At 48.4% G+C, this 71,860-nt stretch overlaps 1 protein-coding gene across 1 annotated transcript; it reads left to right on the forward strand.

Moving 5' to 3' along the window:
- Window positions 1–11,385: 11,385 nt before the first annotated feature.
- On the forward strand, window positions 11,386–22,905 carry Banf2 (BANF family member 2). The gene is made up of 2 exons (XM_051145068.1): window positions 11,386–11,511; window positions 22,711–22,905. Exons 1-2 carry the CDS (start codon window positions 11,386–11,388, stop codon window positions 22,855–22,857), a joined length of 273 nt encoding a protein of 90 aa, XP_051001025.1. The 3' UTR covers window positions 22,858–22,905.
- The last annotated feature ends 48,955 nt before the right edge of the window (window positions 22,906–71,860 follow it).

Genomic DNA, 71,860 nt, shown 5'->3' on the forward strand with positions numbered 1-71,860 from the left:
GATAGTTGTCAGCTGCTGTGTGGATGCTGGGAATTGAACCCAGGTCCTCTGCAAGACCAACAAGCACTTGTAACCACTCAGCCAACTCTCTAGCCTTCCACAGTATTTAATAGGACAAAATATTAGTAGCATTATTTTTTTTTTCCTTTTGTTTCTTTTTTGGTCAGTAAGGAGGACATGAACCTAGGACCACATACATGCTACACTCTGCCACTGGCAGGAGCTCCTCGTAACGTTCCTGATGCTTTCAGGCCCCACAGCCTCATATTTCCTGTAGCTCCTCCTCTTGCTCTCTTGCAAGGCCAAATGGAAAGCTTAAGTTTTAATGTCGCAGTCTCCTGGTCTAGGCAATACCGTGGGGGAGGGGGGAAGGGGTGCTAACAACAAAGGCGAACATAAGATAATATCTCCCTCTTTGTGGAGTAAGTCCTCTCAGGATGATTTTTAGCCATTTGGATATATAAACTTTTAAGGACAAGATGGTTTTTACATACAGCGCTTGGTTTCATAATTTAATTATATGCACTTAAAATATAGGTTATATAAAGTCCTTTGCAATACTGTGCTTTTCCATTCCACATTGCAAGAAAACAATTGCACTGTAATGGGCGTCAGCTCTGTGTCATCTCATACAATTCTCAGAGAGTACACACTTCACTTTCAGCTACTGGGGCTTCCTGGGAGATATTCCATCTTGCATTCCCATTGTGTGGGATCCAACCTTTTGACCTTGTGACCCGTGTTCTCATTCACAAAGTTCACGCTCAAAAAATACCTGATCACGCCCCCACCCCCCACCCCGTCTCCTCCCTCCCCTCCCACATTCAAAAATTACAAAAGAAGATTCATACATTTTAAAGTAACCTTGCAGTTTGGTACTGAGCCACACTGATTGCTGTCCTCAGTGCATGTGGCCCTGTGGGCCAAGGAGGAGACACATGCGCTAGAGAGCCCCAACTGGAGTTTGTACTCCAAGCCCCAATTAGGCATTTACATGGCATTCCCAAAGACCCCTCCGTCTCACCCCGTTTATTTGGGGGGGGGGGTGCTTGTGATGGTCTCTTCTTTAAGACCTAATATGCAGGCTTTGAAAATGACCTTTAAATGGTGTGCAGCATGAGAGGAGAGGCAGTTCCCTTGGGGATTGTAGTTACATCCCATCGACTCCTTTATTCTTTATTTAAGCAGGTGGCTTGCTGAGCATCTAAAACCAGAATTGATTGAGGGCATCCCTGGCCAGCGTGCCCTCTCCAAGCAGTCCTTTGTGGTTTAGAATGCAGCCTCCAAGAGAACACACCCTGTAGCAGGAGGGTCTTCCCCGGAGGAGCATTTGCAGCTGCTCTGATGGTCTCTGGGAGCTGTCCAGGGACAACCGCATGTCCCCAGAGGGGACACTCCACTAGGAGACAGAAAGTCAGTCTGCCCCATGGCTGCCTAGTGTCCAACACATGGACTCGCCTTGCTTTCCCAATAGGTGGGATGATTTAGGTTAGACCAGAGATGGATGTGGGGAGTACAGGAAGCCAAGGAGATCTTCCCAGGCAGCAGTGATCTTACCTCGCCTCCAGGATCCTAGAGTAGTTCTGCTTTGATTGCACTACATAAATACGTCTGAGGTAAATTTCTCCTTTGAAATAAGGAAATGTTTTTGAATTTCAAAAGAAAGAAGGGAAAGGGGGCTGATGATTTCCAAGGCCTGCCGGCTCTGAGGTTCTCTGAGTTCAAAGCCATGGGGGGTAGAGAATCATTGTCTTCATACGCTGGCTAATGAGGACCTGATGCGACTGGTAGATTGGAGGTGACACTGCCTTGGAGCTGGGCTGAGTGTACCATATGGCAATACAGATATACCAGTCCCAGCACAAAACTGTACTCAGCTGGAGTTCATCATTCTAGCAAAGTAGCCCAGAACTTTCTGAGAAAAATAAGGAAGCGGCAGTTCTCAAATCTCAGACATATTATAAAGTGGGGGAGGGGGTGGTTCTTGTTGGTGGTTGTAGTGTTGTTGATGTCAGTGATGGTGGTGCTGTTTGGTTTGTTGTTTGAGGTAGGTAGTATTTGTTTGGTGTTTGTATGTTGCCCTGACTGTCCTGGAACTTTCTATGTAGCCCAAACTCACAGGTCTACCTGGCTTTTCCTCCTGAGTGGTGGAACTAAAGGTGCATGCAATTATGCCCAGCTCCCACTAAGGGGGGTGGGGTTGAAAGATGTGGAGGCCCAGACAAATGCCAAGGTAAATAAATTGAACCCTGAAGGAGAGACCACTGACTCATTGATTTTGGGGGGCAGGAGTTTCTCTGTGTAGCCTTGTCCTGGACTTACTTGTAGACCAAGCTGTCCTTGAACTCAAAAGGATCCACCTACCTTTGCCTCCCAAGGGCTGGGATTAAAGGTGTGCGCCACCACACCCAGCTGATTCCTTTATTTGTTTAACCAGGTGACTTATTGAGTTCCTAAAATGAGAATTGGCTGAGGGCATTCCTTGCCAGCGTGCCCTCCCCAAGCAGTCCTTTGTGGTTCAGAATGCAGCCCCCGAGAGGACACCCTGTAGCAGGAGGGTCTTCCCTAGTGGGGAGGTCAAGCAAATGTCATTTGTTACTATCTCCACATGAATATAATGCACAGTAAAGTTTAAGCCAAAGGCAAAGCTACAATGATTGCTAAACAAGTTGAAACAGGGTTACCATGTAACACGGGATTTCTGCTCCTGGATCTGCACCCCTAAAGAGTTAGACGCACTCAGAGACACACTTAGGCTCCTGAGTTCATTCCAGCAATCCTCACAGAGGCCAGAGGTCAGGAGCGCCCGAAGCCTCCCAGAGATGGAGAACACGGAAAGTGTAGTTTGCTGCACGTGACTGAATATTATCCATCCTTTAGAATTGTTCTTCTGGTATAAGCCACAGTATAAATGAACCCTGAAAACATTGTGCTAAGTGAAGTTTCACAAAAGGATGCCGAGAGATTTCATGTATATAAAGTGACTAGATCAGCCAATGCACAGGAACAGCAAGAAAATAACGAAAGTCCAGGGCCTGGGGGAAACTACAGGGGAGTCATTGTTAGTGGGTTCAGAGGCTCCGTTTGTAGCAGAGGCCCAGAGACAGGTTGCACATCAATGTGAAACTGCTCAGGATTTCTGAACTACACATGTAAAAAGGGTTAAATGACAAATTTTAAAACACTATGATATTTGGGGGTTGGGCGTACATGTCACATACATATCGCATACATGTGGAGGTCAGAGGGAACGTCACGGCAGTCAGTTCTCCCCTCCTACCATGTAGAAGGAGCTCAGGTCATCAGGCGTGGGGGTGTCTTTACCCCTCGGAGCAGCCATCTCACCGGGCCAAGAGGGCAAGTTTCATGTGATAAACAACATAAAGGGGACACATGATCTCATGTAATGATTCTCTCTGTGTATAGCCTGTAGGCCAGCATTCCTGCCCTCTCTGAGGAGCCTGTCACAGACGCAGAATCAAAGGCTCGCTCAGCTCATCCCAGGCCCATGGAGGCAGAACCTGCTGTTTTCAACAAGGTTCCAGGTAGTCCCGGCATGTGATTTGAAAGGAGTCTTGTCATCTGTGTTGGACTAACTACTGGAAGACGCTGCCATTTGACTCTGCAGCATCTGCTCTGCTCTTCCGCAGTTCCTGACAGAAAGCTGCCCTGGGCTGAGCTTCAGGGAGCTTGCCACCTAACCCTGGCCAGTGACAGGTGGGAGGGTGACTATGTTGTCTGATTTTAGGGCTTGAAACTAAGGGGAGGTGATATCTTTTTAGTAATACCCAAGGAGAAATGGAATCACTTTCCTTGGGTATTTTCACACTGAGAAGGGATCAGAGAAAGTTCTGTCAGCATTTTGGAACCTGGAAGACAGACAGCCTGGTCCGGATAAGACTACTGAGCCATAAATTGACAGATTCCCAGATACTTGTCATCAGAACCATTTCCGGTCCTGTGAGATCGGAAGTGGATCTATTGGTTTAGAGCCTTTGAATCATGCTTTCTACTACTTATGGGCCAGGGTCTGTAACTTCACCACTGTTGACATTTGGGGCTGAGTAATTCCTTTTCTAAAGTAAATGTGGTTTTTATATGTACAAAGCAGTGTTTCATTATGACAATTCCACACACACACATAACGTACTTTGATCACACTCTCCCCCAACACCCCCTCGTTCTTTCTCACCCTCCAGTTCCTTTCCTTTTCTCAAGTGGTCACCCCTCTTTTTTTTTTTTTTTTTTTAATCTTATTCCGCATACATGCAGTATTTATTCTGAGTCTGTCTTGTTGTTGTTTAACAAGATGATCCCTAGTTGTGTTTATCTCCCCACAGCAACCATTGCTGAATGGCTGAATAAAACTCCATTCTGCATACACACCACATTTTTATTTCTGGGTTCATCTTTTGAGGAACATCTGAGCTGGTTGTGTATTGTCGCTGTTGTGACTAATGACGACGTAAGCATGGGTGTGCAGGTGTCGCTGTGGTGTGCCGACTTAGAGTCCTTCAGGTGTATGTCCAGGAGTGGTAGGTATATTTGGGTTATGTGGTAGTTCTATTTTTATTTCCTGAGGAACTTTCATAGTGGCTGTATTGATTGCACACCCATCACGCGTGTGTAGTGGTTTAGGACCAAACAGCTTATCATTATTAGCAATAACACAGCAGTTCTCAGCCTTCCTACTTCCTCGACCCCTTAATACAGGTCCTCATGGTACAGGTGACCCCAGCCATAAATTATTTTCGTCGCTATTCACAACTGTAATTTTGCTACTGTTATGAATTGTAATGTAAGTATTTTGGAAGACGAAGGTTTGCCAAAGGGTAAGAACCACTCTAATAACAGGCCAGTCTCGCAGCATTTCTTGTCATCTGGTAATAACCTAAAGACCATTATAACAGTATGGACAATGTCTCAAACTGTTCTCCCAGGCCAACATAGCTTCAGAAAACCCTCCGAGTCACCCTTCCTACAGCTTCTCAAGTCCTTCACAGCTTCTAGTAGATGCTTTGTAGCAAAACAACACTGTCTCCTTTTAACATGGTCCCACCCACTTATCTTTACTTGCCTTTAGACTCTCTTCTGCATCATGTAAAATGAGAACCAAGTACTTGTCAAAAACCAGTAACAGTTCTCTATCATTTTCACTAATAAAATGTGTATGGCAGTCTATAGAACAAAACCTGAACCTGTGATCTCTCTCTGTCTGTCTGTCTCTGTCTCTGTCTCTCTCTGTCTCTGTCTCTTTGTCTCTGTCTGTCTGTCTGTCTGTCTCTGTCTCTCCCCCCACCCCCTCTCTCAGGATATGTCCTTTTTTCTCTCCTAAAGGCCAGATCTGGTGCTTATAAAGGAAAAGTGCCCATATGAGTCACCCTAAAGACTCTGAAGAAACCCCCTAAATGCTGGAATTCCTAGAAGAGCTCTTACTTTCACTCAGCACCCCTCAAAGCTCTCCTGCCATCCCCTCACAAGGTCTCCCCAAGCTACCTCTCACCTGTCATTGGTTCTATATCTACTCATGTTTCCACCAGTATCGCAGACAATTCTAGATTGTGGGGACTGTCCTGAGCAGGCTCACTAGTGTCTGTGGACTCACCCACTAGTTCCCACTGGCCTCTCATTTGATAATGAAGAATCACTCCACTGGAGCCAATACATCTCTGAGTGAGATCCATACACCATTTTTTTTTTTAATTTTTATTGTGTTTCTTTTTGATTTTTCTTTTTCTTTTTTTTTTTTTTTTGGTTTTTCGAGACAGGGTTTCTCTGTGTGTAGCCTTGGCCATCCTGGACTCACTTTGTAGACCAGGCTGGCCTCGAACTCACAGCGATCCGCCTGCTTCTGCCTCCCGAGTGCTGGGATTAAAGGCATGCGCCACCACGCCCGGCTGTGTTTCTTTTTGAACATACACATTTATATTATTTCTTTAAAGATTTATTTATTATTTATACAGTATTCTGCCCACACCTGTGCCTGCCCACCACAAGAAGGCACCAGATCTCATTACAGATGGTTGTAAGCCACCATGTGGTTTCTGGGAATTGAACTCGGGACCTTCAGAAGAGCAGATGGTGCTCTTAAACCTCTGAGCCATCTCTCCAGCCCCTATATTTATATTATTACATGAGTAAAATAAACTACATACTGCAGGAAGAACCACAAGACAATCAGGAATTATATAAATGTTACATTCATACTGATTTGGCTATTTGTATTTGGCAAACTTGAAGTAAACATCTTTCCTATCTTGTGGGTCTAAATTTCTGAGTGGAGATTAACATCTATCATAATCTCATCTATATTAACTTGAAACATCTATCTTAATCTAAAAACATCTTGACCTCTTACCTACTAAGCTTAATTGAAAAACTATCCGTCCTTCAAACTCATCAGAGACCTGAATGAACCAGGAATGCAAGTTAGCAGCTTCCAAAATGAAAAAATGACAGAGACAGTTTACTGCCTGAATAGTCACCCAAAGCTCTCTATAACATTGGAGCATCATCTTTCGCTTTCTGGCCCAATATATTTGACAGACACATTTGCGAGGCCAGAACTATTGAGGACTTGCTTACCCTGTCTTGGCAGAGTTTGGCCATCAACTCTGCTTGCGTCTAAACTTGCCCATTTTTAGGCAGAATTCTGTCTGTGGCAGAAACAAGGACATTTTGCCCAGTGGCTTGTTTGTCACATTTGAAGCCAACTCCATAAGGAGGTCCTTTGATGCTCATCATCTTCTTTGATGCAGGCTGGGTGTTGCCAGGAGTTAACTTGGCTTGTTGTCAGAGAATCTTTAGAATAATAAAAAACGGCTTTAAATGTTGTGTTCTGAGGTCTCTGAGGTTTTTGAAGACCCTATTTAATCATTTTACCTCCTATAGCTATAGAATCAGAGCTATTAGACCTAAAGTATATACTCACATGATTAGTTTTTGACATGAGCATGATTTGCTATCCCTGGCTTACTTAACCATTTTCCCCAATGTTTTTGTGGGGGGCGGGGCCCTTCAAAGGAATTATTCACCCTAAATCCATCTGAAGAAACCTTAAGAGAATGACGTCCCATTTCCTGTAAGGGGAGTTAGATAGGTTTCTGTTGACTCTCTTGGTCTACAGATGCTTATTTTCATTGGGAGTTGGTTATAAGTATTGTTGGTCTTTTACAGAGAGGAAACTAGGTTTGACTCAGGAATGTATCTCTTTTCCTTTCTCTGTCTTTTGTAGGTCAGGAGATAGGAGCTGAAAAGAAGGAAAGGGAGATACAGAAATACAGAGGGAGGATAGAACAAAAGGTAGATTATTGAATCTACTCCTCATCTCAAGGCCCTAATTGTTACTCAAAAATAAGGTTATTTTTTAATTCAATGGTATTGAATTTTGTATACTGATGCAAATCACACAGTCATCTTAAATAGCACCAAGACCTCTCACTGTGATCCCTGCTGTAGGCCTTAACTGGGGAAGACACTCCTGTGATCTCCCTTGGAGGTGTTTACAGGTATTTCAAGGAGCTGAGTAGGTTCAGCTGTGGGAAAAGCAGACACACCGATTGTTCCAGTCTTTGGTGGGGCTGGTGAGCTGATAACATTGTTGGAGTTTCCATTTGTTCTTAGGTCTAGTAGGGGAAGGTTTATCTTAACAGATGGCTAAGGCGGATAGCGGGTGGAAATTTCCCTCAGCAAAGTTAGCACAGCCCATAGATCCTGAGCCTGGCCTGGGCTCCAGCAGATCATTAATTCCAACCATCACCTTGGAGATCCACGGGGGACTGAGGCGTTCACCTGTTAATGCTGGGCCCCTGAGCAGTCCTTTGTATTGGAGGAACAATACACGCACAAACAGAGCGGAGGGAGCCCTCCATATCACGGTTAGAGGCCCTGCATCTACAGATCCGAGCAGCAGCGTCAGGCCCCCTCCCCCTAGCCTCTCCTGTCTTCTCTCTTTCACAGGGTCCATCTTTTTCTGAAGGGTCTAGTTTCAACTCAAGGTGCTCCAAAACGAACCAGAGGACAAGGCTCACGCGAGGAGCTCTGCTTCACAGAAAGGTGAGGAGGGCGAGGATGGGAGAGCGGGTGAGCTGGACGCATCTAATCACACATTTATTTTCTCCAGCGTCTCCCACGTGTCAGCCGTGGTACCCTACGCAACAGGCATAGGCTGCAGCAGGGGGAAAAGAGGCCGTCAGGAGACCAGGGCGGCCCTTGATTCCGCGCATGATCCACTGAGGCTTTGTGTGGTAGATAGTCTCTTGCTCTACCATGGTACTGGGTCATTTTTTCCTAGCAACGTGGTAAACATTCCGTTTTGGACCCAGCACCCCCAACCCCCCCCCCCATCTCCACCCCTGCCCCCGGCCACCCGCCCAGGAAGCTCAGGAACTTTGAAATCCTAGAGGAAGTATATGCATCGCCAGGCCAGAATTTCTGTTGCAGGACCTTGTGTGTGACAATATGGACTAGAGAAAGCTTTAGTTGAGGCTTTGTAGAGAAAAAGAACTCGGTTTCCCTTTGGGAGGAGGGAATGCTATTTGCAAAAACCATGGCAGGCCCTGGTGCAGCCAGATTCTTTTTTTTTTTTTTTTTTTTTTTGGTTTTTCGAGACAGGGTTTCTCTGTGTAGCCATATGGCAGGCCCTGGTGCAGCCAGATTCTTTTTTTTTTTTTTTGGTTTTTTGAGACAGGGTTTCTCTGTGTAGCCATGGCTGTCCTGGACTCGCTTTGTAGACCAGGCTGGCCTCGAACTCACAGCGATCCGCCTGCCTCTGCCTCCCGACTGCTGGGATTAAAGGCGTGGGCCACCACGCCCCGCTTGCAGCCAGATTCTTTCTGAGAAGAATTTAAGGTAAGAATTGAGATGATAAACAAAGAAAGACTGAGTCGAGACAGCTATCTTGATCCAAGCACATCTGACCATTTTTGAACTTTTTTTTTTCTCCCCAAGACAGGGTTTCTCTGTGTAGCCCTGGTTGTCCTAGACTTGCTTTGTAGACCAGGCTGGCCTTGATCTCACAGTGGTCCATCTGCCTCTGCCTCCCCAAGTGCTGGGATTACAGGCGTGCACCACCACGCCTGGTGCCCACTTTTGAATTTTTTCATATCGTGTGCTAATTTAATATTGTGAGAGCCATTTGAAACTGGATTTCTTTTTGTTGTTTTTCTTCAAATCACAGCCTGAAACAGAAATTGATATCAAGAAAAGGGTGCTGCATTGAACAAGCCGCAGAGGTGGGGTTGGTTGAGGAACAGATGTTCAAGCCAGAGCATCAAGGAAGGTGCTGATTTTGGCTCAGCAAAAAACAAACAAAAAATGGTTATGTTGGCCAGGCGTGGTGGTGCACACCTTTAATCCCAGCACGCAGGAGGCAGAAGCTGGCAGATCTCTATGAGTTTGAGGCCAGCCTGGTCTACAAAGTAAGTCCAGGATAGCCAGGGCTACACAAAGAAACTCCATCTCAAAGAAACAAAAACAAAAACAACAAAAAAAGGAAGCCAGGGGTGTGTGTATGTATGTATATATATATATATATATATATATATATATATATATATATATATATATATATAAAACTCCCCCTTTTTTCATGATTGAATGTGACAAAATATGGATTCTGAAACATTTCAATCCCCTGAGGCAGGAAAAGCATGGTGGGAATAGCCCAAGGTGGTGGGAATAGCCCAAGGTGATGGGAGTAGCCCAAAGTGGTGGGAGTAGCCCAAGGTGGTGGGAATAGCTCAAGGTGATGGGAGTAGGCGCAAGTCTGAGAATGCAGAGAAAGCAGGCCAGAAGCAGGGGTGGGGAGGACCTCCAATGCCACCCACCCACCCTATGTGTCCTAGTTTCTTCCTACTAAAGGCTCCATGGCCTTCAAATTAGTACCCCTAACTGAGGGCCAAGTGTTAAAATAGGAGCTAGTGGGAGGACGCTTCAGGTTCAAACTACGACAGAGGTCGGAGCATGAGGAGTTCGTTTGTTGTCTGGGGGTGGTTTCATTAGTTAAGTTTTAGCTTTGGAAGATCTATCCCAGGACCCTGTGACCATCAGACAAGTGTCTCACTGATGATTGTCACTCCTGTGTGGAGAGGTTCCGGATAGGAATACTGCCAACAGTCTTGATGAAGAAGATGAACCTCAGCCTGGACGTTGGCGCCTCAAGATACTTTATCAATCTACGATCCACCACAGAGTTTGTTAAAAGCTAAAATACAAGTAAAAAAAAAAAAAAAATCAAGTGGCTGAGAGGACAAGTTAGTTAGGCAAAGAAAGCAGCTTTTTAAAAAACTGTGTTTCCTTATGACATTTTCTTTTAAAGCTTTGTATTGACCATTATCATGGTGATGGGTGCCTGTGCATGTGGAGGTCAGGACAGCTTTGTGGAGTCGGTTCTCTACCCCTGTCACAGCGTCTGCTGTGACAAATGCACTGACAAAAAGTCACACGGGGAGGAAAGGGTTTACGTCAGCTTACAAATCCAGGTTACCATCCTGAGGGGACTCACACAGCTAGTCACACTCCATCCACAGTCGAGCAGAGCAGAGAGAAAAGAATGCCTCCAAGCTACCTGCCTGCTCAGCTAGTTTCTTCTGTTCTGTATATTTCAGCCTAGGGAACAGTGCTGCCCACAGTTGGCAGGGTCCTCCTGCATCAGTTAACAGTACAGTCCCACGCAGACCTGCGTGCATGCCTGTAGGCTAATCTAGTCTAGGCAATCTTTCTTTCTGGCTTTCTTCCCAGATGATTCTAAATTGTGGCCAGTTGACATTTAAAACTTAGCCATCCTTTATGGGTTTAGAGCAGTGGTTCTCAACCCTGGGCCTTGACCTCCAGTGGGTCACATAGCAGATACTTGGCATGTCAGATATTGACATTACGATTTGTAACTGTAGCAAAATTACAGTTAAGAAGAAACAAAAAAAGTGTTCTTGTTGGGGGTGGGGGTCGCTACAACATGAGGAAGTGTATCAAAGGGTCACAGAATTGGGAAGGTTGAGAACCACTGCTTTAGAGACTTAAACTCAGGTTGTCAAGCTTGTGGCCAGTGCCTTTACCCACTGAGTCACTTTACCAGCCCAGCACCTGGTTAAGTGTATTGTAGAAAGAGTTAGAAGGGAGCTTGAAATGCTTAGCATCACGCTCACCTTCAGCTGTCCTGGGCTTGGATTGATCTAACTCTTCCAAGCCACGAGCATGCTTTTCATCCATCCAGGTGAGAATGGCAGTGTAAAGGCCTCCAGCACAGGACAGGACACCTGGCATTTAAAAGTCCCCAGTAGACGCCGATGACAGACTCCAGTCTGCCATCTGTTGCCCAGTGTCCACTGTAGTATAAGGAATTCGACATCTTCTAACCCTTTCTCCTCCCCATGTCTGTTGCAGGAGATGGACCACATGTCTCCCAAGCTGAGAGCCTTCCTCTCGGAACCCATTGGGGAAAAAGATGTGGCCTGGGTGGATGGAATCAGCCATGATCTTGCCATCAGTTTGGTCACCAAAGGCTTCAACAAGGTGCGTTATTTTTCCTTCTCTAACTCCTCTTTCTAACCTGCCTTCCTCTAGGCCTGCCAGATGGCAGCCCCTGCCATGCGTCCCAGTGAGTGGCTGTCGGAGGAAAAAAAAAAAAAAAAGCTGCCACTTGGCAGGGTGCCACGGATTCCACTTGTGCTGACCCCACATGCTTAGGAGCCTCCAGGGCTTGTAGGTGATAGGCAAGTAGAATTGCTTCTATGCAGAGCAGCTAAGATTGGCAGGATCAGCTCAGGGTTCAAACACTCAGGACTTGGTAAAGCCAAGGCTGCCACTGAATCCGGGGCACAACTGTCAGGATGGATGACTTGTGTGCACTCCTCACCTCTAGGAAGGGGTGGGGGCTGTTTGCTTGCCTCCACCAGGGTACCAGCACGGCATGGCAGCCTGGGAACTCCACCTGCGTGAGGAGGTAGTGTTGTTCTAAGATTCATTCCTGGGCTGGAGAGATGGCTCAGTGGTTGAGAGCACTGACTGTTCTTCCAAAGGTCCTGAGTTCAATCCCCAGCACCCACATGGTACCTCACAACCATCTGCAATGGGGTCTGGTTCCCTCTTCTGGTGTGCATGAAAAACAGTTTTCATATACATAAAATAAATAAATAAATCTTTAAAAAAAAAAAATCATTCCCAGCCCAAGAATGACCTTAAGGATAACCAGTGGAACTGGAATGCATTAGTCTGGTTTTCATCCTGTAACAAAACACTTGATTCTAGGGGCTTTATAAAGAAAGAATTTCTACTTTGCTGATAGTTTTGGAGATTGGAAGTCCAATGTTGGGTGACCTTATGTGTTTGACCTCTGATGAGGACCCTCCCCACCCTCCCAAACACATCACAGCATGGCAGGATGGTACATGGGCAGGAGCTGGTGTGGGGAAATCACAGGGTAAAGCAGAAAGCCAGAGTGTCGAGAAGGACAGCTCTGCTCTTGTTTATTGATTTGTTTTGGTGCAATGGATTGAACTCAGGGAGTTCGTTACCTTTGCTGAGCTTGTGCTCTGCCACAATCTATACCCGCAAGGCCCCATTCATGCTCTTTTTTATACAAATTGCTCTCTTTAGAGCGATCAGAGTCCCATGAGAACAATACTGTTCCCTTCCAGGGGCAAAGTCCTTAATGACCAAGTTCTTCCACTAATGTAAGAAAGACACTTAGGCCAGGAACTGCTGCCTGTGTGTGCGTGGCTGATACTGTATTTATTTTGTGCCCACATCTAACATCTGGGCCTATGGTTTCTGACTGGCAGGCTGCACTGTACCTGTTTTTATTTATTGTGAATCTCACGCCCGTTATTCAGCCACGTGAATATCCACTTAGCGGTGCTCTCAGGAGAGGAGCTGCGTGGCTGAGGGGACTTGATGCTTGCTTTCCTCCTGAGAAAGGAGAAGGACCAATCCCAAGCAGCTAATGAAGTGGGCAAGTCTAACTAAAGGAAAAAATTTAAAACTCTTATGTTTTGTTTGTTTGTTTGTTTGTTTTTGAGGCAGGGTTTCTCTGTGTAGCCTTCGCTATCCTGGACTCACATTGTAGACCAGACTGACCTTGAACTCTCAGCAATCCACCTGCCTCTGCCTCCCTGAGGGCTGGGATTAAAGGTGTGTGCCACCACTGACTGACTGAAGATTTTTAAATTAAATATTTTTTTCTTTAAAGAAATGATCGTTCTTGTTGTTATAAAGAGTGAAAATCCCAACCGTTAGATTTTTGCCGGTGAAGAATCAGGAACCAGATGCAGGGGTGAAAACCTGCTAGCTCAGAGAGGCAGAGACAGCCTCATACTCAGCTCATGTCCCAGAGGAAAAACCAAAAAGCCAAAAGCCAAAAGCTTGCTAGCTCAGCTGACAGCCTAGGAGGAAAAGGCCAAACAAACTAAAAGCCAAAGAACTTGCTAGCTCAAAGCTGAAAAGCCCAAAAGCCCCTTCTTCTTCTCCATGCCCTCTTAAAGACCCCTCAACTCAAACCCCTCCTACTTTTAAATCCCTGTCAGCTGGTTTCTTGCTCCACCTCTTGACCTAGGGTTAACTTTATTAAATCCTGTGAACAGAAAGCTCTTGGATTAAGGGTGTGTGTTAGGGTTGGCTGAGCCACACCATAATCAACTGTTTACAATAAACAGAACATTCTTAGATTAAAGGTGTGTGTTAGGGCTCAACCACACCAAACAAGAAACAGGGTTTTACATTTCACAATCTCAGGGTTCACAATGGGATCAAATATCTTGCAACTGGTCTCCTCCTCCTCCTCCTTTGCCTTTCTCCTGGTTGTGAGCCTAGCACAAAGCAATTTAGGGAAGGAAAGGTTTACTTTGGCGCAAGTTTAAAGTCATACAGACATTATGGTGAGGGAGGCAGGGTTCATGGCATTGCTAAGAAGCCAGGGAAGGAGAATGCCGTTGCTCGTCTGGCTTTCTTCTTTGCTGACTTTTAGTCAGTCTGGGCCTCCATCCATAGGATGATGCCACTCGCGTTCAGTGTGGGTCATCCTGCATTCAGTTAACTGTCTCTGAAAACAACTTCCCAGACATGCTAAGAGGCGTGTCTCCTAGGGGATTCCAAATCCAGGGGTGCTGTCAATGATGATAATGCAGCACGTTCCTCCATTGTACATAGAGCACAGGATGAAATGTTGGGCCCAGTGAATCCTTACCTGGATGGGTATGTACCTACCACCTAGGTCAGGGACTGGACACCTCCCAGCTTCCAGACGGCCCCCAGGGCCTCCTCCCAGCCAAAGCAGACCCCAAAGGTGCCCACTGTTCTGTTATCTACCATAGTCCCATAACTGTGAGTTTCTCTTTGTTGTTTCTGTATGCTCATCATTTAAAAAATGTTCTCATTAAGATATACCTGTGGACAGTAATTATTATCCCTTTTTGTTTTAAACCACATAATTGTTTGACGTTCGTTTCATCTTTTTGAGACAAGGTCTTGCTGTGGAATTCAGGTCTGGCTTGCAAGTAATTGATGTAACTTAAGCTAGCTTCAAACTTACAATTCCTCTACCTCCTTTTCCTGTAAAAATGGTAGATAACAAAACAGCAGGCACCTTTAGGGTTCACTTTGGCTGGGATAAGGTCCTGGAGGCTGTCTGTATGCCACTGCATGCAGCGGTTCTGTGGGTTCCTACAAACACGTAGAGTGACCTCAGCACTCCAGCCATTCCACGCGCCTTGAAACTCAACAACCTCTTCCCCCGCCAGCCTCTGCTTTGGTCTATGGATCTGTAACATTTGCCTTCTCCACCTCAAGTTCGTTCTAAGTAAGCATTATAGGTAGGAGGATAGGCGCGGGGGAAATGACGGAATGAGCAAATATATAGACCTTTTTCAGGTTCCTGAATCTGGCCTGCCCAGAGTGCCTATGGATGGACATCTTAGACCACAGGCATGAGGTCTCTTTATGCTCAGGATCATCTTCCCAGCTCAGCATCCGCCATTACACTCAGGGTCCTGGCCACTCTCAGAGCTACTGACTCCTGACACTGACAGGGGCTGGTACCTTTGTCCTTTGTTTTGAGTTTCTCTACCTTTGAGAGTCAGTGCAAGTGAGGCATGGCTGGAGATGTGGCTCGGCAGTAGAGCACTTGCTCAGCACCTGAGAGGACCTGAGTTCCTTACCCAAAACTGCATTAAGATACAACACAGCACAAAGTAATAAAATCAGGTAAAATAAAAAATGCAGAGCAGAGGCTTTGGGAGTTGGCTGCCTGAGGTCCCCAGTGGGGATAAACAAAAAACAAAAAACAAAAAAACAGCCACAGGTTATACTGTCATAAACAACACAAGAAGATCCATGCACTTAAGCCCAGCAGGAGGGGGCTTAGATTAAGATTTGGTAGTTATACTCCGCATCAGAGCCTGGGACCCATCAGACCCAGGAGGATGGCCAGGTGTGGCATCTACAAAATGAACAAATGCATCAGGGTGCTGATGGATCTGTGAACAAGGCCAGAAGAAGAGCATCCAGGACCGGCAGATTCCATGAGGCAGGGCTCTCAGGACTAGGCAATGCTGCTCGTGGGATGTTCATTTTCTGCTTACAGGGGAGCCACGGAGGCAATGGGTGGGGAACCTTTTGGGGGCCTTATCCCATCCATGTCTTTGCCAGCCTCTGCTGAAGTGTGCCCATCTTTTTCCTCCTCTTCTCTCCCCAGGCTGAGTTCTCATCTTTGCCCTGAACAAACACTGCCTGGGGGGGGGGGGGGGAACCACACTTGTATGCAAACCAGTCTTGGCATTTTCCCCAGGGGCATAGAGTCTCTTAGCTCCTTCTGCACCCTGGCTAAATACCTGATGGGATACAAGTCCGCGGGCTGCCCTCACAGCTACTTGTCTGGCTTCTTCCCTCAGCTACCAGCTCTCTCCTGAGCCACCTGGCGCTGAACGCACAGGCAACAAGGAATCACTAGTCTCCAAGGGATGACCCTAACTATCCATCAGCTCTCTAGGGGTGTGGTCTGAACAAAGCAGACATCTTCCCTCTCACCAGTCCTTCTAGCACAGTGCTTCTCAACCTTCCTAACTCGTGTTTTAATACAGTTCCTCATGTTGTGGTGACCCCACACACACACCATAAAATTATTTTTGTGGCTACTTCACAACTGTAATTTGCTACTGTTATAAATGATAATATAACTATCTGTTTCCTGATGGGCTCTTGGGGGCTGAGACCCACAGGTTTAGACTCTTTGTTTAGACCCACAGGGGATGATGCCTTTTCATCCCCTGCCCCTGTGCTGAGCTTTTGTCTCTTCAGCAGATGGCTGGCATGAAGAGGGGGCCTGTATGTGTCCTTTCCCCTTCCCCAGAACCTTGAAGACAGCATGAACTGGCCTACTCCTCATGGTTAAACTATGATTTTTAAAACTATTGACTCACGTAGTGCAGGAGTGCACACGTGTTCTTAGTGACCCAGGAGATTGAGTAAGGAGAGCTATTCAGCCTCTGCATTCAAGGCCAGCCTGGGCAACATAGGGAGACTTGACTTCAAAAAGAAAACATGGGCTGGGGAGCTGGCTGACGGGGCAAACCCTCTGAACTCATGTAAAGCCTGGCATGGCAGCATGGCTATAATCCCAGCATGCCTACAGCAGCTGGGAGCAGAGGCAGGAGACGTATGCAATGGCTAACAAGACTCTGTCTCAAAATGGAAGGCAAGGATTGACACCTGAGGTTGTCCTTCGACCTCTACACATGTGTGCTGTGACACATAGGTCCCCAGATATACCCCTTTGCACTCTCTCTCTCTCTCACACACACACACAGAAAGAGAGAGACATGCACACACACACTTTTTTAAAGAACACATTAACTTTTTAAAAGCTCTGTTCACTTTATTCCAATTGTAGCCCCCTTCTTCCTCACCTCCCAGTCCTCTTCTCCCCCTCCTGCATGCCCCCTCCCCTCATGCCCCCTTCCTCTTCTCCTAGTCCTCAGAAAGGGACCTCAGCCTAGCAAGTCTTCTCTGGACTGTCTGTATCCTCTTCCTCTGTGTCCTGGCAAGGCTGCCCCATTAACTATTGACTCACTGGAGCCTCTTTAAGAACTTAGAAGCCCCAAAGTGTGTCTGTTCTGTTTGGTTACTCTGCACCTGCTGTTCACTGGGGCAATCAGCTTTGGCCCGAGGACCTAAATGCAAAATGGTAGCCACTGGCCCTGTGCGAGCTAAGCCTTTGTCTGCACAGAGATGGGCTAAAAATACCAAATATGCCCTTGGATGCTAAAGCCCTCCCCTATAAAAGAATGTGAGAAAGGAAGACACAATTGTAGGGGATAACAATCGGGATGTATCTGAGTAAACTACAGTAAAATATAATAAAATAAAAAAATTTAAAAAGAATGTGAAACATCGCATAACATTTTTATTGATTACATGCTGAAATAATTTGAAAATATGGAAAAGTAAAGTATATTAATGGACTTCGTTTCATCTTTTTTTCTTCTCCCTTACTCCTGCTGTGGCCTCTAGAAGATTAAAATTACTTGTGTGGCTGGCTCAATGGCTATTTCTCCTGGACAGCACTGGTCAAGATTTAACAGTGCCAGGAGAGCTGCCAGGTAGAAAGGGATGATACGAGTGGAAAATTCATCATGCGCAGCCGGCTGTGGTGGCACACGCTTTTAATCCCAGCACTCGGGAGGCAGAGGCAAGCCAACCTCTGTAAGTTCCAGGCCAGCCTGGTCTACAAAGAGAGTTCCAGGACAGCCAGGGCTATAACACAGAGAAACCCTGTCTTGAAAAAAAAAATTATAGCCGGGCGTGGTGGCGCACACCTTTAATCCCAGCACTCGGGAGGCAGAGGCAGGAGGATCGCTGTGAGTTCAAGGCCAGCCTGGTCTACAAAGTGAGTCCAGGGTGGCCAAGGCTACACAGAGAAACCCTGTCTCGAAAAACCAAAAAAAAGAAAAAAGAAAAAAAAATTACAAAAGAAAAAAAAAAACACCCAGAAAATTCATCATGTGGATGGTGTCAGACTTGCCACAGCTGGGCTGAAGCTCTGTCCCCCTACCCACTGCCACCCACGTGGAGACCATCTATGGACCTACTCCTTCCTAGCCTGGGGTCCTTGAAACGGCCAGTCTCTTCCCAAAGTCACCTTGATGTAATTTGAAGAGAAGCCAGAAGGTTGGGATCAGAACAAGGCGGTCCTGGGACTGTCAGTTGCTGCCTTCCTCATGCCCCCAGGTTCTGAAGGCTGAACTGAGGAGAAACCCAGTTCCTCCTGTCCCCTCTGCTGGCCCTGGACCCCACCACCATCTGACACAGGAATCCTGCAAGACACCTGTCACTTCAGTTTGGAGGTTACTCTGCGTAGTGCTGTGAGATGAATATGAGGGGACAAGGGAAAGCTGAATTCTTTTAAATAAATGAATAACATAATAATATAAGCACGTCTCGGGTGCACAGAGAAGACAAAGGAGGGTCAGACCCTGCTGTGGATCGAGCACTCACTCTGAGGACTCGGTGTGTTAAGCCTGGCGTGACTGAGAAACACCTGGGCTTGCAAGGTCGCCACTGGACATCCCCACTAAAGACTGTAGCATGCACGCTTATTGAGAGGAAACCAGAAAAAGTCACACAGTCACAGCAGTGTCTTGCAACAATGGGAGGCCCTCGCTGTACTGGGGCCTGGGAGCTGCTGGTTGAGGGCAAGGGAAACTGCTAGAAGCCTGATAATAAGAGAAGCCATGGCAGCTCATCTGTGTCTGACAAGGCCAGGTACTGTGAGGAAGGGTCAGCATTTTAATGAGTACAGACTAGGGCCAGCTACCTAGTTTGCAGGGCCCAGTGCCAAATGGCAAGGTAAGACCTTTGGTTTAACCGTATTACGGTTTATCACTTCCCAGCCTTTTGGCTAAGATCAAGTTAAGTATTAAGACAGCAGCAGCATAGCATCAAACGGAGTCTATAGCTGTTCTGTGCATTGGACCCCAGGCAACCACAGGGATCAGACTCTGGGGCAGATTCAAACTCCTGCAGTTTAACAAGGACGGTAGCCATAAGAGATTTGTTCATGCGATGTGGGGAAGACCCTGGCAGGGTTTCCCGGCGTGGACTTGAACTTGAGAACAAGTCTGCCCTTGAACCATCTTCTGTAACTACTGAAGAAATGCATGTCCCGGGCTTTGGCATGGCCGCCAACCAAGGCAACAGAAGGTAGAAACTCCAGCCTGGGGTGCCTGTGTTTCCACACTCCTTGCCTCGGGGTTTCTGGTTAGGGGTTCATTTTCTGGAGAGAGCCGTGAACTCCCCATTCCCTCTTAGAGGATAAAGCGAGAAGGCAAGGCCTTCTCTGTGCTCTCTGGAAGATGCCAGCGTGGGACTCCAGGGAAAGCCCAGGAGGATGGAGGGTCAGATTGCAACTTGGCTCAGAGACCCTTCTCCCTGCCACGTTCCTGGAAAGCTTGCCTGGTTCTGGCCTGCTGTGCATTCCTGGGCTTCCTGTGGGCTGCAGAGGCTCTTATTACCACACCAACTGATGCCGTGGCCAGCCTCAGAAACAGGCAGAGGATCCCTCCAGACTGGACGGAGGTGGCTGTCTCAATCTCTCAGGTGTCCCTCGCTTAGAACATCTTTTGGGCATGAGGTAAACAAGGCACCCATGAAAATCAAATGGAAAGTGCTCAAAAGCATCAACGTGCTATTTGTCATCTTTTCCTCCCGCTGCTGAGGACCAAAGCAAACCCCTTGTGCTAGAAAAGAACACGACTGCTTAGCTACATCCCGGAGCCCTGCAGCTCGTTACTAATCTCACTGTTTTTTCCCATGTGAAGCTCTAGGTACATTGGGCTGTGCACCTCCATAGCTGTAACACAGGCCGCAGCGAGCACCTAGGGAATGCCAGTACCTTAAACCACCAATTCCAAACTGTCTCAGCAAAATCCACCAGTGAAACTAGGAGGACACTGATAAAAAAAAAAAAAAAAAATGAGATTGCGCTAAGATCCTGGATTTTTATTCCTTTAAATAAAGTTGTGCCTTTAAAATCACTACAAGTACATAGCTTCTTTCGCCTTTCAACAACTGGATAATATCTAAAAAAATAAGCTCTCCAGTAGAGTACTTGCCTAGTGTGTGCAAAGCCCTGGGTTTATCCCAGCACCACAACCAATAAATAAAATAAAACCTACAAACTCCAATGCTTCAGTGCCTTTTGTGACTAGGATTTGGCTTTTAATTATACACACACACACATACACACACACACACACACACACACACACACACACACACGTGTGTGTGTGTGTGTGTGTGTGTATATATATATCTCCTTGATTAAGATTAAATTTTCTTTGTTTTCTGTAACAGGAAGTCAACACACAGCCAACAGCAGGTTTTCCTGGGAAGGGCCCAGGGCTTGAAGGTGTGGGTGGGAGCTGGGTCTCCATTCCAGGCTAGAGAGTTCCTCCCCCTCCCCCATCCCTCCCCCATCCAGGCCCCAGAGACACATGTACACTGTGACCTGGAGTCCAGCCTCTGCCATGCTCTGGCTGTCTCCATTCCTGGCTCTACTGTCTCCTTGGTAATAACAGTCTGAAGAAGCTGTGAAAGCTGTGGCGGGCAGGGGCCAGAAAACACAAACCTGCAAAAGTGCTACAGAACCAGGAATGGTGGTGCGCTTAATATATGTGCCTTATATATGTTTTACATTTTTGTTGTTGTTGTGTGTGTGTGTTGTGTGCTACACGCACATGAGTGCATATGCGGAGGCTGGAGTACAGTGTCAGGTCCAGCTCTATCATTTTATCATTCTTTCTTTGTTTTCCTTCTTTGTTTGTTTCGCTTATTTTTTGTTTGTGTGTTTGTTTTTGTTTTTTAGACAGGTTTTCTCTGTGTAGCCTTGGTTGGCCTGGGACTCAATTTGTAGACCAGGCTGGCCTCTGACTCATAGAGATCCACCTGCCTCTGCCTCCCCAGCTCTGAGATTACCAGCGTGCGCCATCACACCTGGCTCTGTCATACTTTCTTGAAACAAGAGTCTTCATGAGTCTGTAGCTGGGCAGTTGGCCAGCAAGCCCCAGCAACCTCTGACCCCACAATTCTGGGGTTGGAGGTCCAAGCATGACCACAACTGGCTTTTTATGTGGGTACCAGGGACTTGAACTAGGCTTCTCGGGCTTGCATAGAAAGTGTTCTTATTCACTGAGCCGTCTCTCCAGTCTCTAGCTTTTTTAAATTAATTTTTAGAATTAGCACAGAAAGTAACGGCTCCTGCTGCAGTGGCATTTTCATACATCTGGGCCATTGTACTTTGCTCATGTGGTTTTTATACGCAGTCATTCTCCGGAATTATATTATCAGGAGTTTCCAGAGAAGCAGGACTGGGAGATTATATATAATTATTAGAGGAGATTTGTTTATTATTTATTTTCACACAATTAGAGGCTCCACCTTGGCTGTCCACAGACTGTAGAGACAGGAAAATTGGCAGCTTGTTGCTCAGTCCAAGAAGCCTGAAAGCTCATTTAGAAAGCGGGTGGTGGCGCATGGGGAGGGAGCAGTGATGCGGCTCCAGTCTGAGGCTTGAAAAGGAAGGTCAGAGTTCAGCATGATTTGTGCCATCTGTGCTGTTCCCACGGGATGACTCTCCGTGGCATTTGTGTCTTCCCTTGACACTCGAGTAAGAGGCAAGGCAGGGCAAGGCTGTGCCTCAAGCTTTGCGAATTCTTTCTGCTGAGCTGCTGAGCTCACACAGGTAGTTTGCAAAGCCCAAAGGATGCAAACACGCCCTCACCTGCCAGCCACACCTGCAGTGGTTCTCAAGCAAGAATCATTATGGTTGCTTCTGTCTGGGAAACTGGGGAAGGCGCTTCTGGCATCCAGGGAATAGCAAAGGGAAAGGTTTTATAAATGTCCTGCAATGCCTAGGACAGTCCCTGTGATGCAGAATCGGCCAGCATGCTAGTAGAGCTGAGGTGGAGGTGCCCTATATTCCAGCAGTTGAGGAAGCGGTGGGGTAGGGAGCCACACTCTAGCTTAGCTCTGTCTGTGTTTCAAAGCCAGAACTACTACGTGGACTGCAAGTGCAGCTCAGCACACAGAAGGCACCGGGTTTACTGCACAGTGTGCACATAAACACACACCACCACCAGAGCAAGAAGGAAATATTAAATGACAGGCCTAAAGGAGTTCAGAGGCATGCTAGCCCTACTCGGTGTCCTCCCAGAACACTATCCTTGGCCCATCCTCTTCTGGAAGCCTATTGGAAGAGGAGATCCTTAGACCCCACCCTAGTATTAGATACTGAGTCAGGAAGATCTCTTTTATATGATGCCAGGAAATGTCCTCAAGTTTGAGGACAAGGCCTATAACTGCAGGACCAGGCCTGAGAGGGACTAATGTGACCTCACCTTCCCCATCCCCTCCCCCCTCTCCCTGCTTCCTTTCCCCCAGTCCCCTCCCCCACCCCTCCCATCCCCTTACCCCACTCCCCTCCCTCCACCCCTCCCCTACCCTTCCCCCACTCCCCTCCCCTACCCTTCCCCTACTCCCCTACCCCTCCTTCCCCCACCCCCCACCCCCTGTGCCTTGTTGGAGGTTGACCGACTCCCTCCTGATCTGACCCACAGCCCAGCCTTTGCCTGTCCCCTGATAGTGCCGGCTAGAGGAGGACAGGAACATCACGTCTGCCGGTGATTCTCATAAGCCTCCATCTTCCTCCCCTGTCCTTCTTCCCAGGCCTACGTCCTGCTGGGGCAGTTCCTTCTGATGCACAAGAATGAAGCAGAGTTCCAGCGTTGGATTATCTTCTATTGTGGAGCAAAGGAGTGTGAGGCCCGCCAGAGCTCCGCCTGCCTGAAGGAGTGGTGTGCCTGCTTCCTGTAGACGCCCCTGGCCTGGCCACCCCACCCCAGATAAACGATATCCACACCGCCTACACCCAGGCTCCAAGTTGTTATTTCTGTTGATAATTTATTTTCATTTGTGTGTGAGTGTGTGTGTATGTATGAGTGTGTGTCTATGTACATATGTGTGAGTGTGTGTATGCATATGTGTGTATGCATGTACATATGTGTGTGAGTGTGTGTGTGTGTATGAGTGTGTGTCTATGTACATATGTGTGTGTGCATATGTGTGTATGCATGTACATATGTGTGTGAGTGTGTGTGTATGTATGAGTGTGTGTCTATGTACATATGTGTGAGTGTGTGTATGCATATGTGTGTATGCATGTACATATGTGTGTGAGTGTATGTATCTATGCATGTGTGAATATCTGTATGTGTATGAGAATGTGTTATGCACACACATGTATGTGTTTGTATGTGTGCATGATGTATGCACGTGTTGGGGCGGGGGTTGCTGACTGACACCAGAAGTTGACACAGTTGTCTTCCTTGATTGTTTTCCACTTTATTTTTTGAGACAAGGTCTCTCTCTCTCTCTCTCTCTCTCTCTCTCTCTCTCTCTCTCTCTCTCTCTCTCTCTCTCTCTCTCACTGAACTTGGAGCTCACCAATTTGTCAAGACTAGCCTGGCCATCAAGTACCAGGAATCTTCCCATCTGTAGACCAGTGCTACCTTACCAGATTTTGTCTGAAGTGAGTGAGTGCTAGGGATCCAAACTCAGGTCCTATTGTTGGTGTAGCAAACACTTTACTGACTGAACCATCTCCTCAGTTTTCGTACCACATAGACACAAACACAAACACATACACTTTATTTTGTTTTTGTTTTTTCTGTGTATCCTTCGCTGTCCTGGACTCACTTTATAGACCAGGCTGGCCTTGAACTCACTACAATCCGCCTGCCTCTGAGTGCTGGGATTAAAGGTGTGTGCCACCATGCCTGGCTTTTTCTTTTTCCTTTTTAAGACAGAGTCTTTGACTATAATAAACGTTGGCCTGGAACTCACTGTGTAGCCTTAACTGGCCTCACAATTCCAAGTTGTGGTTACAGCGTGGGCCACCACGTGTGGCTTTCCATGCCTTCAGGAACGCAGGAGCATCTTAAAAGGGCTCATGCATGAATGTAATAAACCAAGAAAACCCACATTCACCTTGAAACACACCCAGAAACCCCCATCGCTCGCTTTAGATGAGTACAATACCGAATCACTCTCCCCACGTTATGTGACACACTATGCACAGTTTTGTTTTGTTTTGTTTTTGTTTTTCGAGACGGGGTTTCCCTGTGTAGCCTTGGCTGTCCTAGACTCGCTTTGTAGACCAGGCTGGCTTCGAACTCTCAGTGATCCGCCTGCCTCTGCCTCCCGAGTGCTGGGATTAAAGGCATGCAGCACCACCGCCCAGCACTAGTTTTTAAAGGAGCATTAGAGTTCCAGGCGGTGCCCTAGTCACCTATCGCGACATAGCAAATTACCCCAGTACACAACAGTTTAAAACAAAAAGCCAATTCCACTCCAGGCAGAGCACTTCTACCCTGCCGATCAGACTCTGAAATGCGGTGGGAAGGCTGACAGAGAGAGCAACTGTGCTGTGCAAGTCTAGAGACTGAGTTCAATCCCCAGAACCCCCATCAGGGTGGAAGGAGATACAACGCCCAAAAGCTGACCTGGTGTGCTCGCCGTGGCACACCTGCACCACACATGCACCACACACGGTAATGCTAATACCAAATTAATCTGAAATGCATCAAAGTTGGATTTCTCATTCTGGAGTGTTTAAGATTGGGGGTTGGAGTTGAACTGTCTGAAATCTGAAAGTTGAAACACCACTAAGTAGTTTGGATTAGGGCTTCTCGGCCTATGTACGAGGAAGGCCCTGAGGGCTAGGAGTCTTCAAGATAACTCAGCTGGCTGGCTGGTTGTCTCAACATCTCATGAGGTCATAAACTGTTAGCTGAGCAGTAGCTCCTGCAAGGACTAGGGTGGAGGATCAGTTTCCAAGGAGGCTCTTTCAGGTGGCTGACCGGAACTTCCTCAGGGTTTCAGGGGGTGGAGCTGGGGCAGAAGGGGTGAGCCTAGACCGAACAGAGAGGATACTACACTGCTTCCTGTGACCTAGTCTCTGAGTCATGCCACACTCCTCCTGCCAGGTTTCATATTCTAGTCTTTAGAAGCAAATCATTAAGTGTCCTGGGAACACCAATCCCTCTTCCTTGAAACAGCAAAGAATGTGGACATGTTTTGAAAGCCATCACTGTTGGGGTTTTTAGGTACAACTCCACAGAGAAAAGCTTGCCTTTTGGTACCACGCTGCCTCTCCATAGCCAGCCCCTCCCACCCCCAGCTCCAGGCAGCTACAAGAATTTCTGTCAAAGTGTGGCTTTTCTAGAAATCCATATAAATGGAATAACACACAGTATGTAGCCTTTTGAGGCTGGCCTTTTACATTTAGCATAACTCGTCTGATGCCAATCTCCTAAACAGGCTTTTTTAAACCCCAAAAGGTTTTTCTTGGTGTTGTTGGTGCCTTTTCCTGTTGGGCACCCACTCCTCCAGGGAAGTCCACAATCTCTCCTAGGGAACACGATGCCCTCTGCTCGGGGTCTCTCCAGCTACAGGAGCAGCCTGCAGAGGTAGGAGAAGAAAGCATGCAGCCAACAGCCAGGGGGACATGGATGGGTGAAGTCGATGGGAAAACAATGTCCTTGTCATCTGGATGGGACAGCTCTGAGACAGGCATCCCAGTAGGGCCAAGCCCCTCCACGTAGCCAACGTAGCCATTTTCTCTTTAATACCCTGTATCTCCATCCTTCTCTCCCTACCTCACACCCACCCCAGAGATTCTTGGGATTCCCTTGTGTCTTAGTTTCTTTTCTCTGTTGCTGTGATACAATATCTTGACAAAAGCAACTTAGGAGAGAAAGGGCTTATTTGGCTCGCAGGTCCAGGTCACACTCTGTCCCAGAAGGTTTGTCACAGCAGCGAGACCTTGAGCTGGTTGTGTTGCCCCGACGGCCACGGAGAGAGCAGTGTGTGCATGTAACTCCCTTTCTCCATTTAAACAGTCTAGGATGCCAGCCGGGGAATGGTGCCACCCACAGTGGGCAGGCCTTCCATTTCAGTGAACACAATCAACAAAATCTCCTAATAAGTCATCCCCGGCAACCCATCTCCCAGTGGCTCTAGCTTCTATCCAAGTTGGTAATTCCAATTAACCACCATACCTCTCCTCTCCACCCCAAATATTCAAATTTAGTGCCTGAGTCTGCTTCTAGGAGAAGCCAACCTAAAACAAGAATCTTAGCATTTAGTTTTATTTTACTAAGAGGAAGAAAACAAAACTGAAAAAAATTACTGAATTCCTTTATCATTAGACATAGTGACTTAGACACAGTTCTAAGTCAAGGTCATCCAGGGGTGAGGATGGAGTTCAGTGGTGGAGTATTTGCCTAGCATGTATGAATGAGACCTTGGTTTGAGGCCCAGCAAAAATAATAATAATAAAATAAATAAAAAATAAAATTACTTTCATGGTTAAAAATTCAAAGTATAGGACTTGAGAGATGGCTTAGCAGTTAAGAGCACTGACTTCTCTTCCAGAGGACTAGGTTCAATTCTTAGCACCCACATGGCAGCTCACAATCTCCTGTAACTCCAGTGCTAGGGGGTCCCGTGCCCTCACTGGCCAGTTTGGGTACTAGGCATGTAAATGGTATACATATTTACACACAAGCAAAATACTCACATACAGATAAAAAAATAAATAAGAGGTTAAAAAATTCAAAGTATAAGATGGAAGGGAAACAGTATCTTTGTGTTTAAGCTTCAGTTTTCGATGATGATGGTGGTGTGAGTTCCCACTATGAAAGTAAAGGGAACACTGTATTAAATTTCTTCCTCAAGTCACATTTTTATTGGTTTTATTGATACTTTCAATTTGTTTAAGTTTTATAAGACTCACATTCTTCCCATAAGCATAAACCCCTGTTGTATATTTCAGAGCTTTTCAACTTTTGTCGGTGCCAGAATTCTCAAGGTCATAGCCTTGTTGTCCCCAATTCTCCGATGTTCCTCTGACTTGTTCCGGATCATGCAGTACAGGCACGCACATCTCCCTCAGAAGCCTCCATGACTCAGCCAACACCGATTGGCTTCTCCCTCATGTCCATTGCATGTCACCAGGAGAGCGACCCGTGTCGTCACTGTGGCATAGGTGGAGGGAGAGCTCACCTCCGTACACACACTCCCATGTTAGTCACAAGAGGAAGGGGCCAGGGTAAAGCCTGTCCCTAGAAGCTGCACATTCTACATGTACTCTACATGTACTCATGTCCAAAGCAAGGGACATGACTCCCTCAACTCTAAGGGGGTTAGGTCTCTTCCGAATTCAGAAGAAACGGGACCAGTATCATCGATTAAGCTCCTCCCCCAGTGCTTCATTGACGCTGTAGTTTCTGAAGTCATTATAACGCGTGGGGAATAAGTCAACCAGATGCTGCCCGCTCTAGCTCTCTCCCTTTGCTTTCCCCAAGGAGAAGCAGGAGTTGCACAGCTCTGCCCTCTGAGGGACCAAGTCCTGACTACCAAGTCTGCCCTTGCTCCCTCTCCGTAACCCACCCTTGGTCTAATTCTCCACGGATGATCATGCATTTAGAAGTCAGTCATTTTGGAAGACAGGAGCTCATTGGCTCCAAAGGAAAAGAAAAGGTAGCTTTGTCTAAGTCTATTTCCACTTCTCCCAACCTGGTTAAAAGTCATCCCTTGGACCAACAATGGCTAAAATCATATAGCTGTGGGAGGGAGATGAGACACTGTAGGATATGAGGTCAGCAAAACTAGAGGGCCTCAGCCGTGCATGGTGGCACATGCCTTTAATCCCAGCAGTTAGGGAGGCAAAGGCAGGTGGGACTCTGTGAGTTTGAAGCTAGCCTGGTCCACAAAGGGAGTCCAGAATTGTTGCACCTTTTAAAAATATATTTTATTTTATTTGGATTCTTACACCTCTTTCTCCCTTCTCCAGCCCAGTTCTTTCCAACACCCCAACCCTAGGTAGGAAAGAAAGAAGGTTAGTGGGGAAAGGGGATGTAATTTTCCTTAGCTATTTCCTGCTGGCTAGGGCCGTTGGGTTCCTTGGGGCAAGACCAATCTTCAGTTCAGGATATCTCCAACTTTTTCTCAAACTGCAACAAGAGCAGCAACCAGGAGCAGCAGGGGGAATAGCAGTCTCCTTCTTCTTTCTAGGAGCCCCCAGCCTCTCTGCCTCTCTGTCTCTCTGTCTCTGCCTTTCTGCCTCTCTGTCTCTCTCCATGTCTCTGTCTCTGTCTGTCTCTGTCTCTGCTTCTCTCTCTCTCTCTCTCTCTCTCTCTCTCTCTCTCTCTCTCTGCTCTGACATTTGTTCCTTCTCCACAGTCCTCAGAATTAAACTATCTGCAACTGGCAAAGAGCCCCTCTCAGAGCCCACAAGAGGCAAATAGTTTGCTGCTGTTGACAATCTGAATCAGCCCCATATCCCACACCTAGGAGTAAAGCAAAAACATGTTTATATAACATAACTGAGTTTTCCAAGACACCAAAACTTTTCTACTACACAGCACAGCCAAGCCTACATAGGGAAGCCCTGTCTTGGGGGAAAAAAAAATAACAAAACAAAACAAAACCTAGAAGGTCTCTACAGAGGGATCCTACATATTGAAGGCAAGAGCACCTCTTCCTTATACGATGTGATTTATAAGACATCAAAACAAACACTGTTTCCCAAGCTTTACCCAAGACAGGAATTTTCTCCTTCACTCATTCATTATCTTGTACTGGTTTTCTTGTCTTCTTTGTAGATAAAGTTAATGGCCTAAATTCTCCAGTAAAGGTATGGGCCTCCAATCCTCACTTCTGTTAAAACCCTACCTTTGTCACATGATCTTGTAGTCCCCGCCCCCCTCTAGAGGCAGAAAGTGACTCCCATCCTGTTGGTTTGCACACCAGACTGTGTGACTAGCCTTGGCCAGTAATATGGGGCTGCCACGACACCACACCCCGCCTGAGAATTCCCTCACATTAATGTCTACTCTCTTGTGCCCCTGCAGACACCCAGAGAAGAGTTTTTGCTTTAATAATCATTGTGCCTCCATCCTGGGCCCCAGAAGGAATCTACAGGGGGTTTGAGCTTACACTAACCCTTGGCAAGATACCAAAGGCCAGCTGGCTACAGCAGCTGTCCAGCTGCCCAGATAGCCTCGTGTGAACAGTCAACCCTCCACTGACTTGCAGACGTAGTTACGAGAAAAACGGCTTGCAATTTATAGCTGATGGTGTTAGGGGCAGTCTTCTCTGTAGCAATGTCTAACTGACACCTTCCTACTAGTCAGGAATGGTTGACCCTAGCCTGCCAAAGTCCAAACAAGCCTTTGTCTGAAGAGCCCACGATGAGTGCAAGAATACTGTTTTCAGAGTTGGTCAGAAGTGGGTGTGGGTTCTGCCTGTGCTGACCCACCACCTCATCCCGGCAGAGCTGCTCAACTTCGCTGAGCCTCATGTTTCCTCCTCCATAAGACAAGGACAAGACAGTAATATTAATAGCGCTGACTCAAAAATTGGATCAGTGCAAATAGCACATGTAAATTACATGGTGCTGAAAGAATGAAATAAAAGGCATTACTGTCTCTGGTCTCCTAAGGACTTCACCCTCTCGGGGGCCTCAGGAAAGAATGAATAGCTGTCTGCTAGGAGAGAGCCCAGAGACAGGTTATTTGGCCAGGCTAGGTCTTCTCCTGCCTATGAGCCCCGGAGACTACACTACTCTTAGGCCCTGCACACTCTTTTAAAGTATGAGGCAAAAGGACAGCAGATGAACATCAGATGGATTCAGATTTTAACTGTGACTTTGTGGAGTCACATTAGCCTCCTGTCCCCAAAGGCGTTTTAAAAGACACTCCAGAAATGGCTTACCTGCACGTTCTTAGCCCTGGCAGTGGTGTCTCTTGGCAGGGTGGTGAGTAGGTGATTTGGGAAGGGTGTTCATCTGAGAGCTTTAACCAGCTTCCGAAGTAAGATGTCCGTGTGGTAGAAAGCTTTCACCCTCCTCTTAGCCCTGGACCTGGAGCGTGGGTTTGGCCTGGAGTCAAGGACTTGGATTACAATGTATCAAGTGGTTTAAGGTTCAAAGCACGGTGAGGGGCTGAGGTCAGAGTTCCCGGCCCTGGAAGCATAAACCAGTGAGGGATGAATGAGAGATGAAAGGGAGTCTTCATCCCAGTAGTCATCCTAAGGCGAGGGTCCTCTGGAGTGGGGGTGTGGGAGGTACCCTGGGAAATGTGGGTCAGAACTAAAACACAGCTAGAAGGAAAGGCAGCCAATGAAGGGGCCTTGCAGCTGTTTACCAGTGCGCTCAGGAAAAGCTTACCGCTGAGGGACAATTCTGGCAGCCAGAAGAGAGCCAGCAGGTAACATGGCCTTACCTGGGGTATCCACACACAGTCATCAGTTGCTGCTCAGTCCCCACTGAGCTGTTCACTGGGGAAATGCACCTCACTGGAAAGGCAGTGGCTGGCCACTGCCGGAAAATGAGTGGGGAACATGGCAGGCACCAGAAGCCCCAGCTTCAAGTGGGTTACGGGGACAATGGGACTTGACTTTGAGACAGAGTCCATCCCTTATCACAAGTTACATTATCTTTGTGAAACCTCCCCTTGGCCCAGCTGGGTGCTGGAAAATGGCTATGAATATGTCTGTTCACACAATAGGAAAAAGGAGACTCCTGGGCCTGCCCAAAGCTCTATTCACAGTGGCGCTGACAGCCAAAATATTACAATGTGCAGTGTGTTTTGTCACTCAAAGGAAGTGACATTTTAAGCTTAGCATTAAAAGGGAGGCCCTACTTGAATAAGCTAAGGGTGGGGGAGAGAGAAGGGAGGAAAAGGGAGCAAGAAAGAAGGTGGGGAGTGTGGGCCGTGGCACCGGCACGGGGCGGGGGGGGGGGGGGGGGGGAGGCGGGGGGGGGTGAGGGGCATTAACCCATCCAGCTGACTCACTCCCCATGCAAAGCCCTCCTTTGTGTTGGGAGCTTGCTTGGTAACTTAGAGATGCTCCCAGGGACACTAGCGTGGCCCTTATGGGAACAGACAGAAATGTGAATGGATGAGGCTGTCTAAAAAACGTGCTAGAGGGAAAGAGCCAAGGCTGAGAGAATCAGTTAGCTGAGGTGAAACTGTAACAGAGGGAAGAGCCTGTGGCAAAGGCCCTGAGGTAAGAGTGCAGCTGACAAGTCCAAAGGAAGGAGGGAGGAAGGCAGAGAGGAAACTAACAACAGACTGTAGGGCCTGGTTGTTCATTGGTGGGGCTTCAGCTTTCACTCAGATTGAAACAGAAATCTCCTGCAGGGTCACATGATTTGGTGGGTCTTAGAAGGACCACCCTGTGGTGTTGACAGTCTGTAGGGCAGGAGCGGAAAAAGTCAGTCAGGAGGAGATGTCAGTGGCCCCGAGAGAGATGATAGGGTGGGGAGCAAGATGGAGTAAGAGACTGGGGCTGTGGATAAGTTTTTGGATCCACGGTTAAGGTTGAGCCCCTGGTGGACTAAAGAGCAAGAGGGCTGCGTCTGCTGAGGAGGCCGGGCAGCCAGGGTGGGCTGCAGGAGCCCAGGAAAGCAGCTGAACGGGCCACACACTGGGAAGCCAAGAAAAGCTGGGTGAAGTGAGAGTGTGTGTGTGTGTGTGTGTGTGTGTGTGTGTGTGTGTGTGTGTGTGACTCTGGTACTCTGCCCTTGAGTAGGTAACAAGCAGGAGACACTAGCTCAGAGCCTGGAGGACACCCATAGCACACCAGAGGAGAGAAGACAGAGTGGGTTGTTAGGCTAGAGACTGGAGGATTTCTCATTTTAACCATTCCCATTTTCTTTGTTTTTTGTTTTGTTTTTGTTTTGGGTTTGGGGTTTGGGTTTGTTGTTGTCGGGTTTTTTAAGGTTTTTTTTTTTTTTTTTTTTTTGCTATTGTTTTGTTTTCCATTTTTGCTTGGTTGGTTTTGGTTTTTCGAGAAAAGGCTTCTCTATATGTACCTGTGACTGTCCTAGACTCACCTTGTAGACCATGCTGGTCTCAAGCTCACAGCGATCCTCCTGCCTCTGCCTCCTGAGGGCTGGGATTAAAGCCGTGTGCTACCACCACCTGGCTCATTCCTGTTTTCTCAGTACTGTGGCAATGAAAATGCAAAATGAAGATAGTGCCAGCTGGCTGTGGAGGGCAATGGGTGGACAGGTGTTAGAGAGCAATTCACTAGTAGAAATAATATAGTAGATAGATAGATGGATGGATGGATGAATAGATAGATTATAGATGGCTCTAGTGTACTCTGGCTATCTTACAACAGAAATGGGGAAAAAGACTACTGTCAACAGTTATTATTCCAGGGGGTTAAAAGACATCGTCACATGCTGGGCGTGGTGGTGGCACACATCTTTAATCCCAGCACTTTGGGGGCAGAGACAGGTGGATTGTGAGTTCGAGACCAGCCTGGTCACCAAAGTGAGTCCAGGACAGACAAGGATACACAGAGAAACTCTGTCTTGAAAACTAAAGAAAAGAAAAAAAAAAGGCATCTTCACTTTCTGTACTTTATCAAATACTACCTCATCTGGATATTTTTAAAACATTACTTTTGTAACTCGAAAAAAAAAGGAAAAGAAAAGAAGACAGTCCCATCTTGGGTCCATGAAGCCTTTGAGTTCTAGCTAAGACTGTGGCAAACAGGGTTCTTAGACCAGCTGTTCTGGGGGGTCTTGTGTGACCGCTACTGGTGAGGGTCCCCCTGCCTTCTCTGGGCTGCTGATTTGGGTATCTCTTTTTCACTCCCTGGCCTCCGGTTCTTTTCCTTTCCCAAGGCCAAGGGCACTTTAGAGAACCAGAAGAGGATGGTGGTCTCTTTGGACCCGTTTCCTTCCCCCGCCCCCATTTGCATCAGATTCTTCAGGTCTCTAGGTCTGTTCTCCTCTGCCAACTGGGCTTTGTTTTAAGGACAGCTATCACAGTCGGAACTAGGCTGCTGTGCTGTGGGGCCTGGCCGGTGCCTGGATTGGCATGGAGCAAAATGAAAGCCTCTGCCACCAGACACAGGGCAGTGGCACAGAATGCCCCTAAGCAGGGACCGTGGACAAGTCATTTCAGATGCCTGCATTTATGTTTTGGCCTGTCTCCTAGCTCTGTTTTGAAGGCAAATCCAAAAATAGACAAAAGGGCTATTTTTGTTGTTGTCGTTTGTTGTTTGTTTGTTTTAAGACAGGGTTTCTCTGTGTAGTCTTGACTGTCCTAGACTCACTTTGTAGACCAGGCTGGCCTTGAACTCACAGTGATCTGTCTGCCTCTGCCTCCAGAATGCTGGGATTAAAGGCGTGAGCTACTACGCTTGGCTTGACATAAAGGCATTTTAAATAACAAACGAGATGCTTTACCCTATTTACTACTTCTTGATTTTTATTTTTTATTTTTTTATGTCAGGTGCTATCGAATATAGTGTACCTCCTCAGATCTGTTTGCCTGCATTAGTCAGTTTTGCTGGGGTAACAACCACCACAGGAGACTTCGGTTAAAAAACACTTCAATCTCCAATAAGCATCTTAATCAATCATCAATAACTCATTGTCATCTTAATCAGAGAATCCGTGATTAGCTTCAGAGACCTGCAACAAGGTCTGGACTGAGGTGGTGAGAGCCATCAGCCCCTCACCTGAGATTCCAGCCACTCTCCTGCACCTACCCCGAGCTCTGTGTTACTGCCCCAGCTGTGTGTTTCTGCCCCAGCTGTGTGTTACTGCCCCAGCTGTGTGTTTCTGCCCCAGCTGTGTGTTTCTGCCCCAGCTGTATGTTTCTGCCCCAGCTGTGTGTTTCTGCCTCAGCTGTGTGTTAAAGGTCTCAGGAAGTATCAGAGTCCCTGGAGTGTTGAGGGTTAACAGAAGTAGGAAATCCTTCTATGCAGCTATGGGGAAGTCAGCATTCATGTCAGGGGTCACCTGCCCTCCTCTAAGCTGCTCTTCACCCATACTCCTGGAAGTCAGCTCAGTAGACTGGCTGACCAAGCTGGACTTGGATGTGTTACTTTGGTAACTTTAGGTGTGTTACAAAGTGTTACTTTGGTCTGTCATTGGGGCCCTGTGTGGGGAGGGGGGTCAGTAGACAATGTTTGATCTCCTAGGAAAGGTTTGTCTAACAGGCCCCAAACCCAGTGTCTTAAAACAGCAACGCTTTGTACCTCAGTCCTCCTGCATGGCTGTCCTGTCTGCTGCTCTGCTCTCCTTCGAGGATGGAGCTGACACAGCAGGCCCCCCCCCCCCCATCTGAGTATTCACAGATGGTGAAGCAGAAAGAAAGTTCTGTGGGGTTTGCACTGCAGATTAAATGTCCTGGCTCAAAGTGTTCCATCACAATCGCTAACAAAGCATTTTCAGGATACAACCTTAATTCCAGCAATTGGGTAGCAGAGACAGGCAGAGCTTTGAGGCCAGCCTGATCTACAGAGCTAGTTCCAGGACAGCCAAGAAAACCATTTTCAGGATTAATAACAAGACTTTACCCATCTCCAAGGGGAAAGAGAGGGTGGACAACTGGGGCAAGCAGTCTGCTGCACTCTGGATCTTGAGCATCTTGCACAGGTCCATGTGTCAAAGACTTGGCCCCAGAGCTGCACTTTGGCAGATAGTGGAGCCTGAGAGAAGAACATGTTTACTGGGACTGTGACTGCGAAGGAAGCTGTCGGATCTTGGCCCCTTCCATTCCCTTTACGTCCTAGCTTCAGAGTGAGCAGGACAGCTCCACAATGCACTGGCCACGATTTGCCAGTGCATCCCAGGCCAAAAGCTATCTGCCCCATAGTAATGTGCTGGCAGCCTCTAAAAACTGTGAAAATGAATGTTTTCTCTTTGTAAGCTGCCTGCTTCTGGGATTTTGGTATAGTGATGGGAAGGTGTTTAACACATATTTCACATGACTCCACCTTGGGGGCCAGAGCAGGAATCACAGGGCTCCCAGGAGGAGGCTTTGTTTCATGCAGTACTTGCCCCTTTGGTCTTTTTATGTATTTACCATAAAGCATGATGTTCTGGAAGCATGCACCTGAGTATGAGAAAGACAGTGCGTTCTCACTGTAGAAACTGGAAAGTACGATACACTAAAGACCAGTAACTGAAAACACTCCTGTCATCACATAGCTTGCCTCTTTCCGTACACTTTCCATGCATTGTTTTAAAAATTAAATACTTATTTATTGGGGGGCATCACGCAAGCCACAGTATGTCTGTAAAGATCAGAGGACAGTTTGTGGGACTTGGTTCCCTCTTTCCACCAGGTGGGGCCTGGGATTGAACCCTGGGTAGCAGGTGCCTTTGTGTACGGAGCCGTCTTGCTAAGCCTCACATGTATTTTCAAGGACAGTTTTATTAGAATAAAATCCAGATAACAATAAACTCACCCCTGAAGATGCACAGCTTTGTGCTTTAGTACAGCAGAGCCACACAGGCCTCACTGAAATCTGATTGTATAATGTTCTAATCACCCAGCAGCAGGGCCCTCAGAGGTCACTCCCTCCCCCCAAAAAATGACTCACCTGCTTTCTGTCTCCATAGGTCAGTCTGTTCTAGATACTTCGTACGCGTGGAATCGCGTGTTCCGTGGCCTTCGCCGTCTGGCTTCCTTCCCTACGCATCAAGTTTCCAAGAACTGTCTGTGTTGGAGCATGTGTGCCTGTGCATTTTTTCTGGTTGTGGGGGGTGGGGGGTTTGAGACAGGGTTTCTCTGTTATCTTGGCCATCCTGGACTCACTTCGTAGACCAGGCTGGCCTCGAACTCACAGCAATCACCTGCCTCTGCCTTCTGAGTGTTGGGATTAAAGGCGTGCGCCACCACGCCTGGCTTGTGCCTGTGCACTTTAAAAAACAAGTTGAGATTATAGTGAGCAGGTATGATCTTGTCTTAAGCATTTACATATTTTAAACATTTTCCCTTTCATCATGAAGCTCTTGAAAAATAGTAACAGATGCCTGATACAGACCTATAAACCCCTGCTTCTAGGGATGCTGAGGCAGGAGGCTCACAAGCTCCAGGCCAGCCTGCTCAATGGACTGAGACCTTGCCTCAAAACGAAAAGTGGGCGCTGAAGAGACAGATCACTGGGGAAGGGCACTTGACACCAAACCTGATGAACTGAGTTCGATGAACCCATGTGATGAAAAAAAGAAATACAACTAACTGCTTACAAGTTAACCTCTGGCTTTCCGAGTGTGCCATAGGATGGACACCCCCACCCCCACCTCCCCCCCACCCCCCCTACAAATAAATGTAAAAGAAATTAAAAGTGAAAAGAGGCTAATTATAGGGTTCAGGGGTAGCAACCTTGCCTAGGATGCACCAGGCCCTAGGTTCAAGCCTCAGTAGAAAAGGTAGACAGAGGGAAATGAAAGGTTTAACAGTTCTCGACATTTGGGTCTCGGTTGCCTTGCCACAGATGGAGCCTGAGCATTAAGGCCCCTGCGTGAATTCGTTTAGTATTCGCACACTCTGCTGCATCCCTCCAGCGCACGTCAGAGCCTCTCCAGATGACCCAGCAATGTCAAGGAGATGCTGTGCCCCTCTACTGCCCTGCAAAGGAAGATGTCAACAGAGGAACCGCTCCTAAGGCAACCTGGGAGACAATGCACTGACTCGCACCCTCCATGTTTACTGATAGGTATTTGGGGTGGGGGTGGGGTTGCCATTACAAGCAAAGCTTCAATAAACAGCTCCTAATGTTTACGTCAGTCACGGTCCTGTTCGTCCTTTAGGAAGATGCCTAGGAAATGACTTGAGAATGTGTCGGGGAGACAGAGAGATTGAGATTTAAAGCTTTTTGACTCTGGACTGCTTTTTTTTTTTTTTTTTTTCCAGAAAGTTCTGACCCAATATCTTCATGCCACTCACCACTGTAAAGCGTAATTTATTAGGGAGCTAGAAGGCCTGGCAGCGGCTGGCATGGGTCCCTTCTTCTCACTGTTTCTTTCCACAGCCCCAACTGTGTCCCTGCCCTGACTGGCCCTCCCTGTCCCCAACACACCAGACCCCCTCTTGGTACCGAACCTGCTCGGGATCGTCACAGGCTGTTCCTGTGCCTTGACCGCCCCTTCCCAGTCTTGGTCCAGCTCATTCACCTCTGCCGTGACCCTTAGATAAAAACAGCCCCTCCTGCCTCGGCAGCTGCGTTCTTACTCTTCTCTCGTTAACATTTATCACCTTCTCATCAACCACACCATTTACTTAACTTATTTTCTTATTCTGGCCCACTACAATTAATCACTAGAGCCTGGCATTAGCAGGCACACAGGAAATAAGTGTTGAATCGAATCCACTGCGGGCACTAAATGCTACCCTTACAAAACTGGGGCCCACCCTGCCACCCACGTCCACAGTGAGAGACTCTCTCTTCTCCCTGCCCACCCCCCTCTGCCAGCTCTTTTTTTTTTTCTTGATTCAACCCTGAAGTAAACTTGGAGGCAGCTTCCTTCAGAGTTGCTTGTCCTGCCCCTTAATGAAACTTGGACTAGCTGGACTTTGTCAGATAAGCCAGCTTGTGACCCCAGAGAGAAAAGGTCTGTTTTTGGAAAGAGTGTATCTGCTTCTGGGGTAGCAGAGCCCACCAGGGCGCCAGCCTCCCTGGGACCTCCCAGATGCTGGCCTCCCACAGTCCCTGAGGAGCAGTAACCTCTGGATGAGTCTGTGCTGCAAATACAGGCCTCAGGACCGGAAGGGCAGGTCCCACCAGAAGTAGGGAAATCCCTTCCCTGGCCCAGCCACACCATGCAGGGAGTCCCTGCGGGGCCTCCCCATTGTCCCACACTTCCGGCCAAGCTACTGGACTTTCTACTGTAGCTGGAGAGAGAAATTCCCAAACCCAATATGGTCATGTTTTTAAAGTGCCCACAAGTCAATGAACAAAGTCCCACAATTAACGGTCTCAGGGTCAAACCTGCATCAAAGGAGACAAACCACACTCCTCCCAGAAGCGAGTTGCTCCACCCTGCACCCTGCCCCCCCACCCAGCCAAAGCCTTGCCTTCTCCATAAGGCCTATAAGCATTGTGCCCACCGAGACTGGCCTCAGAGACCTAGCCCCCTAACTTCTGACTGGAAAATTCTGGAATTTTGGGGTGTAGAAGGAGGAATGGCTTCTAGGGGACAAAATTGTTCTCTAAATCTCTGAAGATGCATGTGTGGTGGCCAAATAACATAATATGGTCTTTATTTATTTATTTTGCATTGGTGTTTTGCCTGTGTGTATGTCTGTGAGAGGGTGTCAGATCCTCTGGAACTGGAACTTTGATGCGGGTGATAGGAACTAAACTCAGGATCTCTGGAAGAGCAGCTAATGCTCTTAACCATTGAGCCATCTCTCCAGCCCCCAATATGGTCTTTATAAAACCCTCATTCATGATGTTCACACAGAAGACATACGAATCATCAGCAGACAGTCTGATGAGTTTCCAGAAACAAACATTCCCCGAGTAGCTAGCCATGGGTGGCCCACCCATGCAAGCACTCTCAGATCAACAGACGATCCCTGGCCACCCAGCTCCCCAATGGGCCCCTCTCAGACAAGTCTGCTTCCCAGTACCACTACTCCGCTAGCATCTAGCAGCTGAGACTGGTGTGGCTGCTCTTGAACGCGGGGCGTATATACTATGCTTTCCTGGGTCAGGCTTCTTCCAGAGGTGTATTTGTTTTGTTTTGGGTTTGGTTTTGGTTTTGGTTTTTGGTTTTCCAAGACAGGGTTTTTCTGTAAAGCCTTGGCTGTCCTGGACTCGCTTTGTAGACCAGGCTGGCCTCGAACTCACAGCGATCCACCTGCCTCTGCCTCCCAAGTGCTGGGATTAAAGGCGTGCGCCACCATGCCCAGCTCTAGAGATGTATTTGTGAGACATATTTGTAAGACAACATGTTTTCAAGGTAGCAATAGTTCCTCTGTGTGTGTGTACGCGCGCGTGCGTGTGTGTGCATGTGTGTCTGTGTGTGTGTGTCTGTGTCTAGGCAGTATTCCATTTTAGGAACTGGTTAACATACTTATTGCCCATTCCAATGGCTCTCTGGTCGGAGCACTCTTTGTGTCTTTCAGTACACTCATCTACCTTGGGTGTTCTTGGAGCAGGATTGCTGACTGACAGGATGAATATGTGCCCAGCTTAACTGGATAACCAGACAGATCCCTAACGTGGCTGCAGTCTGGACAGCCATGTCCACACCACCGGGCATCTATGTCTTCAGCGGTTCTTGGCGGGTTGGCTTTTCTACTTTCACTCATTCTGGGAGACGCATACAGCTCAGTTTTCACTTACACTAGGGAGCATGTTTTCTCCATTTTAAAACTCTTGGTGTGTAAGGCATGAAACAGACACTCACATTGGGGTCGTAATGGGGATCCGAAGACGAGGCCTGGAGAGAGGCTCCCCAGGACCCAGAAACCAGGGAAGCCATGATAGTAACGGTTGGAGAGGTTCACTTGCCAGGTACAAGAGATCCGATGTCACCAGCCACCTTGGAGTCCCCCAGCTCTAAAGCTCAAAGCTCTGTCTTTATTTTCCACACCCTGGCCATGGTTTCTTGTCCTCTTCAGGCAATCCTTTCTGTCACCCACTCCCCAATTGCTGCCTCTCACCTTCTCAAAGTGGCACTCAGGGGGGTCACACCTTGCAGACAGCTCCCTCTGCCCTCCGTTGGCTTTAGCTAATGTGTGGTTTGTCAGATTACAGCCTCCGGCAGCTTCTGTGACCTGTACAATTTCCTCTCCCCTGCCCCCACCCCCTTTCTCTTTACCCCTTCCTTCTTCCCTCCTCCATCTTCTTCGTTTGTTACAGCATTCTAAAGTTGAGGGACGTTGTGTGAAAATCTAGCTCTCTAGCGATCCTTTAAAAAAATGAAGGACAGGGCACCATGGCAACCAGTAGCTGGAAGCTGAGTGGCAGCTGCTACGTTTTCAGGCATGGCCATGCCCAGCTGACCACAGGTCCTCTCACCCCCTGTTACATGACACCAGCTGCTTCCCAGTGCTGTACATGTGGGTCCCAGTAGGTGGTTGTTGTTGTTGCTGTTGTTGTTGTTGTTGTTTTGAGAGGTGCATTGAGGGATCCAGGACAGTGGGGGAGGGAGCTGAAAAGGGAGGAGAGCAAGCCAGTAAAAGTGTGGACAGGTTGGCTGTGGCAAGTAGGGCTCAGTACACAGAACAGCACGGCTTAGGGTGCTCTTAGAGGAGGCTTCAGCCAAGTGACTCTCCACCAGTCACAACTCTGTTGTCAAATATCCTAAAGGATTAAAAAAGTAAGAACCAGAGCCAGGGGTTTTTGTGGTCACAGTAGTCCCACACGGGGACCTCGGCAAGTTCTAGTCTCAAGGCCCTCTTGGACAGGGGTACGGTGCCACATATGTCCTGAGTATTTGTTTGTGTGTGTATATGTAGTGTTGATGCATGTGTATTCATGTTCACATGTGTGTGGGTACATGTGTGCTCACACACACACACACACACACACACACGTATAGAAGCTCAAAGCTGATGTCAGGTGTCTTCTCCAATCCGCCTCCACTTTATTCCAGACCAGGCAAGATCTCTCTCTCTCTGAGCACAGAGCCTGTCAATCTCGGCTAGTCCAGCTAGCCAGCTTGCTCCATGGCCCTTCTGTCTCTGCCTCCCAAGTTTTGAGATCATAGGCTGCCACCAACACACACGTGCAGCTTTCAGGTAGGTTCCTTGTCTCTCAACTCTGGTCCTCACGGTTGCAAGGGTTTTATCCACCAAGCCATCTCTCTAGACCCTTGTCATTAGCACTTAACAGTGTGTGTGACTGTGTGTCCACACTTTCCTCCACACTGAGAGCACACGTCTCTCTTTCTCTTATCATATACTCAGGCTTACAGTATTCACACGGTGTGTTCACACTTCACCTGATTGCAGACTCCCTTAGGGCCATAGGATGGTTTTAAACCCTCCTGGCAGCTGAGAGTGTAGGCAGGACCTTTATCCTTCAGCCTCCCACTTTGCATGCAGAGGTCTAAGTGGCGCGTGTCCACTGATAATCGGTGTGACCCACTGGCTAGGATCCATAGGCCAGTGTTGTGCTCTGTCCTGGGCTGTGCTTGCTATACCAACATGAAGAAGCCACCACATTCTTCACCGCTTTTCTTGCCCAGCAGCTGCCACAAAGACCTAGAACAGAGGTTGGGGGCGGGGTAGAAAATTCAACACAGTGACTCACGTCCTCACTCACTTGTTTGTTCCTGCAGGACAAAGTTCAAGAAGCAGTGCGGATAGTGGAAAGGGCCCTCTGCTGTAGGGAGAGAAAACACATTGAAGTCTGGCATATAGCAGGGATTCCCTGGGATTGACCCTTCATGGCTGCTTTTTGAGACCAGTTGCCTTAATATGTCCTAATATAGAGTCACTCATTCTTGCAGGGGAGGGGTGCAACCTGGGAGACGGTGTGCTTGGGAGACAGCTGTCTGAGAAGGTGATATTTGAGCTGAAAGCTGAACTGTGAGCATCAGGCAGACGGGCCTGTATACAGGAGGCAAGGGTGCGGAAGGGGCAGAGGGCAGCTGGTGAGCACGGAGTAATGAGGTGGAAGCCCACAAACAGGAGACAGGCCCTAGAGACGGGTGGGTCAGGGCTTGAAGACTATGCAGGCGAGTGATGCAGAAAGCGATACTGCCAGCTGCCGTGTAAGGACCAAGTGAGGGTAGAAGTAAGGATGGACACCAGAGAGGAGCCTTAGGTGCTAACTGAGGTCCGAGATGGTAGGCCAGGAGAAGGGCTTTGTGGAGAGGTCAAGCCGGAGCCAGGTGGAACGGCAGTTCTCATGAATGCATGAGGCTGAGGTGAGAACGGAGTTGAGCACCTGGCTTTTCTTTGTGCTGGTCATTTTAAACCGTCCTCTAGGCACTGTGGACCCTCTTCTATGGGACCTCTGAATTCTGTTCCATTTCTCTGAAGAGCACTGAAGCTTTTCCGTTGACTCACTTTATAAAGAAGTCAACTTAGAGCTGGGCGTGGTGGCGCACGCCTTTAATCCCAGCACTCGGGAAGCAGAGGCAGGTGGATCGCTGTGAGTTCAAGGCCAGCCTGGTCTACAAAATTAGTTCAGGACAGCCAAGGCTACACAGAGAGACCTTGTCTTGAAACCACGCCCCCCAAAAAGAAGTCAATTTAGGGGAGCTGGAGAGATGGCTCAGAGATTAAGAGCACTGACTGTTCTTCCAGAGGTCCTGAGTTCAATTCCCAGCAACCACATGGTGGCTCACGACCATCTATAATGAAATCTGGTGCCTTCTTCTGGTATGCAGGCACACATGTAGGCAGAACACTGTATACATAATAAACAAATAAATCTTTAAAAAAAAAAAAAAAGAAAAGAAAAAAAGTCCATTTAACTGGGCATGGTGGCACATATATTTAATCCCAGCACTCAGGAGGCAGAGGCAGGTGGATCGATGTGAGTTTGAGGCCAGCCTGGTCTACAAAGGGAGTCCAGGACAGCCAGGGGCTGTTACACAGAGAAACCCTGTCTGGCGGTGGGGGAGTCAACTTGGCTGGGCACAACTCTGAATTCTGTTACATTTCTCTGTAGAGCTGTGACACTTGCCTGTCTGTTTACTTACTTTATAAAGAAGCAAGCTTGTACAGACTCAACTGCGAGTCCTCCTCTGGTGGCAGTTCGGTCCCAGCATTGACTAAGTTGTAGAGAGCTCTCCTGACAGACGCGTGGATCAGGGTCAGAGCCCAGTAGGCTTTCTACACACGGAACCTGGGCCATCTCTCTGGTCCTCACCTTCCCTACAATTCTCCTCACTCTACAATGATAACAATAAACCCAACTCTCTTTTCTGGTTCTTCATGCTAGAAAGCAGCTGAGGGTGGCCTGCTGTTGGAGCTCTAGCCAGCCTCCACTGCACTGCCTTGGAGCTGCTTTCAGGCTAAAAGCCACAGAAACAAACCCTGGAACATCACCACTGTCCTCTCTCATGGCAGAGCCTCCTCCCCTCCCTGCCTGCTCTGCTTCACTCTGCGGTGCTTTGGGAGAGCTGGGCTTTGTTTGGTTTTTGGTCAAAGTTTTCATTTTGGTATAACTATAGAATCTTGTGTCCTGTTTAAAAAAAAAAAATCATTCATGACATCTCTATATCTTTCTGCCCAGTTTCTGCTAATGGAAGCATTTTGCTAAACTTCAGCACGTTACCTCAGTACTAGCCCAGTGCACACACACAGCATCCCCAAGCCTCAGGGGCCTTAGTTGAAGGTGAACAGCTGCGCCTTCCTCCCTTCCAAGCCTACTCCTTCCTTGAGTCCTGCTACCTGCTCATCTCACAAATTTGTCAGAGATGGCCTGGCCGCTAAGAGTACGTGCTGCTCTTCCAGAGGACCTGTGCTTGGTTTCCAGCGTCCATGTGGTGCAGCTCACGACCACCTATAACGCCAGCTCTAGAGGAGCTGCCTTCCTCCAGCTTCCTAAGACACGCGCATGCACACTCACTCACACATACACACACACGCACACACACTCACACTCATACACACTCACTCACACACACACGCACACGCACACATATACACAGGCAGGCACACGCACACACACTCATACATACACACATATATACTCATTAATAAATATACAAGTGAACAATTTGAAGAAGGAGGAGGAAGAGGAGGAAAAAGATGATGCTTAGAAAGACGGCTCAGCAGTTAAGGTCACTTACAACCTTTCCAGAAGAGCAGAGTTTGGTTCCCAGCACCCATGTCAGGTGGCTCACAACCACCTATCACTTCAGCTCCAGCCTGTACTCTAGCTCCAGGGAATCCAACACTTCTGGACCCCATGGGTACCTGTAGTCACGTGCACACACCCACATGTGTATGTGTGCACATACACATAGTTAAAAACACATGTCATATATCCGTAATGATAAATAAAAATTTTAACTTTATTTTAAAAATCATAAAAACAAATTTTGAAGAAGCAATATCTAATCGGGACCCTTTGGGAGCTTGGTGCTCTTATGGCTTAATTTCCTAGAGGCTCATCGAGGTTGTCTGTAACAGTCTTTCATTTCCCTGTCCCTAAGCACGGGTGTAGCATGGCAGAGACCACCTGTACTGCTTCAGACTGACCGCCGCCTCTGTGTGATCTCTTTTCACTTCTCTAGGATAAGTGTGTAAGAATGCAATATCCGGTTGTATAGTAGTTCAGTTTTTAAAAGAAGTGTTCACGCATTTTTGCAGAGTGGCTGAAGCACCATACATTCGTTCCACCAGCCACAGATGAGCAAGGCACTTCTCTCCAGCATCCCCAGCAATCCATTTCCGCCATCCTCATAGGTGTGTGATAATCTCTCATCGCAGCTTTTATTTGCATTTCCCCTGTGCCTGAGGCCAGCGAGCATCTCTTCATGTGCTTATTTGCCATCTGTAGACCCTCTTCGGTTAAATCTCTGTTCCTTTCTGAGCCTCCTCTTTTGAACAGTGAAACCTCCTCGGGAATTCTGATACCCGTTTCCCTGCCAGCCTTCACATTTGCAGGAGCCGCATCTACCAACAGGGTGCCAGGTCAAGCGTCATTGCTCCAGGATTCAGATGCTCGTGGTCCATCAGTGAGGATGGCCAGGAAGAGAGCAGAGGGAAGGCAGATGCTGTGATGTCATTGCTCCAGGATTCAGATGTTCATGGTCCATTAGTGAGGATGGCCAGGAAGAGAGCAGAGGGCAGGCAGATGCTGTGATGTCATGGAGTAGGTCTGGAGATGGGATGCATTTGTTCTCTCTCTTAATTCCTACCACAATCTTGTGTTTGTTTGCTTGCTGTTAGGATGGAAACACCAGACACACACAGTTTAAGGGACGAAAGACTAATTTGGACTCATCCTCGAAGGGAGGGCATAGAGGCAGAGAGGAGTTCACATGACCATGACAAAACAAACAAACAAACAAACAAACAAAAACCAGGAAAAGGAGGGTATGGAAGGAGCCAGCCAGGAAGAGACACAGCCCAAGGACACTCCTTCCATTCAGCTCTCCTCTGCCCCCTGCCTCCTGCCTCTCACTACCCTCAATAATGCCTTGGTATTATGAATCCATCACGGGATTTAAGCATCAAGTCAGAGACCTCCAGATCTAAAGTCTCTGGGAAATACCTTCACAGACATCCCCAGAGGCGTGTCTCATCACCCTGTGGATTTCATAATCCAGTCAACCTGACAAGGGACAAAAACTGTTACTCCCCACCCCGCCCCCTTTCCAATGGATGAGCAGAGGCTCTTAAGCCGTCTCTTCAAGATCTTCCTGGGACATCGCTTCCCACAGGCCTTCTCAAAGTCACAGAATGCTGACTTCACTGTGATACTAATTGGAATTCTAGGTCTGTGTATGACAAAAACCCAGTTAGTACTTGCCTGGACCAGAAAGGTAAGTAGTTGAAAGGAAACATTTAAGAGATATCACAAAGCCATGTGAGAAGGAGAGGGGGCAAGCCTGGGTCTCAGGAAACTGGCATCTGTGGCCAGCACTGTCACTACTCTCTCTGTCATCCCTGTCTCTGCCCATCAGCTTTTGTCCTTCATGACAGCAACTGCAACTTCCGCAAATGTAGGAGAAGTAGCCACAGGACCTGGAGTCACCCAGAATGAGTGGGGCTAACACTTAGCTTCAGTACATTAAGTCTTTAGTACAGTCGTGACCTCGGTCCAAGGTACCATGCTAGGGAGTTCATCAACATCAAGGCAGTGGCAGTGGATGCGCTATGAAGCCCTAGCCAGTGATGGACCCTCCACATCTACTGGGGACTCTGAGGGTTTCAATGAGGGCTATCAAGGACACACAAAATTCATTCTTCCTTTGTTCATGTCACACTCCCAAGGTGGAAAGTCTTAGCTTGACTTCAGCCCAAACCTCACCCATCAACCTGCTCTTTCTTCCTAGAGTCTAATCCCCAATGACTTCATTCGTAGTTTATGGTAACACTTGTTTCTATAACCAATAAACCCCCAGACAATATAGATTTTCCTCCTGCTTACTTGAAGCCCAGGATGTGAGTGTGGGTGTGGATATGGCTGCACGCACACATGCACATGCATGCACACATGCCTTCTACATGTTAATTCAGAAGTCTAGCATCTCTTATAGTCCTGTGACCTCATCTGTCCCTGACTCTGAGTCCTTTGCATTAAGTCAAGAAGATTTTTGTTTTGTTTGTTTTGTTTTGTTTTTTGAGACAGGTTCTCTGTGTAGCCTTGGCTGTCCTGGACTCACTTTGTAGACCAGGCTGGCCTTGAACTCACATCTATCCATCTGCCTCTGCCTCCCGAGTGCTGGGATTAAAAGCATGTGCCACTGCCGCTTGCCTCAAATCCATTTTCTTGACCATTTAATTTTTAGTCTCACCCCTCCATTCGTGGGGTCATATGTCCTGCCAGTATGCAGAGGGTACTGGACTATGTAATGTCTGATGTTACTTCCTGGGCACAACTTGTGATCATGTCTTAGTCTGTTTATTGTTTCTATAACAAAGTACTTGAAACTAAGCATGATACATCAAGTAGTCTATTTAGAGGCTGGAAAAGCAGCGAGCAGGGCACTCATATCCACCCGGGAGCTGGGGAGGGTCTTTCTGCTGCACTGTACTATGGCTGATGTCCCAGGACAAGACAGAAGATCATGTGAACTCTGATTTCTCCTATCTTCTTATAAAGCCACAAATGCCACCACAGAACCTCCACCAGCATAACTCCTAACTCTAATCACCCCCCAAAAGCGCCCACATACTAGATCTTTAGCATATAACCCGATTTGGGAGGGGTTAAATTTTCAACTTTTGGGGGAACACATCCAAGCCATGACACAGTGCAAAAATGAATATATGCTTTGGGGGGCTGCCTATCATGTCACCCTCCTCTTGCCATGTGTTCGGCCACCCACGGAGAAATTCCTTGTTGTCCTCCGCTTTCCCGACTGTGTTCTACGAGTCCCTGTCTCTTGTGACATCCAGGCAAGACCCAGCAGGCCTGTGGGTTCATGAAAGACAATGGTCAAACTTATTCAAGTTTTGTAGAAATCTAGTTTACAAGTTAGAGCCTGCGAGCTACCCTCTTATCTTGTGATGTTGGGTTACTTGGAACCAGGGCAGGGATAGAGGTGAGCAATGGGGACAAGGTTGGGCCCGTCTGCATTTAAGCTTCGGCGTTTGTCTAGTGTGGAATTTCTTTGTTCTCTTTTACGTGTAAAACATTACATCAGGGGCGGAGGATGCTGCACAGCGGCGGCACACTCGATTGCCATGCACTCAGTCCTGGTTCAAGTCCCACACCGCCAAGAAGCGAGGCCCAAGGGTTGTACGTTTGATCACTGAGTTCTTGGCACCTGCGGCAACTATGTCGTTCGCTTCTCTCACCTTGCCTGGCTTCTCAGGACCTCAGAGCTGTCTTCAGCAGAGACCAGCCCCCGCCCTCACCCCCACCCCCATTCCTCTCATGCCCTTTATAACATGTGCACAGTTCTGAGGGAGATCCTCCTACCTGCGGCAGATTGACTGCTGAATAACCTGGGCAGCTGCTTATAGCAGCGCCTGGGCCTGGATGCTGCAAGAAAACTTGTCACCTTTGTCCTTGGCCTGGGGAAGAGCCATGCAGGGAGCTCCCTCTGGGTGGGACTTGGGGGCTGCACAATAAGAGGAAAGAGCCTCATTTGTCCTCAGTCTGTGGGTCTCACCTCTTGGGGGCAGGGGTTACGTTGACCAACCCATTCATGGGGTCACCTAAAACATCAGAAAACACATCTATTTACGGTTCATAACAGTAGCAAAATTAGTTATGAAGTAGCAATGAAAATAAATTTACAGCTGGGGGTCAACACAACATGAGGAATTGTGTTAGAGGGTCCCAGCATTAGGAAGGGTAGGAACCACTGCTCTGGCCATCCCTGGGTAGGACCTTGAAACCTTGACAGGGGCCTTAGCTCTCTCTGGATGGTACGGCTTGCTTATCTCCTATCTCCAGAGCCTTTTCGATTGAGTTCCGTGAAATTTTCAAATTGAAGTCACCTCTCACAATAACTTGGTAGCAAAACACAGCTATCTCCTATCTGAAGATACAGTTTTTCCCTCAGGACTATGTGGTGTCAACTTGGATTCTCAAGGCTCCATTCCTTCCCACCTTGCTCTTGGTAAGTCTCTGTCCCGCTTTGTCCTGCCTCTGCCCAGTTTGGTTTGTGGTTCTGTCAGCCATTGCTTCTTGCCCTGGTTTCTGTCTCTTCCCTTCCCCATTACATGTCCCCATTTCTGCTCTCCGTCCTTCCGGCTGTCTCTGTCACACTTCTGTGCAGCAGGTCAGGGTGGCTGCTCTGACATTCTCAAGGCTCGTGATAACAAACAGACATAAACAAGAGCCCAGCAGGACCTGGGAGTCTACCCTACACTCCTCCTCCCGGAGGTCACCAGAATCCCATCTGCCCTCCAGCACCAGGGTAGGTGTTGGTGGCTCAGAGAGCATCACGTTGTTTTGTGTAGAGAAGAAAGAATGTGGTCCCACAGGATCCGGGCTCTTTGCTGGAGGTCATGGGAGGGGTAGCTCCTTGAAAACAAAAATTAAGTGTTTCCTGGAACAGCTGTATACACTGCGCCTCAAAAACAGAAGGACCAAAACCCTTAGGATAGCAACAATCTCTCCCCTAAAGAAAACAAACTACTTGGGAGTCCTTTGGAGAACAAACAGCAGCTTTCACCTGAAACCTTGCAGCAGCCTCCTGGGTGAGGCTTCAGGAAGAGGCGCTGTGATGGCCCAAAAGACATTCAGGAAGGTTCTCAGGGGAGTCATGCATGATCACTCCAAGTTAGAAACCACGCAAATACTTCTAGAAATAAGAAAATAACAAATCCATGAGTCTAGTGAGAATGATGCAGTTTTTAATCTACAATTCTGCAGAAAGGGACCCCCACATAGAGACAAAGCAAAAATTGCTGACTGGTGAGTTACTGCAAGACAGTGACTTTAAAAATCTCCTCAAGAGAAATTCCTGTCTTCTCGGTTGGTCAGGGCTTGCACCCCTCCCAAACATTCCATCTCATTGGCCTAGGACACAAAGCCTCATCCAATGAGCAATTTGGGGCATGAGACAACCCCCACCCACTCCATTCCCACCCACACATATAGTCCTAGAGTCACTCACTCAGCAGACCAGCTTTTGAACTTTCCAAGTCCTAAGACAAGCAGGCCTCATCAGAGAGGGGAGAGAGGGGACCTGATACCTTTGTAACTCTGAGGAACTCCGCCTTTAATCCCAGCACTCGGGAGGCAGAGGCAGGCGGATCGCTGTGAGTTCGAGGCCAGCCTGGTCTACAAAGTGAGTTCAGCATGGCCAAGGCTACACAGAGAAACCCTGCCTCGAAAAACCAAAAAAAAAAAAAAAAAAAAAAAAAAAAAAAATTTTTTTTAATTAAAAAAAATGGACACTTGGACTTTGGAAGGAGTGAGGGGGTTTTGGGAAGGTGTGACAGGTCCAGATAGTCTGGAACGTCTCTCAGGTATGGGTTGGCTCTCAAAGAGTCTCACTTCCTCCATCAAAGCAGTTAAGCCACATGGAAAGGGACAGCATTTGTGTGAGTCCGCTTTCTGCTACTGCAGCCAATACCTGGAATAAATCAATTTGAAGAGAGAAGAGGTGGGTGGAGGACAGCTCTGCCAGCAGTAGAGAGCTTCCTGTGGCACTGGGGGAGGGGAAGGGACAGGCATTTATTTTGGGCTCACAGCAATTTTGAAAGGTTTTGTTTGTTTGGTTTTGGTTTTGGAGATAGGGTTTCTCTGTATAGATAGGGTTTCTCTGTATAGCCCTGGCTGTCCCGGAACTTGTTCTGTAGACCAGGCTGACCTGGAACTCAGAGATTCACCTGCCTCTGCCTCTTGTGTGATGGGATTAACTTGCCAGCCTTGGACGTTTTAATTCATTGTTGTTGGTCCTATTTCTTTTGGTATTCCCATTTAAAAATTTTTTATTCATTCATTAACAAAACCTACAAGTTTCAATGTTTTACCCAATTTTTCATTATTGGAAAAGTTAAACATCTGTACAAATAGCATATGGTCACCCTTGCCCAATTCTATCATTATTGATTTATGACCAATCTTTCTGCCTCTTCTGATCCCAACCATTAATCATTTCATCAGTAAAGGCTTTGTTTTTTAAAGTGATAGTCTTTTCATCTAAAAACATTCAATTCTGGGCTGGAGAGATGGCTCAGGGGTTAAGAACATTGACTGCTCTTCCAGAGGACCTGCGTTCAATTCCCAGCACCCACATGGCAGCTCATAAGTGTCTTTAATTCCAGTTTCAGGGGATCTGACACCCTCTCAAAGACCTACAATCAATGAAAGCACCAATATACAGAATATAAAAATAAATAAATTATTTTACTAAATAATTAAATTATTTAGTATAATTATTTAAATTAAATGAATTATTTAAATTTCATTTAAACCAAGGTATGAGCAACTTAAGATGTCTACCTTGTCAGCTCTCTCTAGCTCAGTGAAATTTTAATTAGGTCATAAACTGAGGAACAGTGCAATGGCAACAGCATTTTGGGGTATCCCTTCTCCAGTGGAAAGCAGGGAAGTGAGGCATCCTGGGAGTGGAGGGAGGAATAGTGTAGGTGGAAGTGAGGCATCCTGGGATTGGAGGGAGGCATACTGTTGGTGTAAGTGAGGCATCTTGCAGGTTGAGGAAAGCATCTTGCATGGGTTGGGGTGAAGGTGAGGTTTCTTGGGAATGGAGGTTGGCATCTTGGGGATGGAGATGAGAAGGTCGAAATTGGCTATTACAACCTACATCACAACCTGTTTGCAGCTACCATTCTGTTACTTCTCCCACAACCTACCCTGTAATTATTCTCAGCAAGAATGAAGAGTCCCTTGGGTCCCTTGAGTCCCGTTCAAAGGATGCCCTGACTCTGCTCCCATCTCTCATGATTCGAATATCTTGCTCTACAGTAGAGCTATACCTCAACAAACCCACCATGAGCTGTAAGAAAGAAACACGCCATTTGGCCTAACCTACTGAACATCCCAGCTCTGCCACCAACACACTGAAGCCACTGGCAGTGTTCCCCTGTGTCTATGAGTCTCTCATTGCCAGCATAACCAGAGAAGATAAAACCATATCTCTCACCTAGAGATCGAGACCCAAAATATAGTTTCTACTGCCTTCACTTCATCAGAGCCAAACAAACAAACAAACAAACAAACAAATTAACACACAAACACATCAAGTAGAAGCATTGTTAAGTCAGGGGCCACCAGCTGCTGTTCACATTCATTTGCCATGACTTTCCTAGAAAAAGGGTTCAAAGTCCAGGATATCTTAGGGACCGTGTGCAAAGCTAGAGTTGTCCGGCTCTGTGTTCCACGGTGCGTCCAAGGATCTCCCAAGTGAAGAGGCAGCCTTGATGGCAGCATGTGGGGCCCACACTCCTCCCAGCATGGGCAAGCCATAAGATTACAGCTGCATCTTGTCTTGTTTGGCTCTCGAAGCATGTAGACACATGGGGATCCCGCCTGGCACCATGTGTCACGGAAGGGCATGACACTCCTCAGATGACCTCAGACAACCAGAGGCTCCAGGCACTGCTAAGATGAGGAGACAAATGGGGCAGAGATGGAAGATAAAGAGCAAAACAGTGTGTGCACAGTGAAGAGAGGTGTAACTAGAGACTCGAGGATAGTGAGGAATAGCTTGGTGTGGATAGCCGGCCATGCCATCTGAGGCCACAGTGAGGCCATGATGCTTCCATGGGCCATGTCTGGGTCCATGGCCCTACAGCAGCAGAGGTCTGTTACCACCAAAGACCATGGGCACATCCCTGGTCTGGGCTGCCACCTGTGGCCATGTTGATGTTTGAGGGCTGTGGAGAGCTGGCCCTGTCCCTCACCAGCTGCACACTTGGGAGTGTGGGCCCATACTTGCCCTGAGAAGCACATTAGAGCTGGCCCTGATTGTGGGGGTGTGAGTGGGAGAGAAATGGCCCCTCCCCTGTTGGCTTTGTGGTGGTATGGTTGCAGGAGAGATGTGCCTCACCCCCTGGCTGCCTGTGGCAGGCAGAAGAGCTGGCCCCCAACCCTGAGTCAAGTGGGAGAACAGCCCGAGGGCAGGACAGCAGGAGACATGGGCAGGCCCTGACCCTCATCTGGGCAACACTAGAGAGCTGATCCAGATGGCTTGGGTGCAGGAGATCTGGCCCCAATGGTGTGAGCATGGGAGAGCTGTCAGGCTGACCAACTCAGCTTACCACCCAGGCCCAGATCCAGGACTTTGAGTTGGTCTACCCCAACATCTACACCATCTATGAACTGCTGGAATGTGTGAAAGGGCTGGTCCTCCAGAACCAAGGACACAGAATCTCTACAACACAGGGCAACAACAGGATATTCAAGAAAGTCCCGATGAGGACCCAGTATTGATGGTGTAGCAGAAGCCAGAGGCCTCAACCCAGACCAATGACTCAGTGCAATGAACATTTGCAAGAAAAGCTGTTTGGGCAAAAAAACAGTATACTGTGGGACACATCACAGCTTCCATGAAGACACATTTGCTTGCTTTGTTTGTTTGTTTTCTTTCAGGGGGATGGTGGAGGGATGGGGAGATGAATGGGATTAGGGTTCATGATGTGAAATTCACAAAGAATCAATAAAAAGTGTTTTGTTTTTTTTTTTGTTTTTGTTTTTACCAAAATAAGTAAATAAATAAATAAAAATTTAAAAAAAGAAAAGAAACCTGGGGGTCTTTTGACAGAGTTTATACCAGTCAGGTGTGGTACTTTGAATAAGAACAGCTCCCGTCTATTTGAATGTTTAGTCACCAAGGAAGGACACTACTTGAGAAGGATTAGGAGGTGTGGCCTTGTTGGAGTAGGTGTGGCCTTGTTGGAGTGGGTGTGGCCTTGTCGGAGTGGGTGTGACCTTGTTAGAGGAAGTGTGTCAGGGGGGTGGCCTTTGAGCCAGGTTGGGTGTCTCACTCTCTTCCACCTACCTGCAGATCCTGCTGCAGAACTCTCAGCCACTTCCCAGCACCATGGCTGTCTACGTGCCGCCATACTCCCCACCACGATGATAGCGGACTAAACCTCTGGAACTGTAAACAAACCCTAATTAAATGTTTCCCTTTATAAGAGTTGCCGTGGTCACGGTGTCTCTTCACAGCAATCGAACACTAAGGCAGGAGGTTCCATCAAATTCTCGCAGAGCCAAATCAGCAGCTTTTCTCTTGAGGATCAGGAAGGGCAGACTGAAGGTTCCACCATGACTCCCTCCCAAGGAGCCCCAGTCAGGGATGGGTGGATGGAGGTACAGTAAATGTCCCTTGCTGGACAGTTCTGACACTGCCTATAAACACAGGCTTTCTCGCTGTCGGCTCTCCCCACCCCAAGTGCCTACAGGAATCACCTCCCACGTGATCTGATGAGTTCCATTCATGCCCGTGTCTGGGAGAACTCAAGCAGGGCTCCAAGCTAACGGGTGCGTGGCTCGGGTTGTCCTAGCCAGCAGCCCCCACCCTTCCGTGATGGGCATGTCTGCCTGAAGAGCTGCTGTGAACCAGTCATTGTGCAAGGGCAGTTTGCCTCAGAGATCAAAGAAGCCTCCGCATTCTGGAAAAATATTGGGTCACATAGCATGTCATTTCAGAATGGCTCTCAAGTACAGCATTTCCTGAGCTCTGCAATTACAGCCGCTTTCTGTGTTCTCTTTAAATGACCGTGTAAGCAGCTATTTACGCTCTGGCTCCAGGCACCACTCAAGGGTTCCTTCTAAATATATCATGGTAAACTCATAACCCTAGGCTGCCCGCATGCCTATATGCGAGGGGTGCCACCGTGTTCGCGGCTGAATGCCCCCACATAAAGCCCAGCCTGGCGCAACATTCAAAGCCATATAGCCCTGTCTCTGCTTTTCCTTCTCCCCACCCTGTTATAGAAGCCACAAGGAATTCCCACAGAGCAGGGAAAGCCACAGAGCTTTGAGAGTCACTGTTAGGCTGGCTTCAAGGCCCAGAACTCTGCAGACTTTAACAACAGGCCTGGTGCTTAAAACATGCGTCCAATAAATGTCCAATAAATGTTCGTCAGATTCCAAACCCAGATTCGTAGATTACTCTCTCTCCCCCCTTCCTCCCTCTCTGCTTCTCTCTTCTTTCCCTCCCTCCCTTCTTCTCTGAAAAAAAAAAAAAAGTGGACACATCTATCATATCTTGGGATGGGCAGAGACTGGATTCATCATCCATGGCACGGATGGGCGTGGGAGGCTTAGGTCCATCCGACCCACCGATGGCACACTCTCTGGCCTTTTAAAGCATCTCTTTATAGTCTGGGATGGAAGTGCCTCCGAGGCATATTAAGTGAAAGAGAAGCAACATTCTGAAGAGAGTGTGTGATGTGTTATCACCTGTGAGGAAAGGAAAATGCTAGAAATGCAGGAAATATGTCTGAAAGATAAACAAGGATCTCAGCGGTGCTTGCGTGCAGGGGAGGGAAGTGAGAAGGGGACCGCGTTTGTACTGGGTTCACTTTATGGGAATGTATATACGTGCGCACATGCATGCGCACACTCGCACACACTCACACACTGATAAAAAGAAAACAAAAGGAGCTGGGAGGGTAGCCAGGGGTTTAGAGGAAACCAAGGTCAGACTGTCAGCATCTATGTAAATGTCAGCTGGGAGTGGCAGCCCACGTGTGTTCGCACAGCTCAGCAGGCAGAGATGAGGTGGTCCTGGGGGGACGCTGGCTAAGACCAGTAAGCCCTGCATTCAAGAGAGAGATCCTGCCTCAGAATTCAAGGAGAAGAGTAACTGAGGAAGATGCCTGACATCATCAACATTTGGGCTCCACTCATGTGCACACACATGCGCCCAAACACATACAAACACCATCTGGGCTAGTTCCTTCTCAATCTGACACAATCTAGAGGTGTTGAAGAAACGCCTCGGTCAGATTGTCTATAGGCAAGTCTGTTGGGGGTTCTCTTCATCAAAGATTGACATGGGAGGCCCCAACTCACTGGGGGTGGTGCCACCCTGGACATGGAGTCCTAGGTGACAAAAGAAAGCTGGCTGAGCACGTAGTAACCCACCTTCCTCTGCAGATTTGGTTCCTGCCTCCAGGTTCCTGCCCTGAGTTCCCAGGGGACACCCGATGTCCCTCAGTGGTGAACTGTTACCTGGAAGACAAAATAAACCCTCTCCTCCCCAAGTTGCTTTTGGTCCTGGTGTTTACCACAGTAATAGAGAGCATAACTAAGACAAACACACATGAACACATGTGCACTCCACAGACACACACACATGCCGAAACTGAAAAGACAAAGGGCCCCGTTGCTGATGTGGATGCCCTCAGTATCGCGTGCATTTGCACAGTAGGATTTAGAGTCTGTGCATCTCCCTCACCCCCACCCGACCCCCAGCCCTGTGCCTGACTCAGAGCACTTACATATACACTGCTCCTAAGTAAGAACAGTGTAGCCAGGACCCCTTCAAACAGATGCCGACCCACCTCTTTGGGGCGGAAGCAACAATCCAAACAGAAGGTTCTTGATGATGGAGCTTCCAACACCAACTTGTGTAATCACAATGAATCCCCACAAGTGTGCCCACAGGCCCACTCCTCACGTGATTCTTCATCCTGTCCAGTTGACGATTAACCCTATCACAGTAACTGATTTACCTATTTACTATTCTGTATTGGCATTTTAGAGTGTACATCTATCTATTTTTAAAAAAAAAAAAAAAAAACTGTTTGCCGGGCATGGTGGCACATGCCTTTAATCTTAGCACTTCGGAGGCAGAGGTATGTGGATTAATTGAGTTAGAGGCCAGCCTGGTCTACAGAGTAAGTTCCAGGACAGCCAGAGCTGTTACACAGAGAAACCCTGTCTCAAAACAAACAAAGAAACAAAAACAAAAAAGCTGTTCACATGAGCAATGCTGCCTTGCAAGCTCCAGCCTCAGACATCTCACAGTTTACATGTCTCTCAGTTCTATCACAAATGGCTGACTTTCACCTTCTAGATCATGTTAAAAACATTTTGTGATGCTTACCTGATGAAATATCCAAAGATGCATTTCTCAGAGTGCAGGTCTCGTGTGTATGACGTATACACGTCTCATGCCTTCCTCCAGCGCTGTCTGTAATATTGCCCAATACAGAGTCTCTCACTGTAGTGGAAGCTCACCACTCCAGCAAGCTCTCAGGAACACCAATTTGAAGCTTACGGGTACCCATAGCCACACCTGCCCTTTGAAGTGGGTGCTAAGGATTCACAGAGCAGGCACTTTTACCCACTGAGCCATCTCCCAGCCCTGTGCCCCACCTTTAATGGGCAAATGATTACATTTGCAGAGTACCTAGAGTGAGCCTCAAAGCACTCTCTCTCTCAGCTCTGAGCATCTAGAACAAGAGCCTTAAAAACCACGCCCTGGATGGGGATCAGCTCAGTGGTACAGCGCTTGCCTGGCACGTGCGAAGTCCTGGGTTCAGAGAGAAATCCCTGGCCTCTCCAGAGGTAACTTGGGTCTGGTAGGAAAGAAGACAAGTTAAACAGCCAGCATTGTGTTGTGGAAGTTGAGTCCTGGGAGACAAACAGCAGGGAACATAAGCGGGCGTAGACTTCCATTTTAAGGCGGGCATGCTAGTCCTAGGGAGGCAAAGGTGCCTGGAGAAAAGAGCAGAGGTGCATAGGTGCGAAGCCGGCTGCGGCTCCAAGAAGCGTGCCTCACAGGCACGGACTCTCCACTCCCCACCCGCCCACACACTAGATGACTGTGGAGGAGATTGGGAGCCTGGGTTTCTATGAACTCAGATGAGTCAGTTCCATTTTATGGGTCGAGTGGAGCCCAGAACAAGAGGAGACCAGGTCTGGCTACTCAGCAAGGCAGTCTGAAGACACAGGAGTCCCCAAGGGCTGCACTCTGACCTCAGTCTCCACTGGGAGGAAACAGACCTGGGGAACCAAAGCAAAAAATAAATGTTCAAAAAATTCTGCCTCCTAACCACCTCACAGAAACTAACTACCCCTGTGTGGAGACCACCCCTACATAGACACTAGCTAAACCTGAATGGAGACTAACTACCCCCTGTGTGAAGACTAACTGCCCCTGTGTGGAGACTAACTACCCCTGTGTGGAGACTAACTACTTCTGTATGGAGTCTAACTGGCCCTGTGTAGAGACTAACTACCCCTGTGTGGAGCCGAGCCTGAGCACATAACCTGCAAAACACCCTCTACAGAGAGAAGGGGACTTAAGGGACACCTCAGAACTTCACTAAAGCTCCTAGAAGGCCACAGAGAGAAACCCACCAGGCTGCTAAACTGCATGTTTCCCAAACTCCCTTTAGGAACACTACAACACTAATATGCTGGACGCCCATCTGAGGACCCTCTTGAGCAATAGTGGAGCAAAGGGTTCAGTAGGATCATTTTTGGGAAATTTATCTTATGAATCACAGGGCGCTGTTGCTGTTACTCCCTTTTATTTTCCAAGTAAGAGTCTCTGTCAAGACAATTATCCACACTGTGCATTCTCATGCTTGCATGTGTACACACACACACACACACACACACACACACACACACACATATACACATACACACACACATAGACACATACACACACACATATACACACACACACATAGACACATACACACATACACACATGCATACACACACATACATACACACACATAGACACATACACACATACATACATACACACATACACACACACACATGCACATGAGCGGGGCACACTGTGGTGGTAAAATACTCTGTCAAAAAGCAATTTAAAGGAGAAAGGGTTTGTTCTAGTCCAGTCCCACAGTGCTGTCTGTGAGGAGACAGAACTTAAAGGAGCAGGTCACAGCCAGAGCCAGGAAGAGAGAGCAAGCTGAATACCCGCCCTCCCTTCGGCTCCTCAGCTCCCCCCACCCCCACCATCTACTCACACAATCTAGGGAAGGTCACTACGCACAGCAGGAGGGCATCCCACCTCCACACAACTGAGACAGGGGTGCCCAGAGGTCCCTCTACCAGGGGCTTCTACATTCTATCCAGTGGACAGTCCACACTAAGCGACAGAGTGCACACTCAGTGTAGAAAGCTGCCACCCTGCCCCTCATGACTCTTTCTGCCGAAGAACAGGGGAGACGCTGGAAGACCTCTGAAAACAGACGCCTAAAAACTCTGCTGTGGTCGCCATGCGCCTAACAGAGTGGAGTGCCAGCACTGCATTTGAGCCTTTTAAGATGCCTACTAGAATATTCATAGCAACGCTGTTCGTAAGATCTCAAACTGGATGCGGCCCAAGTACCCATGCATGGGAGGATATATAAATAACAGACACTGTACAATGGTGCTTCACACAAGAAGAGACGTTCGGGAGAGGCCTCGGTCAGCTAAGTGCCCACCACATAACCACGAAGGCCTGAATTCTGTCTCCAGCACACATGTAAAGACTGAAGTGCGGCACTCTGTCTATAATCCCAGCACTAACAGGACAGGGGCAGGGGAATGACTTGAGTCCACTGACCAGCCAATCTAGCTGTATTGGTGATCTTCAGGTTCAGTGAGAGACCTATAGGAAGATACCCAATGCCTTTAGCTTCCACATGTACCCCTTTATACACATGCACAAAAATATGTACACACTCATGCACGTGCGCATGCATGTGCACACACACACACACGGTTAAGTCACCAAGTTGACAGAAAAATCATAAGAACTGGGAGGACCCCGGCCCCACCTCCATCCCACCACCCTTGTGCACATCCATTATAGCCCTCTGTTTTGTTGTTGTTGTTGTTGTTGTTTGGCTTTTCGGGACAGGGTTTCTCTGTGTGGCCTTACTGTCCTGGACTTGCTTTGTAGACCAGGGTGGTCTCGAACTCACAGAGATCTGCCTGCCTCTGTCTCCTGAGGGCTGGGATTACAGGTGTGAGCCACCACCACCTGGTCCCTTATAGCCCTCTGTTAACACTGGCACCAAAGAAAGCTTTTCCAACCACTTATCTGCTCTGGCCGTGTCCATGGTGGGCACTTTTCAGAAGCTCTGCTTTGTCTTCAATGTGACATGTGCAGCTTCCCTCCCTCCGCCCCTCCCTCTCCTCTCTTTCCCCATCCCACTCTCATTCAGGCTCCTGAGAGGTGAGCACACTCTCTCTTCACGACCCCCTACAAACTACGTTTTCCCTGTGCAGAGATTAACCCTTATAACTGCCCGGTGCTTCCTCTAGTCTCCTCTCCTCCTCAGCCCTGGCACCTCCTCTTCTGAAAGCCCTCAGAGTGCCCACAGCACTGCCAAGCAGTAGCCCACTTAAGTACCCTTATCTCCTACCAGATGACACCCGGGGGCAGGGGCTGCTTCTGTCTTGCTCAGCACCATGGCTTCAGTCCTGGCACGTGGTCAGGAGACACCCCGCAGTGTGTGTCAATGGAATGGTGCACGCCTTTAGCTGATGTCCACCCACTCCTCCACTTCTATTTATATAACACTTGTCTCTGAAGCCCAGGCACAAGGTACAAGGAAGGGTGCCCAGTAGGATGCCGGTCTTCCTCTTTCCTTCCCGAGGATTCATCCTGAGGACAGGACCACTCTGCTTCCCAGCGTACCCCTGAGACAGAGCTATGGCTGTGGCTAGTAATGGTTTGCTTCCCAAGACACCTTCCCAAGGACACCTGGGTCCTCATTTCCCCTCTCCCATTCCTATCAATGTCTTTTGGGGTCTCTCGCAACTAAATGACTTGCCCCTGGATCCTTCCCACAAGAACCACTTCCAGGGCACTGTCTTCCAAGAGGTTGAATGGTGGCAGAAAACTGAATTTGGGCCAACCTTACTTGAGCGTTCTCTGTAGAATCCACAGAGAAATAGCACTAAGTACAGAGTCCAGTGAGGGAAAAGGAATGTTGTGCCTGAGAAACAGACTGAGAAATAGGCAGGATTCTAGGGCCAATGGGAAATATGAGGCCACAAAGGAAGAAGGAGGAGGAGAGGGAGGAGGAGGAGGAGCAGGAGGGGAGGAGGAGGAAGAGAAGGAGGAAGAGGAGGAGGAAGAGGAGGAGGGAGGAGGAGAAGAAGGAAGAAGAAGACGAAGAGGAAGAGGAGGAGGAAAGAGGAGGAGGAGAAATTGAGGTTAACCTCAGCAATGGAAAGCTGACTAACCAACCAAGAGGGCCAATGGTTGCCAGTGTTTAACAGATGCTGGATGACCCTTTCTGTAGAGGCCAGACAGAGTGGGCCCTGCTGACATTATGATCTGAAACTTTGCCTCCAGAACTGTGTGGTACATTCCAGCTTTTCAAAACTACCTAGCTTGCGTTGATGGTTATAACATCCTAGGAAATGAATTCAGTATAGCCTTATTTTATACTCACAATACATACTTACTTCCCTGTGGCTACTAGGGCCTTGTATTATTTTTTGGCATTATTACTATTTTTCCAGAGACGGGAACCCAGGGTCAGAGAGTCCAGTTGGTTAATGCAAAGGGAACAGAGCTGGCAAACGAAGTGGTCAGCACAAGCTCAGATCTGATCGTCAGGTCCCATTGTCATTAGCTCACTCACTGTTATTGATCTGCAATTCCCCAGGCGCTCTCTAGGCATTTAAGATACGGGCACGAGATGGCTAGTTTTAATATTCAGCACATTGCCAACCACCTGGGCCAAGAGTCTCAGCAGGGATTGTCAGCTCTGGTTAGCCTGTGGGCACATCTACTGGGGGCGGCTTGATTGCATTAATTCATGTGGAGGGACCCATCTTAGACGTATGTGGCAACTTTTCCTGAGTTTGGGTCCAGGAGTGTATAAAAGAGAAAGTGAGCTGAGTTGTAAGCATATGTGCATCAATTTTTGTCGCTCCTGACCGTGGACATGACCAGCTGCTTCAAGTTCCCGCCTTGACTTCCACACAATAACGACTGGACCCCGGAATTATGAGATGCGTAAACCCTTTCTCTCTTAAAGGTGCTTCTTGTCCGGGCATTTTACCACAGCACAACAGGAAAAGAATGTAAAACCAAGCTCCCTACCACACAGTTTATCTTTTAGCACAGGACAGGCCGAATGAGTAATCCCATTGCTTAGCAGGCTAGGCAGAGTTAGAGGCCATGAGCAGAGACTGGACAGGGGAGGTGGGTAGCCTTCCCATACAGCCTTCTGGAGGAAACTCCAGACATCTGACCCTAGAGCAACAGGAGTCAGCTCTTTCTCTGGGTGTCAGGTGACTGAGCCTAGAGACATTTGCAGTGTTAAACAGAGGCCGTTGGAGCTTTGGGGAAAGTAAGGCCCCTGCAGAGATGTGGGTGGAGACAGTGAGTCTTGTGGATGTCTCAGAGCCAAGTATCCCAAACATAGGGGACAGCCCATATTGTTACAGCAGGAAACCCAAGACATTACAAAAGGGACAATGACATGGAGACAGGCTTGTCTCTGCGCATCAAGATCAGGTTTTAAAGTATGTTCCAAAGAATCCTCCAGATTGTCCATAGGAGCTTCCGAGGGCGTGACACTGCCATACCCCACCTTCTGAGGGCGTGACACCGCCGTACCCCACCTTCTCCACAGCCAGGACCATTAGATCTCAGTTCTCATCTGCTTTGTCTCTTGAAGTAGTAGCTGCATTTCATCTAAAGAATAGCAGAGCCGGGAAACAGGCATGGGGTAAACTGCAAGACAGCCATTCCATGGAAGATGAAGAGCCCACCAGACAACAGCCCGAGTGGACTTGAACACCCTGTGCTAAGTGTAAGAAGCCAGACCCAAACGGCTAGATTCTGCTTTCACGTCTATGACATTCTAGAAGGGACAAATGTACAGTGATACGGTGACAGAAAGCAAATGCAGGATGCCAGCAACTGCAAAGGGGACTGTTGCCCCCTCCGCCAAATATCTGAAGCTCCTGCTTACGTAACCATTGATTCTGAGGTCTCCGTGAACTGTGATAAAAAGGAGCAAAAGACAACTGCCTCGCGTGTGAAAAGCAAGAACTGGATGGCACCCGGGGCATTCTGCACACAGGGCCATCGGCTGGCGAGGCACCCAGGGCATTCTGCACACAGGGCCATCGGCTGGCGACCTTCACTCTAGTTTTCACACAGCCAGTTCTCACTAGACTTCAGTAGAGGAGCTGAAACTCCACAGGGCTCCACGTGACAGGCTGTATTTCCCAGAACAGCAACAGATACTATTAAAAATAAAATAATGAAACCTTGTGTCTTGAGCCTCGAGTTTGAGGAATAACACGGTACCCAGGAACAGATAATTGGAACGGCAGGAACAGAGAGAGCCTGAGGCACTGGCTGCCGCCGGAACCTGCGCACTGTGCGCTGGGCCATCCACCTCTCTCTGTTCTGCCTTGTCTCCCTTACACAGTGGGTAGCCTTCACACACAGCCTTCTGGAGGAAACGCCATACATCCCACCCTAGAGCAACACAAGAGTCAGCTCTTTCTCTGGATGTCAGGTGTTAAAGTTATACCAGGCACAACGTAGATGCTAAAGCAAAAAAAAAAAAAAAAAAATCTGGCTATGAAGACCCAGCTCCCAGGATCATTCTAGAAGCTGGAGGAACAGTTAGCAGTATCACTGTTTACAGAAACCACAATAAGCTAATAATGAAGAGATTTTAGACACCCATGACAGGAAGAAAGTGGGCAGAGCTCCGTGATGGAGGACTGAGCAGGTAAGATGTGCATTCTTCACAGAGGAATGCCAAAGGAAAATGCTACAGCGTGGGAGTATATGCACACCATGCATACACACACAGGCACATACAGGCACACACAGGCACACACAGGCACACACAGGCACACATGCATGCACACACATACACACATGCATGCACACACATACACACATGCATGCACACACATACACACATGCACACATGCATGCACACACATACACACATGCATATCACATAAACATGTGCATACACATATGAATACAATACACACATACATACTCACATTCACATACACACATGCATGTATGTGCACACACACACACCTTTAAAATATAAAAGGAAGATTCTGGGTAGCGTAAGTTTCACTTATTCTTGTTTTGTTTTGTTTTGTTTTTCTGAGATAAGGTTTCTCTGTGTAGCCTTGACTGTCTTGGACTCACTCTGTACACCAGGCTGGCCTCAAAGTCACAGCGATCTGTCTGCCCCTGCCTCCCGGCGTGCCAGGATTGCAGGCGTGCGCCACCACGCCGGCTTTGTTTTACTTATTCTCCAGCAGGGCAACAGCAAGCAATGGGATGGACGAAGAGTAGAGCGTTTGTCAGGGGGCTCAGCCTTGCCCTCGATTCCCTGCTGTTACCTTGGGTGAGCTTTCCTCTATGGGCCTCTGTCCTACGTATAGAAAGGAAGTGGGCTAGCATCGGTGGGACCCTTGTGGCTAATGCTGGGGTGGGAGGGCCACCTGTGAGCATCTCTTTCTAACACCCTGGGTTCAGCAATGACCCATGGGGTAATGGAACTCGGCCACGGGAGAGTATTCCCACTGCAGGGGGAGGCCGGGATGTTACACACGGTGACTTGGTTTTCTTTGAGAGCGAGTTTAATGCTTCCAGCACATCCCTGCCTGTACCGTGCTTCACAAATTCTTCTGCTGAAGTTGCCTGTGGCAGAGAAAAAGTTTATATAGCACCCAGAGGCCTAAGAGCTGAGCATCATAGAATTGTCCTTAAAAGCACCCATTAGGGGCTGGGGAGGTGGCTCAGTGGTTAGAGCACCTGCTGCTCTGGCAGAGGACCTGGATTGAGTTCCCAGCACCTATATTAAGTTATCAAGGGTCTCTAACTCCAGCTGCAGAGGGATCGGACACCTCTGGCCTCCGTGGGACCTACACTTATGTGCTCAGACACACTCCTACGTGTAATTAAGATAGTTTTGAAAGAAAAAATTATTTCGAAGCACTTACTGGGGACCAGTGAGGTGACACTGGGTAAAGGTACTTGCCACTAACATGGATGACCTGAGTTTGATCCCCAGGCCCCACGTGGTGGAAAGAAAGAACAGATTCCCAAATGTTGTCCTCCACAGCCATGCAATGGCATGTGCTCACACCTCCATATGTAAATCATGGCCATAGAGATTATTTAAAGGCACCTATGGGCCAGACAAGGTGGCTCCCACCTGTAATCTCCACACTTGGAAGGTTGGGGCAGGAGAACTGCCATGAGTTTGAGGCCAGCCTGGACTACATAATGAGTTCTAGGCTAGCCTGGGCTACATAGTGAGGCATTGCTTCAGTTTCAGAAAGCAGTAGCAACAAAAGCACTGGCTGGCTGTACTTTTAAATTTAGTCGTGATGCGCCTGCTTCTTGTTTATTCAAAGTTTATATTTTAATTTTTTAAAATGTACAGTTTTATTGTCTTAACTTTAGGAAAATGATGTGTGTTGTTGATCTTGAAGGGCCTTTTATATCTTTATCTCACACACACTCACATGCGTGCACATGCGTATGCATACATACGTACACACACATACACACACGTGTACACTCACACAGATACACACACATGCACACACACACATGTGTACACACATATACACACATGCACACACACACAGATACACACACACACACACACACACACACACACGCCTTTCCTCCATTCCCTGTCATCCTGTGGGTAGGCAAGGCTAGAGTCCTCAGTCCCTGTAGAAGGAAAGCCTGCCCATCTGCTCTCTCCATCCTCCCTTACCCCTTACCTGCTCTAACCCATGGCCTCCTGCCTTGGAATTAGGACTGGTGTGGAAAGACCAACCCTCAGCTGCCTGGAGAGGCCCTGAGGCAGAACAGGAATTCTGGGGGGGGGGGGGGGGGATGGAGCACATTTCTACTTGATAGGACAACACCTGGCTCCTTACTGCTCTCTGTACTGCCAGTCACCACGAGTCCAGACAGACAGGAGAAAAAACTCCTTTTCCTCTGGAAGCTTATAGCTTAGCTTGTCACCCTGAGATCTATTTTCGGCATCCCAGATTCAGGCCGTCATGGGCTTCCTGACTGACTGACTTGGGACAACCGCCTATGTTATGTCTGTGTCTCTTTTTCTTCCATCAGCCGCCCCCTCCTCCTAACCCCCCCCCCCTCCACCCCTCCCCCCACCCCCCACCCTCTACACCCACACCCCGACCCCCACCTAGCTGCTAACCTTACTGCTAGGGATGGCTGGATGTGGAAGGCCGACAAAAAGCAGCGGACAGCACTTCCAAGCACAGCATGGACCCAGGGGCTATGTTACACCGCAGAGGGTAGAGCCAGGCTTGTGAAGGGTGCCAGGCCTGAGGGTTAGACCATTCAACAGGGAAAATTCCAGGAGAAAATTTAGGGATCCTGGAGATCTCTGTGGAGGATTGGAGACAGGGGACAGACCACCAAAATGAGGATCTGGAGAAGGTGGAAAGCCTTTTCCCTGATTTCTCTTGATTCTCCAAAGCCGGACTCACTCAGAAGGTCTCACTGGCCCCACTCTGCCTGCAGCCCCTGGCCCTCAGCCACCGTCTCCCTCCACTCCAGCAACCATGCCTGGAGGTCGTCGGAGACTTCGGCTCTGAGAAACCCAAGGGCTGCTAGTCAAGGCTGCCACCGCCTCTGCTTACCCTGTTTGCGAACACCTTCACTTCCTTACTTAGGGTTCAGCTAAGGCCGGAAGCAGGGGCTTGTGCCTCTTACATGGAAGTAGATCCCGGAACTGGGGGGTGAGAGACAGGGCAAGAGAACGCAGGGAAAATGTGCGATTGGGCTGGGTAATGGGCCTTGGCACTTCAGGGACCTTCCGAGGAACTGTACAGTGAGTTGCGGTGCAAATTTGAATGAAAAAGAGGAAGCGGGGTTAGGCTTTTATCGGCATTATGGCATTTTCACTCTGGCTCTGCTTCCCGACTGGGCTTGCCTCAGACTCCCTCCGCCATGCTCTTCCTGACATGAGGACTGATCGTATTCTCCAACGGGAGTCCAAACAAACCTTGTTGTGAGGGTTAATTCTACTGTCAACTTGACATAACCTAAAACATCACGTGAGAGCTTCAACTGAGGAATTACCTAGGTCAGGTTGGTTGGCCTGTGGGTTTGTGTGGGGGAGATTACCTTGGCTAACTGACATAGGGCAGTATCCTCTGGAGCTGTGGTTCTCAACCTTCCTGATGCTGTGACCTTTGAATACAGTTCTTCATGTTGTGGTGACCCCACCCACCCACCACCACAAAGTTATTTCATTGCTACTTTGAAACTGTAATTTTGCTAGTAAATACCTAAATGTGCCATATCTCTGACACTCGGCTCCCAAAGGAGTCGAGACCCACTGGCTGAGAACTGCTGCCCTAGACAACAGAGTCCTGAAGAGTATAAGAAAAAAGCAAGCAAGCGCGGATGCTAGTCTTTTCCTCCTGCTCTGTGGAGAGTTCCTGCCTCGGCACCCTCTCAGTGACGGCCTGCAATGTGGAACTGTCAGCCGAAGAAACCCTTCTTCCAAGGGTTGCCTCTTATCCAGATAGTTTATCACAGCAACAGAAATGGCACTAGAACTCCTTCCCTCCGTTGCTTGTCTCAGATATTTTTGTCACAGCAATGAGAAGAGTAATGACCACACCTCCCTTTCACCGAGGGTCACCTCCCAGGAGCCTTAACTCCCTATGCACGGCAGCATACGGGTTGCTTGGTACGGGAAGTCATAGGCCAGCGTGGCCACCATCCGCACTGTAGCTGCAGTCAGAGGGCCAGGAGCAGACATGGCAGACGCCAAACTGTCTACTAGATATAGCCACCGTGACAGCTAGCCTGGGTGTCTCTCCCGCCCACATAGTAACCTCTCCCTACCTGACTCTGGTCCCCTCCCCACCCGTCCCACCCTCCTGAGTCTCCTCTATCTGCCTCTCTTTCCTGCTGTCACCTGCTTCCTTGCCCATCTCCTTCTGTGTCCAGTGTTCTTAGCTTGTCCCTATCACTGTACCAAACACCCTGTGTTAGTTTGTCTTTCTCCACCACAGAAGTTCTGGAAGACAGGAGCCAACAGGCTTTTGGTGGCTGTGGTTAACATGGTATCTAGTATGCAGTAGAAGCTTGAGAAAGTATATATAGTTCCCCACTAAAAACCCTATTGAGCCGGGCGTGGCGGCGCACGCCTTTAATCCCAGCATTTCGAGGCAGAGGCAGGCAGATCGCTGTGAGTTTTGCTTGGGTTTTGCTCCGGGCTTTCATGGGCTCACGTTTTCCTAGATAAGCATGAACTTTCCTGGCAGCCGGGCTTGGCTCAGAGACCAGCTTCATCTCTAGAAACTGGGAAAGTTCCACAGCACCCTCCCATTGGCCTGAGTGGCCTAGTGCCCACCACCACACTCCATTTCTCCATTTTTCACTCACCATGGGCCATGGGCCATGGGAAGGGGCAGTGTTCCCCTGGGAGACCTGGCCAGCTGCCAAACCTGCCTCAGCACTCTTAGAAGGCTGCCCATTCTCAGGCTGTTGGACCTGCAAAGGGTCAGGGGACAGGTGGGTGGCAGGTGATGACTCAGGGAGCCACATCTGGGCTATTGCTAACCCCAGGGTCAGACTGTTGGACCTGCAAAGGGTCAGGGGACAGTTGGGTGGCAGGTGATGGCTCAGGGAGCCACATCTGGGCTATTGCTAATCCCAGGGTCAGGCTGTTGGACCTGCAAAGGGTCAGGGGACAGTTGGGTGGCAAGTGATGACTCAGGGAGATACATCTGGGCTATTGCTAACCCCAGGGTCAGGCTGGCCATGCTCACTGCTCAGAAGCAGCAACTTCAACTAGTGGCTTGTCTTTAAAGACTTGTCCAGAGTCTTTGTTTGCTGTACCCTGCCTCCCTCCACACATGGGAACACACAGCGTAGCTTGCTCCCCATCATCCTATTAAACACACAGGCTTGCCGGGCAGTGTCAGGACATACTTTTGATACCAGCACTTGGGAGGCAGAGGCAGGCAGATTTCTGTGAGTTCGAGGCCAGCCTGATGTACAGAGTGAGTTCCAGAACAGCCAGGGCTACACAGAGAACACCTGTCTTCTTAAACAACAACAAAAACCGTACAGGCTTGACATCTCATGGCTCCAATGACATCATGTGGGTGAGATAGTGCAAGGGCCCCGGGCGTGAGACATGGAATGAGTCACATGCCAGCCAGTTACACACGGTGCCTTGTCTCCAACATGAACAGTTTGTCTTGACTGCACCCTAGAACCACCTGAGAAACCAAAAAGGGGAAGAAATAATCCTGCCCCAAGATTCTGGTTTGCTTGCTTAGGTGTGCAGTCAGAGGAGCCAAGTCTCATGGGATTTTAGAAGAATTACCCAAGTGACACCAGTGTGTATATAACAGAGCTTATCAAACCCGGGCCCACATCCAGATCCCCTTCCCAAGCCAAGCCAAGCCAACAGGCCATAGAAGACTCTGGATTAATGCTCCTGCCCAGAGGTGCCAGGATCTCTCTAGAACAGAATCATGCTCTTCTGGAAAAAGAGCTGAGATAGAACTCAGCTCTGAAACTCAAGGGTTAGTAGTGACTGGAAGGGGAGGGGCTGTGCCTATAAGTGACACCCTCTAAGGTGGAATGGCTGGACGGGGCCATAGATGACAAACCCCACAGCACTTAGCAACCAGAGCTGAGGAGGTGTCTGGCCTTGGGCTGTGAGGTCAGAACTTGAACCCAGGTCTCCTGCTCTGTTCATTGAGAACTTTTCTCCCCATTGGTGTTTTGCCTACATGTATGCCTGTAAGAGGGTGTCAGGTCCTCTGGAAAGACTCTGCTGCGAGCTGGCATGTGGATGCCGGGAATTGAACCTCAGCACCTCTGGAAGAGCGGCCAGTGCTATTAACCACTGACCCATCTATCCAGCCACCACTGGGAATGTTCTCTATGGAGGCAGGAGTAGGGCCAGAGCCTCCCCTCTCTGCTAGGAATAACATTCATGGCAGCTTCCCTCCATTCCTGAGGCTTCTGGCCCCCCACCCCGGCCCCACCACTGTGCTTTTCCCATCAGTAGCCAGAAAGACTGCTCCAAGGGTCAGCCATTGGACCATGTCACTTCCTCGCTGAAACCTTCCCAGGAATTTCTAACCCATCCACAAAAGAGCTCGAACTCTGGACCCAATGACCATACCCTTTCTGCAGTGGACAGGAGGCCTCCAAATTCGGGACTGTGATTGGTGCCACAGCTGCAGGCAGACTGCACTCCCGGTTGCTGGGAGACTGCGCTCTCTGTTCTTATAAACTCAGAGCTTTAGGCGCTTTGAATAGAAATGCCCCTTCCAGCCCCCACCTCTCAGTAGACTCATGTGTTTGAATAATTGCATAGGCAGTGGCACTATCAGGAGGTGTGGCTTTGTTGGAGGAAGTATGTCACTAAGGAGTGGGCTTTGCCAGCCAGTTCTCTTCCAGCTGCCTGCGGATCCAGGTGTAGAACTCGCAGCTCCTTCTCCAGGCCCATGTCTGCCTGCACGCCGCCAAGCTTCCCACCATGACAATAAGGGACTAAGCCTCTGAACTGTAAGGCAGCCCCAACTAAGTGTTTTCCTTTATAGGAGTTGCTGTGGTTAATAAAAATAAAAAGGCTGCAAGGTGGCTGTGGTTAATAAAAATAAAAAAATAAAAAGGCTGCAAGGTGGCATCGTAGCACCCAGGAGGCAGAGGCAAAGCATATCTCTGAGTTCGAGGCCAGCCTGGTCTACAGAGTAAAGACAAGCAGGGCTACATAGAAAAACCCTGTCTCAAAAAACAAAACAAAGAGTTGTTGTGGTCATGGTGTCTCTTCACAACAATAAAAGAAAAATAAATAAAATAAAATAAAAAAATTTTGAGACAAGGTTTCTCTATATAGACTTGCCTGTCCTGGACTCACTTTGCCAACCAGGCTGGCCTCGAACTCACAGAGATCCACCTGCCTCTGCCTCCAGAGTGCTGGCACAGCCATAAAAATCCTAACTAGGACAGGGCTCCTAGAGCTATTCTACTCAGGGGTCTACAAAGCTCCTCCCACCCCCACCTAGCCCTCATCACTCCCCCATCCCCCACCCCCCCTGGCAGCCTTCCCTGCCCCACAGGCAGCCTCGTACAAACCCCTCGCAGGCACTAGATAGCCCTCCCTTATCTGAAAAGAACTCACATCCTCAGTCTGTCGTCATTCCAGGCAGGAACAGAGTGATGGGGTGCAGGGACACTGGGGAGAGCGCTTTATCTTGGGATGTTCCCTACTCTTCGGTGCAAGTGGCTTAGTGAGGCAGTGGGCCAGGAGCAATGGATTAGAGCTGGACAGAGAAGAGGGGACAGAGGGCACAGCTTCAGCTGTCAGTCCAGGGAAATGGCAGACCCACAGTGCCTCAGCCATCTGCGAGACCCAAATAGGCCAGAGCTTGATCTACATCTCTGCTGGATGCGTGGGCAGCGTCACACCTCCCTCCCACACATGTCTGTGTCCTGGTCCCTGGGACCTGTGACTAAGTCAGCTTATGCGGGGAGAGGGACCTGGCAGATGTGCATAAATGAACGCTCCCAGATGGGGCGACGAGCCCGGATTATGCAGGCTTGCCCAAGGCCATACCAAGGTTATGTGTCAGGCAAGATGCGGAAGCAGAGGTTAAGGGGTGCAATGACTGAGCCCTCACGGGCCCCTGCAGAGAAGCATAGCTGGCCCCTGGGAGCCTAAGAGGGCTAGGGCAAAAATTCTCCCTAGATTCCTCAGAGTGACTGCAGCCTGCATACAGCCAGACTCCAGAGAACCCGACCCCAGACTTCCGACTTGCACAGAGGCCACACCTCCCGGATCTTTAGTCAGGTGCTCAATAGGAACTGAACACGATGGACTACTTCTTCAGGGATGTTCAGCCAGCGTGAGCTGGCAGCAGGGTTGGGGGTGGGGGGAAGGGAAGGGTGTGAGGTGGGGGAGTGCCCTCTCCTCTGGGAATGAGGCATGGCGAGCTAGGCTCTCCTACTCTGCCTTCCTTCACTCTGTCACTGAGAAAGGGCTTCTCAGTGGCAGAGTGCCTGGCTTGGCTTGTGTGTGGGACCAGGACCTGGGAGCCGGCACCTTTGACCTATCTTCTCACTCTCTGTCAACAACAGACTCTAAGTCCATGTTCTTCTGGTGTGACAGGACACCACCAGCTTTGGAATTTATAAACAATCGCCGGCTGCTTGGCTCCTGATGCTGGGGACTGAGAAGTCCTAGCGCCCTGCCATCTGATGAGGACGTGTGTCTATGATGTGGTGGGACATGGCAGAGGGGAACAGAGGGGGAAAAAAAAAAAAAACAGGCTCAGCTTTGTTTTTCGTTTATTTATTTTTTAAAATCAGGGCCTTACTCCCATAGTAATGAATGATTTATCACCTCTTAGGGACCCACCTGCCAGTGTTGCTGCAAGGGCAGTTTAATTTCAACTTGAGCTTAGACCATGACACTCAAGCCACAGCATTGTCTTCATTTAAACCTGACCAGTCGGGTGTGGCGTCACACGGATATAATATTAGCACTCAAAAGACTGAGGCAGGAGGATGGACTGTTTGGAGCTAGCCTGAGCTACGGAATGAGACTCTGCCAACAGGAAAACAAAACAAAAACAGTTCTTAGTTATTGTTTTAGTGCTCTGAAGAGACACCATGACCAAGGCAACTCATAAAGCAAGCATTAAGCTTGCTCACAGTTTCAGAGGGTGAGTCCGTGGCAGTCATGGCAGGGAGCGAGATGGCAGATAGGCGGGCAAGGCGCTTGGAACAGTAGCTAAGTGCTTACGTCTCCATCTGCAGACAGCAGGCAGAGAGAGCAAAACTGGGCCCTGTGTTGGCTTTGGAAAGCTCAAAGCCCACCCCCAATGACACAGCTCTTTCAAGAAAGCCACGCCTCCTAATCCTTCCTAAACAATTCACCAACTGAGAACCAAACATTCAAAT

This window comes from Acomys russatus, chromosome 4, assembly GCF_903995435.1.
Source record: "Acomys russatus chromosome 4, mAcoRus1.1, whole genome shotgun sequence".
NCBI classification, from domain to species: domain Eukaryota; kingdom Metazoa; phylum Chordata; class Mammalia; order Rodentia; family Muridae; genus Acomys; species Acomys russatus.

Excerpts from the sequence above, each read along its gene's own strand:
- Banf2 (XM_051145068.1), top strand. The coding sequence starts at position 11,386 with ATGGACCACATGTCTCCCAAGCTGAGAGCCTTCCTCTCGGAACCCATT. Across the intron at positions 11,512-22,710 it reads TCACCAAAGGCTTCAACAAG|GCCTACGTCCTGCTGGGGCA; the intron begins GTGCGTTATTTT and ends CCTTCTTCCCAG.